Raw genomic sequence first — 72,089 nt, forward strand, 5'->3', positions numbered from 1 at the left:
CATTCCACACGATTCCACAAGATTCTATTCCCTCCAAAACATTCCAATGCATCCTATGTCATTCCATTTTTACAAAGAAGGCACCGTTCTCTACAAAAGCTCTCAGTAACCTTCCTTTGCATCACATTTAAACCATTTATACTCCATTTCACAACATTCCACTCTGTTCCGGAACATTCCAACGCGTTCTGTTACGTTTGATTCAATCCAGCAAGGTAGTATTCGCTTCCAAATAAATTGGGAACCCTTAATTGCGCCACATTACAACTGATTCAACACCGTTCCACAACATTGCACTCCATACTCCAGCACTCCACCGTGTTCTATTACGTTACATTATTCAAAAGAAAGCCACACTCTTTTCACAAACCATCTGGAACCGTCCCTTGCGTCACATTACACCCAATTACACTGCATTCCACAACTCTCCACTTCATTTTGCTACATTCCACTGTATTCTTTGCGTTTCATTCCTACAAAGAAGGCTCGATTCACTTCCAACCCATTAAGGACAGTCTATTCGATCACATCAAACGCCATTCCACTATATTCTACAAGATTCTACCTTCCATAACATTCCACCAGGTTCTACCTCATTCCATTCTGTCAAAGAAGGCTCCGTTCCTTTCCAAAACAATTAGGAACACTCTACTGTGTCACATTATGCACGATTCCAGTCCATTTAACAACATTGCACTCCATTCCTGAAAATCTCACCATGTTCTGTGGCATTCCGTTCCATCCCAGAGAGCTCCATTAGCTTCGAGACCACTCAGGAACTCTATATTGTGGCACATTACACGCGATTCTACACCAATCTACAAAATTGCACTGAAGTCCGCCAAATACCACCACGTTGTACAGCGTTCTGTACTGTCAAGGAAGGCTCCATTCGTTTCCAAAACAATCTGTAACACTCGATTGCCTCACATTACACCCCATTCTGCTCAGTTCAACAACATTTTACTCCATTCTCCAATATGCCAGCACATTCATTTGTTTTACACTCTGGCAAAGGTGGCACAATTCGCTTCCAAACCACAATTTAGACATTTATTATGTCACATTACAGCCCTTTCCACTCCATTCCACAACACCGCCATCCTTTCCACAACATTATACCACATTCTGTTGCGTTCCATTGTCCCAAAGACAGCTCCATTTAGTTCCAAGCAATTCACGAACTTCGTATTATGTCACTTCACATACCAATCTTGTCCAATCTACAAGATTCCACTCTAGTCCACAACAATCCAACAAGTTCTACAGAGTTCCATTGTGACGGAGCCGTAACCATTCTTATCCAAACAACCCAGCAACTCTCTGTTGCTTTACATTACACCACTTTCCATTCAATACCACAGCATTGCCCTCCATTCAGCAACATTCCACCACATTCCATTGCATTCCATTCTGTAAAAGGAGGCCCCGTTGCCTCCAAACCATTCAGGAACAGCCTATTGCATCTATTCACATGACATTCTACAAGATTCCACAAGATTCTTCTCCCTTCAAAACATTCCAATGCATCCTATGGCATTCCATTGTTACAAAGAACGCACCGGATTCTACTCTTGCAAGCTTTCCACTGCATTCTGTGGTATTCCGTTGTTACAAAGAAGATATTCTACTATACAAATTCTCTCAGTAACCCTCCTTTGCATCACATTACACCCCAATACACACAACTTCATAACGTTCCACTCTATTCCGCCACATTCCACCACGTTCTACTACGTTTGACTCCGTCCAGAAAAGCTGCATTCGCTTCCAAATCACCCAGGAAACCTATGTTTCATCACATTACAAGGGTTGCAACACCATTCCACAACATTGCACTGCATACCCCAGCACTCCACTGTGTTCTATCACGTTCCATTCTGCAAAGGAAGGCTCCACTCTTTTACCAAACAATCAGGAACCGTCTCTTGCGTCACATTACACCCCATTACACTGCTTTCCACAATTCTCCACTTCATTTTGCTGCATTTCATTGTATTCATTTGCGTTCCATTCCTACAAAGAAGGCTCGATTCACTTCTAACCATTAAAGACGGTCTATTGCATAACATCAAATGCCATTTCACTCCATTCTACAAGATGCTACTCCATTCCATAACATTCCACCAGATTCTATTTCATTCCGTTCTGTCAAATAAGGCTTCGTTCCTTTCCAAAACAATTAGGAATACTCTACTGCGTCACATTACGCATGATTCCCGTCCATTTAACAACATTGCATTCCATTCCTGAACATGTCACCTTGTTCTGTGGAGATCTATTCCATCCAAGAGAGCTCCATTTGCTTCGAGACGACTCAGGAACTCCATATTGAGTCACATTACACGCTATTCGACACCAATCTACAAAATTGCACTGAACTGCACAAAATTCCTCCACGTTGTATAGCGTTCCGTTCTGTCAAAGAAGGCTCCACTCATTTCCAAAACAATGTGTAACACTCGATTGCATTACATTACACCCCATTCCAATCCATTCCACAACATTCAGCATTATGCCAGCACATTCATTTGCTTTACACTATGGCAAAGGAGGCACCATTCGCTTCCAAACCACTCTGGAGACCTTTATTCTGTCACATTACAGCCAATTCCACACCATTCCACAACATTGCCCTCTTTTCCACAACATTATATCACGTTCTATTGTGTTCCATTCTGCAAAAGAAAGATCCATTTGGATCCAAGAAGTTCAAAAACTTTGTATTGTGTCACTTCACATTCCATTTCTCTCCATTAAACAGGATACTACTCTATTCCCTAACAATCCAACAAGTTCTACTGAGTGTCATTGTGACAAAGTAGGAAACATTCTTATAAAAACAACTCAGGCACTCTCTGTTGCGTCACATAAAACCACTGTCCACTCAGTAAAACAGCATTGCACTACATTGGGCAATATTCCACCACATTCCATTGAATTCCATCGTTTAAAAGAAGGACCCATTGCTTCCAAACCATTCAGGAAAAGCCTGTTGCATCTATTCATGTCCCATTTCACACGATTCCTCAAGGTCTACACCATTGCAAACATTCCATTGCACTCAGTGGCATTCCATTGTCACAAAGAAGATATTCTACTATACAAAATCTCTCAGGAACAATCCTTTACATCACATTACACACCATTACACACCATTTCACAAACTTTTACTCTCTTCCGCAACATTCCACCACGTTCTATTACGTTTGAGTCCATCCAGCAAGGCTGCATTCACCTCCAAATCACTCGGGAACAATATATTGCATCACATTACAACGGATTCAACACCATTCCACAACATTGCACTCCAGACCCCAGCACTCCACCGTGTTCAATCGCGTTCCATTCTGCAAAAGAAAGCTCCACACTTTTCCCAATCAGGAAACGTCTCTTGCGTCACATTACACCCCATTACACTGCATTCCACGACTCTCAACTTCATTTTGCTACATTCCAATGTAGTCTTTTGCGTTCCATTCCTACAAAGACGGCTCGATTAACTTCAAACCCGTTAAAGACGGTCTATAGCCTCACATCAAATCCTTTCCACTTCGTTCTACAAGATACTACTACGTTCCACCACGCTATATTGCATTCATTTCTGTCAAATAAGGTTCCGTATCATTCCAAAACAACAAGGATCAGTCTACTGTGTCACATTATGCATGATTCCAGTCCATTTAACAACATTGCCCGCCATTCCTGAACATCTCACCATGTTCTGTGGTGTTCCATTCCTCCCAAGAGAGCTACATTTGCTTTGAGACCACTCAGGAATTCTATATTGATTTACAGTACATGCAATTCTACACCAATCTACAAAATTGCACTGAACTCCACAAAATGCCTCCATATTCTATGGCATTCCGTTCTGTCAAAGAAGTCTCCATTCATTTCCCAAACAAACTGTAACACTCGATTGCGTCACATTACACCCCATTCTGCCCCATTCCACAACATTTTACTCCATTCCCCAATATGTTAGCACATTCATTGTTTTACACTCCGACAAAGAAGGCAAAATTCCCTTCCAAACCAGTCTGACGACCACTATTATGTCACATTACTGTCGATCCCACTCCATTCCACAAAATTGCCCTCCATTCCACAACATTATACCACGTTCTATTGCGTTCCATTCTGCCAATGAAAGCTCCATTTGGTTCCAAGCAATTCACAAAGTTCGTATTGTGTCATTTCGCATGCCATTCCTCTCCATTCCACAAGATTTTACTCTATTCCCCAACAATCCAACAAGTTCTACTGAGTTCCATTGTGACCAAGAAGGGACCATTCTTATCCAGACAACCCAGGAACTTTATGTTGCATAACATTACACCACTTTCCATTCAATACCACAGCATTGCACTCCATTGTGCAACATTCCACCATATTCCATTGCTTTCCATTCTGTGAAAGAAGGCCCCATTGCTTATAAACCATCCAGGAACAGACTACTGCGTCAATTCACATGCCGTTCCACATAATTCCACAAGATTCTACTCCATTGCAAACATTCCACTGCATTCTGTGTCATTCCATTGTTACAAAGAATATATCCTTCTATAAAAGTCTCTCAGGAACACTTCTTTGAATCACATTACAATCCATTACACACCATTTCACAACCTTAAACTCTATTCCGCAACATTACACCATGTTCTATTACGTTTCATTCCATCCAGCAAGGCTGCATTCGCTTCCAAATCACTAGGGAACCCTTTACTGCGTTGCATGACAACGAATTCAACAGCATTCCACAACATTGGAACCCATACCTCAGCACTCCACCGTGATCTATCGCGTTCCACTCTGCAAGAGGAGGCTCCACTCTTTTCCTGATCAGGAACCGTCTCTTGTGTCATATTACACCCCATTACACTGCATTTCACAACTCTCCACTTCATTTTGCTACATTCCACTGTATTCTTTTGCGTTCCATTCCTACAAAGTAGCCTCGATTCACTTCCAACCCATTAAGGACGGTGTATTGCATCACGTTGAATGCCATTGCTCTTCATTCTACAAGATTCTACTAAATTCCACCACGTTATATGGCATTAAATTCTTTCAAATAAGGCTCCTTAAATTTCCAAAACGAGGAACACTCTACTGCGTTACATTATGCATGATTCCAGTCCATTAAAAAATAATGCACTCCAGCCCTGAATATCTCAGCATGTTCTGTGTCATTCCATTCCATCCACGAGGGCTCCATTTGCTTCGAGACCACGCAGGAATTCTATACTGTGTCACATTACACGCGATTCTACACAAATCTACAAAATTGCACTGAACTCTACAAAATTCCACCACATTCTATAGCGTTTTGTTGTGTCAAGGAATGCTGCATTCGTTTCCAAAACAGTCTATAACACTCTATGGGATCACATTACACTCCATTCTGCAATATTCCACAACATTTTACTCCTTTCCCCAATATGCCAGCACATTCATTTGTTTTAAACTCCGGCATAGGAGGCACCATTCCCTTCCAAAAGAGTCAGGAGACCTTTATTATGTCACATTACAGCCGATTCCACTCCATTTGACAACATTGCCCTACATTCCACAACATTATACCACGTTCTATTGCTTTCCTTTCTACCAACGAAAGCTCCATTTAGTTAAAATCAATTCACGATCGTCGTATTGTGTCACATCATGTGCCATTCCTCTCCATTCCACAAGATTCTACTCTATTCCCCAACAATCCAACAAATTCTACTGAGTTCCATTGTGACAAGTAAGAAGCATTGTTATCCAAACTACCCAGGAACTCTCTGTTGCATCATATAACACCACTTTCCACTCAAAAAAACAGCATTGCACTCCACTGGGCAACATTCCACCACATTCCACAGCATTCCATTCTGTAAAAGAAGGCCCCATTGCTTCCAAACCATTCAGGAACAGCCTATTACGTCAATTCACATGCTATTCCACACGATTCCCAAGATTCTTCTCCCTTCATAACATTCCAATGCATCCTATGGCACTCCATTGTTACAAAGAACGCACCGTTCTCTTCAAAATCACTCAGTAACACTCTACAGATCACATTTCATCCCATTTCACTCCATTTCACAACCTTCCACTCTATTCCGCAACATTCCACCACTTTCTATTACGTTTGACTCCATCCAGCAACGTTGCGTTTCCTTCCAAATCACTCGGGAACCCTTTATTGCATCACATTACAACGGATTCAACACCATTCCACATCAATGCACTCCATATCCCAGCACTCCACCTTGTTCTATCGCGTTAGATTCTACCAAAGAAGGCGCCACTCTTTTCGGAAGAAATCAGTAGCAGTCTCTTGCGTCACATTACAACCCATTACAGTTCATTCCACAACACTAAAGTTCATTTTGCTACATTCCACTGTATTCTTTTGCATTCCATTGTAACAAAGAGGGCTTGGTTCACTTCCAAACTGTTAAGGATGGGGTATTGCAACACATCAAATGAAATTCCACTCCATTCTACAAGATTCTACTCCATTCCACAACACTCCACCAGGTTCGATTTCATTTCATTCTGTCAAATAAGGCTTCGTTCCTTTCCAAAACAATTAGGAATACTCTACTGCATCACATTACGCACGATTCCAGTCCATTTAACGGCATTGCACTCCATTTATGAACATCTCACCATGATCCGTGGCTTTCCATTCCATCCAAGAGAGCTCCATTAGCTTCGAGGCCACTCAGTAACTATATATGGTGTCACATTTAACGCGATTGTCCTCCAATCTACAAAACTGCTCTGAACTAGACAAAATTCCACTATGTTCTATAGCGCTTTGTTCTGTCAAAGAAGGCTCCATTCGTTTCCAAAACAATATGTAACACTCTATGGCAACACATTACACTCCATTCCCCAATGTTCCAGAACATTCATTTGCTTTACACTCCGGCAAAGGAGGCACCGTTCACGTCCAAACCAGTGTGGACACCTTTATTATGTCACGTTACAGCCGATTCTACTCCATTCCACAAAATTGCACACCATTCCACAACATTATACCACGTTTTATTCCTTTCCATTCTGCCCAAGAAAGTTCCATTTGTTTCCATGCAATTCACGAACTTCGTATTTTGTCAATTCACATGCCATTCCTCTCCATTCCACAGGATTCTACTCTATTCCCCAACAATCCAACAAGTTCTACTGAGTTCCATTGTGACAAAGTAGGAAGCATTCTTATACAAAGAACCTAGGAACTCTCTGTTGCATCACATAACAGCACTTTCTTCTCAATAAAACAGCATTACACTCCATTGAGCTATATTAAACCACATTCCACTGCATTCCATTCTGTAAATGAAGGCCAAATTGTTTCCAAGCCATTCAGGGACAGCCTATTGCATCAAATCGCATACCTTTCCACACGATTCCACAAGATTCTACTCCATTGCAAACATTCCACTGAATTCTGTGGCATTCCATTGTTGCAAGGAATATATATCTTCTATATGAAATCTCTCAGGGACCCTCCTTTGCATCACATTACACCCCATTACACACCATTTCACAACCTTCCACTCTATTCCGCAACATTCCACCATGTTTTATTGCGTTTGATTCCGTCCAGCAAGGCTGCATTCGCTTCCAAATCACTAGTGAACCATATATTGCATCACATTACAATCGACTCAACACCATAACACAACATTGCACTCCATACCCCAAGAATCCACCGTGTTCTATCGCGTTCCATTCTGCAAAAGAAGGCTCGTCTCTTTCCCCAAACAATCAGGAACCGGCTCTTGCGTCACATTACACCCGATTACACTGCATTCCACAACTCCCCCTTCATTTGGCTACATTCCACTTTATTCTTTTTCGTTATATTCCTACAAAGAAGGCTCGATTCAATTCCAATGCATTAAGAACGGTCTCTTGCATCACATCAAATGCCACTACACTCCATTCTACAAGATTCTACTAAATTCCATAACATTCCACCGCGTTCTATTGCATTCCATTCTGTCAAATAAGGCTCCGTTCCTTTCCAAACAATTAGGAACGCTCTACTGCGTCACATTATGCACAATTCCAGTCCATTTAACAGCATTGCACTCCATTGCTGAACGTCTCACCATGCTCTATAGCTTCCGATTCCACCCAAGAGACCCCCATTAGGTTCGACATCACTCAGGAACTCTATATGGTGTCACATTACACGAGATTCTACACCAATCTACAAAACTGCACTGAACACCACGAAATTCAACCACGTTCTATAGCGTTCTGTTCTGTCAAAGAAGGCTCATTTCGTTCCAAAACAATCTGTAACACTCTATGGCATCACATTACACTGTATTCCACTTCATTCCACAACTTATTACCCCATTCACAATACGCAAGTTCATTCATTTGCTTTACACTCTGACAAAGGAGGCACCACTCTCTTTCAAACCAGTCTGGAGACATTTATTATGTCACATTACAGCCGATTCCATTCTATTCCACATCATTGCCCTCCATTCCACAACTTTACACCACGTTCTATTGCGTTCCATTCTGCCAAGGCTCCGTTTGGTTCCAAGCAATTCACGAACTTCATATTGTGTCACTTCACATGCCGTTCCTCTCCATTCCACAAGATTCTACTCTATTCCCCAACAATCCAACAAGATCTATTGAGTTCCATTGTTACAAAGTGGGAAGCATTCTTATCCAAACAACCCAGGAACTCTCTGTTGTGTCACATAACACCACTTTCCACTCAATAAAAGAGCATTGCATCCAATGGGCAACATTCCACCACATTCTACTGCATTCCATTCTGTAAAAGAAGGCCCCATTGCTTCCAAACCATTCAGGAACAGCCTATTGTGTCAATTCACATGCCATTACACACGATTCCAGAAGATTCTTCTCCCTTCAAAACATTCCAATGCATCCTTCGGCATTCCATTGTTACAAAGAAGCCGCCGTTCTCTACAAAATCACACAGTAACCCTCTACAGATAACTTTGCAACCACTGCACTTCACTTCACAACCTTCCACTCTATTCCACAACATTCCACCACGATCTATTACTTTTCATTCCATCAAGCAAGTTTGCATTCGCTTCCAAATCACTCGGAAACCCTTAATTGCCTCACAATACAGCGGATTCAAAAACATTCCACAGCACTACACTGCGTACCGCAGGACACTACTGTGTTCTATCGCGTTCCTTTCTGCAAAAGAAGGCTCCACTCTTTTTCCAAACAATTATGAACCGTCTATTGCGTCACATAACATCCCATTACACAGCATTCCACAACTCTACACTTCATTTCGCTACATTTCACTGTATTCTTTGCCATTCAATTCCAAGAAGGAAGGCTCGATTCACGTCCAACCCATTAAGGAAGATCTAGTGCATCATATCAAATGCCATTCCACTCCATTCTACAAGATTATACTCCATTCCATAGCATTCCACCAGGTTCTATTGCATTCCATTATGTGAAATGAGGCTCCGTTAATTTTCAAACAACGAGGAACGCTATGATGCATAACATTATGCACGATTCCAGTGCATGTAACAACATGGCACTCCATTCCTGAACATCTCACGATCTTCTGTGGACTTCCATTCCATCCAAGAGAGCTCTAATTGCTTAGAGATCCCTTAGGAACTCTATATTGTGTCACATTACAAGCGAGTCTACACCAATATACAAAATTGCACTGAACTACATAAAATTCCACCACGGTCTGTAGAGTTCTCTTCTGTTAAAGAAGGCTCCATTCGTTCCGAAAACAAACTGTAACACTCTATGGCAACAGAATACACTCCATTAAACTCTATTCCACAATATTATATTGTTTTCCCAAAACACCTGCACATTCATTTGCTTTACACAATGGGAAAGTAGGCACTGTTCACTTCCAAACCACTCTGGAGACCTTTATTATGACACATTACAGCCGATTCCACTACAGTATACAACATTATACCAAGTTCTATTGTGTTCCATTCTGCCAAAGAAAGCTCCCTTGTAGATTACAGCAATTCACAAACTTCGTATTGTGTCAATTCACATGCTTTCGTATTCATTCCACAAGATTCTTCTCTATATTCCAACAATCCAACAAGTTCAACTGAGTTCCTTTGTGACAAAGTAGGAAGCATTATTATGCAAACAACCCAGGAAATCTCTGTTGGGTCACATAACACCAGTTTCCACTCACTAAAACAGCATTGCATTCCACTGGGCAACATTCCACCACATTCCATTGCATTCCATTCTGTGAAGTAGGCCCCATCGCTTCCAAAACATTCAGGAATGGCCTATTGCGACAATTCACATGCCATTCCACACGATTCCACAAGATTCTACTCCATTTTAAACATTCCACTTCATTCTGTGGCATTCCATTGATACAAAGAAGATATCCTTGTATAAAAAATATCTCAGGAACCCTCCTCTGCATCACATTACAGCCCATTAAACACCATTTCACAACCTTCCACTCTTTTCCGCAATATTCCACCACGTTCTTTTACGCTTGATTCCATCCAGCAAGTTCGCATTCGCTTCCAAATAACTCGGGAACCAATTATTGCGTCACATTACAACGGATTCAACACCATTCCGCGACAGTGCACTCCATACCCCAGCACTCCACCATGTTCTATCTCGTTCCATTCTGCAAAAGAAGGCTCTACGCTTTTCCCAAACAATCAGGAACAGTCTTCTGCGTCACATTACACCCCACTACATTACATTCCACAAGTCTCCACATCATTTTGCTACATTCCACTGTATTCTTTTGCGTTCCATTCCTACAAAGAAGCCTCGATTCACTTCCAACCCATTAAGGACGGTCTATTGCATCACATCAAATGCCATTCCACTCCATTCTACAAGATTCTACTCCAGTCCATAACATTCCACCAGGTTCTATTGCATTCCATTCTGTCAAATAAGACTCTGTTCCTTTCCAAAACAACGAGGAACACTCTACTGCTTCACATGACGCACGATTGCAGTCCATTTCACAGCATTGCACTCCATTCCTGAACATCTCACCATGTTCTGTGGTGTTCCATTCCACTCAAGAGAGCTCCATTTGCTTCGAGAACACGCAGGAACTCTATATTGTATCACATTACACGCGTTTCTACACCAGTCTACAAAATTGCACTGAACTCCATAAAATTCCACCACGGTCTACAGCGTTCTGTTCTGTAAAAGAAGGCTCCATTCGTTTCGAAAGCAATCTGTAACACACTGTGGCATCACATTGCACTCCACTCCGCTCTATTCCACAACATTTTATTGCTTTCCCTATACGCCTGCACATTCATTTGCTTTACACAAATGGAAAATGCGCACTGTTCGCTTCCAAACCACTCTGGAGACCTTTATTATGTCACATTACAGCCGATTCCACTCCATTCCACAACATTGCAATCCATCCCAAAACATTGTGACACGTTATGCTGCGTTCCATTCTTCCAAAGAAAGCTCCATTTGGTTCCAAGCAATTCACGAACTTCGTATTGTGTCACTTCACATGCTTTCGTCTTCATTCCACAAGATTCTTCTCTATATCCCAACAATCCAACAAGTTCTACTGAGTTCCTTTGTGACTAAGTAGGAAGCATTATTATGCAAACAACCCAGGAACTCTCTGTTGGGTCACATAACACCAGTTTCCACTCACTAAAACAGCATTGCACTACATTGGGCAACATTCCACCACATTCCATTGTATTCCATTCTGTAAAAGAAGGCCCCTTTGCTTCCAAGCCATTCTGGATCAGCCTATTGCGTCAAGTCACATGCCATTCCACACGATTCCAGAAGATCCTATTTCCTTCAAAACATTGCAATGCATCCTATGGCATTCCATTGTTATAAAGAAGGTACCATAATCTACAAAATCTCAGAGTAACCCTCAACGGCTCCACATTTCACCAAATTACACCCCACTTCACAACCTTCCACTCTATTCTGCTACATTCTACCATGTTCTATTAAGTTTGATTCCATCCAGCAACGCTGCATTCGCTTCCTAATCACTCGGGAATGCTTCATTGCGTCACAATACAACAGATTCAACACCATTCCACAAAATTGCACTCCATACCCCAGCACTCCACCATGTTCTATCGTGTTCCATTCTGCCAAAGAAGGCTCCACTCTTTAGCCAAACAATGAAGAACCATCTCGTGCGTCACATTACAACACATTAACAGCATTCCATAACTCTCCACTCCATTTTGCTACATTTAACTGAATTTCTTCGCGTTCCATTCCCCCAAATAAGGCTAGATTCGGTTCCAACCCATTAAGGAACGTCTAGTGCATCACATCAAATGCCATTCCACTCCATTCTGCAAGATTGTACTCCATTCCATAGCATTCCTCCAGGTTCTATTGCATTCCATTATGTGAAATGAGGGTCTGTTAATTTCCAGAACAACGAGGAACGCTCTGCTGAGTAACATTATGCACGATTCCAGTTCATTTAACAACACTGAACACCATTCCTGAACATCACACCATCTTCTGTGGCGTTCCATTCCATCCAAGGGGGCTCTATTTGCTTAGAGATCCCTTAGGAACTCTATATTTTGTCACATTACAAGCGAGTCTACACCAGTCTACAAAATTGCACTGAACTCCACAAAATTCCACCATGTTCTAAAGCGCTCTATTCTGTCAAAGAAGGATACATTTGTTTCCAAAACATTCTGTAAGACTCTATGGCATCACATGACACTCCATTCCACAGCATTTTACTCCATTCCCCAATATGACAGCACATTCATTAGCTTTGCACTCCAGCAAAGGTGGCACCATTCACTTCCAAAAATCTCTAGAGACATTTATCATGTCACATAATATTTGATTATACTCCATTCCACAACAATGCCCGGCATTCAACAAAATTATACCACATTGCATTGCGTTCCATTCCGACAAAGAAGCTCCATTTAGTTCGAAGCAGTACACTTACATCATATTGTGTCACATCACATGCCACTCGTCTCCATTACCCAAGATTTTACACTTTTCCCCAACAATCCAACAAGTTCTACCGAGTTCGATTGTTAAAAAGTGGGAAGCATTCTTATCCAAAGAACCCAGCAACTCTCTGTTGCGTCACATAACACCGCTTTTAACTGGATGGTTTCCCCATGTAGATCACGAGAGTGCTGTGCTGCACGTGGTCAGTTCAGGCTGATAGAGTTGTGTCCCAGAGAAAAGCTTTGTTCTGATGCAAGGATGATCAGATGAAGGACTCCAACAGCCTCTTCCCTAAAACTTGTTGTAAGTCCCACTCTCAGCACACGTATGTTTCAGACATAATATGGATACAGAGAGGACGCCATGCACACGTACGTTTCGGCATTCCATGGTGTATGAATTTGGATAAAGCAACTGAAAGTGTTAGATAGAGAAGATTGATCTCAGTGACCCCCGAAAAATTTCCATTGCACGTTTGAATTAAGCTGCACTAGCCATAGGAGGAGCTTACTAGACCGAGGCTCTTGGTCCTCCCTGCTTTTCACCTGCTGAACAGAACGCCCATCCGTCCTGCTTAAAATGCTGTGCAGAAAGCAGCTTTCTTTGCCTCTTCCCCTGAGGCTGGGCAGAACACCTCTTCACAGTATTCTCGTATCTGGGAGTGTAAGTATATGAAAGAAGCTCTATTTTTCACAGCAGTGTTTGGCTGCCTTTCTGAATATGGCTGAGTAGCAAATCACATGGTCTGATGCAGTCCCATACCTTCTCTGCAGGACAAGAGCTCTGAAGTCTGGGGCCTCATCACAACCACGCTTTGGAGAAGCTTTCACACACCTGTTGCTTACATGATGCTTGGGGACTGAAAAATGGGCACTCAGGTTTCAAAGCTCAGACTGTGGCATGGGAGACCGGCTTCCATACCACCCAGACTACCTGGGCCTCTCTGAAGCAGCCAGGATGTAGCAGAAAAACGCAACTTTTGAGAATTACAAGGTAAATTCGTTGTATGCGGGAATTTTTCTGACAGCCAGCCTTCCTCAGCAAGACTTCACTACAATGGCAAATCAAGCGATCGTCTGTCACCGCTCAGCACAAGCGATCACTACACAGGATTAATCACCCAGTCGCTCAGAGTGGAGGCACACAAGACAGACTCTGAAAGCACAGTGCAAGAAAAATTCGTTGTACGCGGGAATTTTTCTCAATGAAAGTCTTCCACAGCAAGGCCGCATACGACTTTCCCCACAAGCGAGCATCTGCTGCTCAGCTGAAGCCAGCTCCACACCGCAGACTTCACTCAGGTGCTTAGAGTGCATGCACACAGGAAAGACACGAAAAGCACATTGAAAGCTGTTTCAGCATCTAGTGCAATGATGTCAATGATTCCTTGAATGGGGCGTTCTGCACTGCTTCCTTTCAACCACATAAGCTGAATCCAAAGCTCACTTGCCTCCACTGCGGTTATTTCAAAGCATCTTCTCTAACTTCCCATGTGGCTAGTGGGAATGCCTATTCTAGGCCCACTTACGTCTTTGAGATAGAGGCCGTATAGAGAATACAGCCTTCCACTAGAACATTTGCAGGTTTCCATACCACATAGGAGCAAATTGCATGCACAGCGAAAGCAACCTTGTGTTCTCTCAGGGAGGGTCTCCTCAGTGCACGGTGGACAGTTTCCTATTTCAAAGTCTGGCATAAGGCTCTCCTGCAGTAGTTTCGGACACTTTACAGCTAAGGCGTCATCATGGCATTGCTAGTTAAGGGATGAGGTGGCCTTTTGCGTCCTCTTCTAGCACCTACAGGAAACCAGAACCACACGCTTGATTCCAAGCCTTTGCACGAAAGATCTAAGCATGAAAGGCCTTCTTCAGTGTGCTTGAATGCAGAGGTCTTAGGGCTGCCCTTAAGCATTTAGCTTTAGAGAGACAGCAAAGGATGGTTTCTCCATGTAGATCACGAGTGTGCTGTGCTGCACGTGGTCAGTTAAGGCTGATAGAGTTGTGCCCCAGAGAAATGCTTTGTTCTGGTGAAAGGATGATCAGATGAAGGACTCCAACAGCCTCTTCCCTAAAAGTTGTTGCAAGTCCTACTCTCAGCACACGTATGTTTCGGACTTTAGTTGGATTCAGCGAGGAGAGAACGCACACGTACGTTTGGGCATTCCACGGTGTATGAATTTGGAGAAAGCAACTGAAAGTGTTAGATAGTGAAGATTCATCTCAGTGACCCCAGAAAAATTTCCATTGCACGTTTGAATTAAGCTGCACTAGCCATAGGAGGAGCTTAATTGACCGAGGCTCTGGTCCTCCCTGCTTTTCACCTGCTGAACAGAACGCCCATCCGTCCTGCTTAAAATGCTGTGCAGAAAGCAGCTTTCTTTGCCTCTTCCCCTGAGGCTGGGCAGAAGACCTCTTCACAGTATTCTCGTATCTGGGAGTGTAAGTATATGAAAGAAGCTCTATTTTTCACAGCAGTGTTTGGCTGCCTTTCTGAATATGGCTGAGTAGCAAATCACATGGTCTGAGACAGTCCCAGAGCCTTCTCTGCAGGACAAGAGCTCTGAGGTCTGGGGCCTCATCACAACCACGCTTTGGAGAAGCTTTCACACACCTGTTGCTTACATGATCCTTGGGGACTGAAAAATGGGCACTCAGGTTTCAAAGCTCAGACTGTGGCATGGGAGACCGGCTTCCATACCACCCAGACTCCCTGGGCCTCTCTGAAGCAGCCAGGATGTAGCAGAAAAACGCAACTTTTGAGAATTACAAGGTAAATTCGTTGTATGCGGGAATTTTTCTGACAGCCAGCCTTCCTCAGCAAGACTTCACTACAATGGCAAATCAAGCGATCGTCCGTCACCGCTCAGCACAAACGATCACACACAGGATTAATCACCCAGTCGCTCAGAGTGGAGGCACACAAGACAGACTCTGAAAGCACAGTGCAAGAAAAATTTGTTGTACGTGGGAATTTTTCTCAATGATAGTCTTCCTCAGCAAGGCCACATACGACTTTCCCCACAAGCGAGCATCTGCTGCTCAGCCGAAGGCAGCTCCACACAGCAGACTTCACTCAGGTGCTTAGAGTGCACGCACACAGGACAGACACGGAAAGCACATTGAAAGCTGTTTCAGCATCTAGTGCAATGATGTCAATGATTCCTTGAATGGGGCGTTCTGCACTGCTTCCTTTCACCCACATAAGCTGAATCCAAACCTGACTTGCCTCCACTGCGATTATTTCAAAGCACCTTCTCTAACTTCCCATTTGGCTAGTGGGAATGCCTATTCCAGTCCCACTTACGTCTTTGAGATAGAGGCCGTATATAGAATACAGCCTTCCACTACAACGTTTACTGGATTCCAAACCACATAGGAGCAAATTGCATGCAAGGCGAAAGCAACCTTGTGTTCTCAGTGAGGGTTTCCTCATTGCACGGTGGACTATTTCCTATTTCAAAGTCTTGCATAAGGCACTCCTGATGGAGTTTCGGGCAATTTACAGCTAAGGCATCATCATGGCATTTCTAGTAACGGGATGAGTTGGCCTTTTGCATCCTCTTCTAGCACGTACAGGAAACCAGGACCTCCCGCATGATTCCAAGTCTTTGGACGAAAAATCCAAGCATGAAAGGCCTTCTTCAGTGTGCTTGAATGCAGAGGTCTTAGGGCTGCCCTTAAGCATTTAGCTTTAGAAACACAGCAAAGGATGGTTTCTCCATGTAGATCACGAGAGTGCTGTGCTGCATGTGGTCAGTTCAGGCTGATAGAGATGTAGCCAGAGAAAAGCTTCGTTTTGATGAAAGGATGATCAGATGAAGGACTACAATAGCCTCTTCCCTAAAACTTGATGCAAGTCCTACTCTCAGCACACGTATGTTTCGGACTTAAGCTGGATTCAGAGAGGACACAATGCACACGTACGTTTGGGCATTCCACGGTTTATGAATTTGGAGAAAGCAACTGAAAGTGTTAGATAGTGTAGATTGATCTCAGTGACCCCAGAAAAATTTCCATTGCACGTTTAAATTAAGCTGCACTAGCCATAGGAGGAGCTTAATTGACCGAGGCTCCTGGTCCTCCCTGCTTTTCACCTGTTGAACAGAACGCCCATCCGTCCTGCTTCCATTGCTGTGCAGAAAGCAGCTTTCTTTGCCTCTTCCCCTGAGGCTGGGCAGAACACCTCTTCACAGTATTCTCGTATCTGGGAGTATAAGTATATTCAAGAAGCTCTACTTTTCACAGCAGTGTTTGGCTGCCTTTCTGAATATGGCTAAGTAGCAAATCACATGGTCTGAGACACTCCCAGAGCCTTCTCTGCAGGACAAGAGCTCTGAGGTCTGGGGCCTCATCACAACCACGCTTTGGAGAAGCTTTCACACACCTGTTGCTTACATGATGCTTGGGGACTGAAAAATGTTCACTCAGGTTTCACAGCTCAGACTGTGGAATGGGAGACCGGCTTCCATACCACCCAGACTACCTGGGCCTCTCTGAAGCATCCAGGAAGTAGCAGAGAAACGCAACTTTTGAGAATTACAAGGTAAATTCGTTGTATGCGGGAATTTTTCTGACAGCCAGCCTTCCTCAGCAAGACTTCACTAAAATAGCAAAGCAAGCGATCACCCTGTTGCCGCTCAGCAAAAGCGAGCACTACACAGGATTAATAGCCAGAAGCTCATAGTGCAGGCACACAAGATAGACACTGAAATCACAATGCAAGAAAAATTCGTTGTACGCGGGAATATTTATCACAGAAAGTCTTGCAAAGCATGGCCGCATATGACTGGCCCTACAAGCGAGCATCTGTTGCTCAGCCGAAAACAGCTCCACACAGCAGACTTCACTCAGGTGCTTAGAGTGCACGCACACAGGACAGACATGGAAAGCACATTGAAAGCTGTTCCAGCATCTAGTGCAATGATGTCAATGAGTCCTTGAATGGGGCATTCTGCACTGCTTCCTTTCACCCACATAAGCTGAATCCAAAGCTGACTTGCCTCCACTGGGGTTATTTCAAAGCATCTTCTGTAACTTCCCATGTGGCTAGTGGGAATGCCTATTCCAGGCCCAATTACGTCTTGAGATAGAGGCCTTATAGAGAATACAGCCTTCCACTACAACGTTTACTGGATTCCAAACCACATAGGAGCAAATTGCATGCAAGGCGAAAGCAACCTTGTGTTCTCAGGGAGGGTTTCCTCAGTGCACGGTGGACTATTTCCTATTTCAAAGTCTTGCATAAGGCACTCCTGATGGAGTTTCGGGCAATTTACAGCTAAGGCATCATCATGGCATTTCTAGTAACGGGATGAGTTGGCCTTTTGCATCCTCTTCTAGCACGTACAGGAAACCAGGACCTCCCGCTTGATTCCAAGTCTTTGGACGAAAAATCCAAGCATGAAAGGCCTTCTTCAGTGTGCTTGAATGCAGAGGTCTTAGGGCTGCCCTTAAGCATTTAGCTTTAGAAACACAGCAAAGGATGGTTTCTCCATGTAGATCACGAGAGTGCTGTGCTGCACGTGGTCAGTTCATGCTGATAGAGTTGTAGAAAGAGAAAAGCTTCGTTTTGATGAAAGGATGATCAGATGAAGGACTACAATAGCCTCTTCCCTAAAACTTGATGCAAGTCCTACTCTCAGCACACGTATGTTTCGGACTTAAGCTGGATTCAGAGAGGACACAATGCACACGTACGTTTGGGCATTCCACGGTTTATGAATTTGGAGAAAGCAACTGAAAGTGTTAGATAGTGTAGATTGATCTCAGTGACCCCAGAAAAATTTCCATTGCACGTTTAAATTAAGCTGCACTAGCCATAGGAGGAGCTTACTTGACCGAGGCTCCTGGTCCTCCCTGCTTTTCACCTGTTGAACAGAACGCCCATCCGTCCTGCTTCCATTGCTGTGCAGAAAGCAGCTTTCTTTGCCTCTTCCCCTGAGGCTGGGCAGAACACCTCTTCACAGTATTCTCGTATCTGGGAGTATAAGTATATTCAAGAAGCTCTACTTTTCACAGCAGTGTTTGGCTGCCTTTCTGAATATGGCTGAGTAGCAAATCACATGGTCTGAGACACTCCCAGAGCCTTCTCTGCAGGACAAGAGCTCTGAGGTCTGGGGCCTCATCACAACCACGCTTTGGAGAAGCTTTCACACACCTGTTGCTTACATGATGCTTGGGGACTGAAAAATGTTCACTCAGGTTTCACAGCTCAGACTGTGGAATGGGAGACCGGCTTCCATACCACCCAGACTACCTGGGCCTCTCTGAAGCATCCAGGAAGTAGCAGAGAAACGCAACTTTTGAGAATTACAAGGTAAATTCGTTGTATGCGGGAATTTTTCTGACAGCCAGCCTTCCTCAGCAAGACTTCACTAAAATGGCAAAGCAAGCGAGCACCCCGTTGCCGCTCAGCAAAAGCGAGCACTACACAGGATTAATAGCCAGAAGCTCATAGTGCAGGCACACAAGATAGACACTGAAATCACAATGCAAGAAAAATTCGTTGTACGCGGGAATATTTATCACAGAAAGTCTTGCAAAGCATGGCCGCATATGACTGGCCCTACAAGCGAGCATCTGTTGCTCAGCCGAAAACAGCTCCACACAGCAGACTTCACTCAGGTGCTTAGAGTGCACGCACACAGGACAGACATGGAAAGCACATTGAAAGCTGTTCCAGCATCTAGTGCAATGATGTCAATGAGTCCTTGAATGGGGCATTCTGCACTGCTTCCTTTCACCCACATAAGCTGAATCCAAAGCTGACTTGCCTCCACTGGGGTTATTTCAAAGCATCTTCTGTAACTTCCCATGTGGCTAGTGGGAATGCCTATTCCAGGCCCAATTACGTCTTGAGATAGAGGCCTTATAGAGAATACAGCCTTCCACTACAACGTTTACTGGATTCCAAACCACATAGGAGCAAATTGCATGCAAGGCGAAAGCAACCTTGTGTTCTCAGGGAGGGTTTCCTCAGTGCACGGTGGACTATTTCCTATTTCAAAGTCTTGCATAAGGCACTCCTGATGGAGTTTCGGGCAATTTACAGCTAAGGCATCATCATGGCATTTCTAGTAACGGGATGAGTTGGCCTTTTGCATCCTCTTCTAGCACGTACAGGAAACCAGGACCTCCCGCTTGATTCCAAGTCTTTGGACGAAAAATCCAAGCATGAAAGGCCTTCTTCAGTGTGCTTGAATGCAGAGGTCTTAGGGCTGCCCTTAAGCATTTAGCTTTAGAAACACAGCAAAGGATGGTTTCTCCATGTAGATCACGAGAGTGCTGTGCTGCACGTGGTCAGTTCATGCTGATAGAGTTGTAGAAAGAGAAAAGCTTCGTTTTGATGAAAGGATGATCAGATGAAGGACTACAATAGCCTCTTCCCTAAAACTTGATGCAAGTCCTACTCTCAGCACACGTATGTTTCGGACTTAAGCTGGATTCAGAGAGGACACAATGCACACGTACGTTTGGGCATTCCACGGTTTATGAATTTGGAGAAAGCAACTGAAAGTGTTAGATAGTGTAGATTGATCTCAGTGACCCCAGAAAAATTTCCATTGCACGTTTAAATTAAGCTGCACTAGCCATAGGAGGAGCTTACTTGACCGAGGCTCCTGGTCCTCCCTGCTTTTCACCTGTTGAACAGAACGCCCATCCGTCCTGCTTCCATTGCTGTGCAGAAAGCAGCTTTCTTTGCCTCTTCCCCTGAGGCTGGGCAGAACACCTCTTCACAGTATTCTCGTATCTGGGAGTATAAGTATATTCAAGAAGCTCTACTTTTCACAGCAGTGTTTGGCTGCCTTTCTGAATATGGCTGAGTAGCAAATCACATGGTCTGAGACACTCCCAGAGCCTTCTCTGCAGGACAAGAGCTCTGAGGTCTGGGGCCTCATCACAACCACGCTTTGGAGAAGCTTTCACACACCTGTTGCTTACATGATGCTTGGGGACTGAAAAATGTTCACTCAGGTTTCACAGCTCAGACTGTGGAATGGGAGACCGGCTTCCATACCACCCAGACTACCTGGGCCTCTCTGAAGCATCCAGGAAGTAGCAGAGAAACGCAACTTTTGAGAATTACAAGGTAAATTCGTTGTATGCGGGAATTTTTCTGACAGCCAGCCTTCCTCAGCAAGACTTCACTAAAATAGCAAAGCAAGCGATCACCCCGTTGCCGCTCAGCAAAAGCGAGCACTACACAGGATTAATAGCCAGAAGCTCATAGTGCAGGCACACAAGATAGACACTGAAATCACAATGCAAGAAAAATTCGTTGTACGCGGGAATATTTATCACAGAAAGTCTTGCAAAGCATGGCCGCATATGACTGGCCCTACAAGCGAGCATCTGTTGCTCAGCCGAAAACAGCTCCACACAGCAGACTTCACTCAGGTGCTTAGAGTGCACGCACACAGGACAGACATGGAAAGCACATTGAAAGCTGTTCCAGCATCTAGTGCAATGATGTCAATGAGTCCTTGAATGGGGCATTCTGCACTGCTTCCTTTCACCCACATAAGCTGAATCCAAAGCTGACTTGCCTCCACTGGGGTTATTTCAAAGCATCTTCTGTAACTTCCCATGTGGCTAGTGGGAATGCCTATTCCAGGCCCAATTACGTCTTGAGATAGAGGCCTTATAGAGAATACAGCCTTCCACTACAACGTTTACTGGATTCCAAACCACATAGGAGCAAATTGCATGCAAGGCGAAAGCAACCTTGTGTTCTCAGGGAGGGTTTCCTCAGTGCACGGTGGACTATTTCCTATTTCAAAGTCTTGCATAAGGCACTCCTGATGGAGTTTCGGGCAATTTACAGCTAAGGCATCATCATGGCATTTCTAGTAACGGGATGAGTTGGCCTTTTGCATCCTCTTCTAGCACGTACAGGAAACCAGGACCTCCCGCTTGATTCCAAGTCTTTGGACGAAAAATCCAAGCATGAAAGGCCTTCTTCAGTGTGCTTGAATGCAGAGGTCTTAGGGCTGCCCTTAAGCATTTAGCTTTAGAAACACAGCAAAGGATGGTTTCTCCATGTAGATCACGAGAGTGCTGTGCTGCACGTGGTCAGTTCATGCTGATAGAGTTGTAGAAAGAGAAAAGCTTCGTTTTGATGAAAGGATGATCAGATGAAGGACTACAATAGCCTCTTCCCTAAAACTTGATGCAAGTCCTACTCTCAGCACACGTATGTTTCGGACTTAAGCTGGATTCAGAGAGGACACAATGCACACGTACGTTTGGGCATTCCACGGTTTATGAATTTGGAGAAAGCAACTGAAAGTGTTAGATAGTGTAGATTGATCTCAGTGACCCCAGAAAAATTTTAATTGCACGTTTGAATTAAGCTGCACTAGCCATAGGAGGAGCTTACTTGACCGAGGCTCTTGGTCCTCCATGCTTTTCACCTGCTGAACAGAACGCCCATCCGTCCTGCTTAAAATGCTGTGCAGAAAGCAGCTTTCTTTGCCTCTTCCCCTGAGGCTGGGCAGAAGACCTCTTCACAGTATTCTCGTATCTGGGAGTGTAAGTATATGAAAGAAGCTCTATTTTTCACAGCAGTGTTTGGCTGCCTTTCTGAATATGGCTGAGTAGCAAATCACATGGTCTGAGGCAGTCCCATACCTTCTCTGCAGGACAAGAGCTCTGAGGTCTGGGGCCTCATCACAACCACGCTTTGGAGAAGCTTTCACACACCTGTTGCTTACATGATGCTTGGGGACTGAAAAATGGGCACTCAGGTTTCACAGCTCAGACTGTGGCATGGGAGACCAGCTTCCATACCACCCAGACAACCTGGGATTTTCTGAAGCCCCCAGGAAGTAGCAGAAAAACGCAACTTTTGAGAATTACAAGGTAAATTCGTTGTATGCGAGAATTTTTCTGAAAGCCAGCCTTCCTCAGCAAGACTTCACTAAAATGGCAAAGCAAGCGAGCACCCCGTCGCCGCTCAGCAAAAGCGAGCACTACACAGGATTAGTAGCCAGATGCTCATAGTGCAGGCACACAAGATAGACACTGAAAGCACACTGCAAGAAAAATTCGTTCTACGCGGGAATATTTATCACAGAAATTCTTGCAAAGCATGGCCGCATATGACTGGCCCTACAAGCGAGCATCTGTTGCTCAGCCGAAAACAGCTCCACACAGCAGACTTCACTCAGGTGCTTAGAGTGCACGCACACAGGACAGACATGGAAAGCACATTGAAAGCTGTTCCAGCATCTAGTGCAATGATGTCAATGAGTCCTTGAATGGGGCATTCTGCACTGCTTCCTTTCACCCACATAAGCTGAATCCAAAGCTGACTTGCCTCCACTGGGGTTATTTCAAAGCATCTTCTGTAACTTCCCATGTGGCTAGTGGGAATGCCTATTCCAGGCCCAATTACGTCTTGAGATAGAGGCCTTATAGAGAATACAGCCTTCCACTACAACGTTTACTGGATTCCAAACCACATAGGAGCAAATTGCATGCACAGCGAAAGCAACCTTGTATTCTCTCAGGGAGGGTCTCCTCAGTGCACGGTGGACAGTTTCCTATTTCAAAGACTGGCATAAGGCTCTCCTGCAGTAGTTTCGGACACTTTACAGCTAAGGCGTCATCATGGCATTGCTAGTTAAGGGATGAGGTGGCCTTTTGCGTCCTCTTCTAGCACCTACAGGAAACCAGAACCACCCGCATGATTCCAAGTCTTCGGATGAAAGATCTAAGCATGAAAGGCCTTCTTCAGTGTGCTTGAATGCAGAGGTCTTAGGGCTGCCCTTAAGCACTTAGCTTTAGAAACACAGCAAAGGATTGTTTCTCCATGTAGATCACGAGAGTGCTGTGCTGCACGTGGTCAGTTCAGGCTGATAGAGTTGTGGCCCAGAGAAATACTTTGTTCTGATGAAAGGATGATCAGATGAAGGACTCCAACAGCCTCTTCCCTAAAACTTGTTGCAAGTCCAACTCTCAGCACACGTATGTTTCAGACTTAAGTTGGATTCAGAGAGGACAACATGCACACGTACGTTTGGGCATTCCAGGGTGTATGAATTTGGAGAAAGCAACTGAAAGTGTTAGATAGTGAAGATTGATCTCAGTGACCCCCGAAAAATTTCCATTGCACGTTTGAATTAAGCTGCACTAGCCATAGGAGGAGCTTACTTGACCGAGGCTCTTGGTCCTCCCTGCTTTTCACCTGCTGAACAGAACGCCCATCCGTCCTGCTTAAAATGCTGTGCAGAAAGCAGCTTTCTTTGCCTCTTCCCCTGAGGCTGGGCAGAAGACCTCTTCACAGTATTCTCGTATCTGGGAGTGTAAGTATATGAAAGAAGCTCTATTTTTCACAGCAGTGTTTGGCTGCCTTTCTGAATATGGCTGAGTAGCAAATCACATGGTCTGAGGCAGTCCCATATCTTCTCTGCAGGACAAGAGCTCTGAGGTCTGGGGCCTCATCACAACCACGCTTTGGAGAAGCTTTCACACACCTGTTGCTTACATGATCCTTGGGGACTGAAAAATGGGCACTCAGGTTTCAAAGCTCAGACTGTGGCATGGGAGACCGGCTTCCATACCACCCAGACTACCTGGGCCTCTCTGAAGAAGCCAGGAAGTAGCAGAAAAACGCAACTTTTGAGAATTACAAGGTAAATTCGTTGTATGCGGGAATTTTTCTGAAAGCCAGTGTTCCTCAGCAAGACTTCACTAAAATGACAAATCAAGCAATCGTCCGTCACCGCTCAGCACAAACGATCACACACAGGATTAATCACCCAGTCGCTCAGAGTGGAGGCACACAAGACAGACTCTGAAAGCACAGTGCAAGAAAAATTCGTTGTACGCGGGAATTTTTCTCAATGAAAGTCTTCCACAGCAAGGCCGCATACGACTTTCCCCACAAGCGAGCATCTGCTGCTCAGCTGAAGCCAGCTCCACACCGCAGACTTCACTCAGGTGCTTAGAGTGCATGCACACAGGACAGACACGGAAAGCACATTGAAAGCTGTTTCAGCATCTAGTGCAATGATGTCAATGATTCCTTGAATGGGGCGTTCTGCACTGCTTCCTTTCAACCACATAAGCTGAATCCAAAGCTCACTTGCCTCCACTGCGGTTATTTCAAAGCATCTTCTCTAACTTCCCATGTGGCTAGTGGGAATGCCTATTCTAGGCCCACTTACGTCTTTGAGATAGAGGCCGTATAGAGAATACAGCCTTCCACTAGAACATTTGCAGGTTTCCATACCACATAGGAGCAAATTGCATGCACAGCGAAAGCAACCTTGTGTTCTCTCAGGGAGGGTCTCCTCAGTGCACGGTGGACAGTTTCCTATTTCAAAGTCTGGCATAAGGCTCTCCTGCAGTAGTTTCGGACACTTTACAGCTAAGGCGTCATCATGGCATTGCTAGTTAAGGGATGAGGTGGCCTTTTGCGTCCTCTTCTAGCACCTACAGGAAACCAGAACCACACGCTTGATTCCAAGCCTTTGCACGAAAGATCTAAGCATGAAAGGCCTTCTTCAGTGTGCTTGAATGCAGAGGTCTTAGGGCTGCCCTTAAGCATTTAGCTTTAGAGAGACAGCAAAGGTTGGTTTCTCCATGTAGATCACGAGTGTGCTGTGCTGCACGTGGTCAGTTAAGGCTGATAGAGTTGTGCCCCAGAGAAATGCTTTGTTCTGGTGAAAGGATGATCAGATGAAGGACTCCAACAGCCTCTTCCCTAAAAGTTGTTGCAAGTCCTACTCTCAGCACACGTATGTTTCGGACTTTAGTTGGATTCAGCGAGGACAGAACGCACACGTACGTTTGGGCATTCCACGGTGTATGAATTTGGAGAAAGCAACTGAAAGTGTTAGATAGTGAAGATTCATCTCAGTGACCCCAGAAAAATTTCCATTGCACGTTTGAATTAAGCTGCACTAGCCATAGGAGGAGCTTACTTGAGCGAGGCTCTTGGTCCTCCCTGCTTTTCACCTGCTGAACAGAACGCCCATCCGTCCTGCTTAAAATGCTGTGCAGGAAGCAGCTTTCTTTGCCTCTTCCCCTGAGGCTGGGCAGAAGACCTCTTCACAGTATTCTCGTATCTGGGAGTGTAAGTATATGAAAGAAGCTCTATTTTTCACAGCAGTGTTTGGCTGCCTTTCTGAATATGGCTGAGTAGCAAATCACATGGTCTGAGACAGTCCCATACCTTCTCTGCAGGACAAGAGCTCTGAGGTCTGGGGCCTCATCACAACCACGCTTTGGAGAAGCTTTCACACACCTGTTGCTTACATGATCCTTGGGGACTGAAAAATGGGCACTCAGGTTTCAAAGCTCAGACTGTGGCATGGGAGACCGGCTTCCATACCACCCAGACTCCCTGGGCCTCTCTGAAGCAGCCAGGATGTAGCAGAAAAACGCAACTTTTGAGAATTACAAGGTAAATTCGTTGTATGCGGGAATTTTTCTGACAGCCAGCCTTCCTCAGCAAGACTTCACTACAATGGCAAATCAAGCGATCGTCCGTCACCGCTCAGCACAAACGATCACACACAGGATTAATCACCCAGTCGCTCAGAGTGGAGGCACACAAGACAGACTCTGAAAGCACAGTGCAAGAAAAATTTGTTGTACGTGGGAATTTTTCTCAATGATAGTCTTCCTCAGCAAGGCCACATACGACTTTCCCCACAAGCGAGCATCTGCTGCTCAGCCGAAGGCAGCTCCACACAGCAGACTTCACTCAGGTGCTTAGAGTGCACGCACACAGGACAGACACGGAAAGCACATTGAAAGCTGTTTCAGCATCTAGTGCAATGATGTCAATGATTCCTTGAATGGGGCGTTCTGCACTGCTTCCTTTCACCCACATAAGCTGAATCCAAACCTGACTTGCCTCCACTGCGATTATTTCAAAGCACCTTCTCTAACTTCCCATTTGGCTAGTGGGAATGCCTATTCCAGTCCCACTTACGTCTTTGAGATAGAGGCCGTATATAGAATACAGCCTTCCACTACAACGTTTACTGGATTCCAAACCACATAGGAGCAAATTGCATGCAAGGCGAAAGCAACCTTGTGTTCTCAGTGAGGGTTTCCTCATTGCACGGTGGACTATTTCCTATTTCAAAGTCTTGCATAAGGCACTCCTGATGGAGTTTCGGGCAATTTACAGCTAAGGCATCATCATGGCATTTCTAGTAACGGGATGAGTTGGCCTTTTGCATCCTCTTCTAGCACGTACAGGAAACCAGGACCTCCCGCATGATTCCAAGTCTTTGGACGAAAAATCCAAGCATGAAAGGCCTTCTTCAGTGTGCTTGAATGCAGAGGTCTTAGGGCTGCCCTTAAGCATTTAGCTTTAGAAACACAGCAAAGGATGGTTTCTCCATGTAGATCACGAGAGTGCTGTGCTGCATGTGGTCAGTTCAGGCTGATAGAGTTGTAGCCAGAGAAAAGCGTCGTTCTGATGAAAGGATGACCAGATGAAGGACTCCAACAGCCTCTTCCCTAAAACTTGTTGCAAGTCCTACTTCAGCACATGCATGTTTCAGACGTAATATGAACTCACAGAGGACGTCATGCACACGTACGTTAGGGCATTCCACAGTGTATGAATTTGGAGAAAGCAACTGAAAGTGTTAGATAGTGTAGATTGATCTCAGTGACCCCAGAAAAATTTCCATTGCACGTTTGAATTAAGCTGCACTAGCCATAGGAGGAGCTTACTTGACCGAGGCTCCTGGTCCTCCCTGCTTTTCACCTGTTGAACAGAACGCCCATCCGTCCTGCTTCCAATGCTGTGCAGAAAGCAGCTTTCTTTGCCTCTTCCCCTGAGGCTGGGCAGAACACCTCTTCACAGTATTCTCGTATCTGGGAGTATAAGTATATTCAAGAAGCTCTACTTTTCACAGCAGTGTTTGGCTGCCTTTCTGAATATGGCTGAGTAGCAAATCACATGGTCTGAGACACTCCCAGAGCCTTCTCTGCAGGACAAGAGCTCTGAGGTCAGGAGCCTCATCACAACCACGCTTTGGAGAAGCTTTCACACACCTGTTGCGTACATGATGCTTGGGGACTGAAAAATGTTCACTCAGGTTTCACAGCTCAGACTGTGGAATGGGAGACCGGCTTCCATACCACCCAGACTACCTGGGCCTCTCTGAAGCATCCAGGAAGTAGCAGAGAAACGCAACTTTTGAGAATTACAAGGTAAATTCGTTGTATGCGGGAATTTTTCTGACAGCCAGCCTTCCTCAGCAAGACTTCACTAAAATAGCAAAGCAAGCGATCACCCCGTTGCCGCTCAGCAAAAGCGAGCACTACACAGGATTAATAGCCAGAAGCTCATAGTGCAGGCACACAAGATAGACACTGAAATCACAATGCAAGAAAAATTCGTTGTACGCGGGAATATTTATCGCAGAAAGTCTTGCAAAGCATGGCCGCATATGACTGGCCCTACAAGCGAGCATCTGTTGCTCAGCCGAAAACAGCTCCACACAGCAGACTTCACTCAGGTGCTTAGAGTGCACGCACACAGGACAGACATGGAAAGCACATTGAAAGCTGTTCCAGCATCTAGTGCAATGAAGTCAATGAGTCCTTGAATGGGGAATTCTGCACTGCTTCCTTTCACCCACATAAGCTGAATCCAAAGCTGACTTGCCTCCACTGGGGTTATTTCAAAGCATCTTCTGTAACTTCCCATGTGGCTAGTGGGAATGCCTATTCCAGGCCCAATTACGTCTTGAGATAGAGGCCTTATAGAGAATACAGCCTTCCACTACAACGTTTACTGGATTCCAAACCACATAGGAGCAAATTGCATGCAAGGCGAAAGCAACCTTGTGTTCTCAGGGAGGGTTTCCTCAGTGCACGGTGGACTATTTCCTATTTCAAAGTCTTGCATAAGGCACTCCTGATGGAGTTTCGGGCAATTTACAGCTAAGGCATCATCATGGCATTTCTAGTAACGGGATGAGTTGGCCTTTTGCATCCTCTTCTAGCACGTACAGGAAACCAGGACCTCCCGCTTGATTCCAAGTCTTTGGACGAAAAATCCAAGCATGAAAGGCCTTCTTCAGTGTGCTTGAATGCAGAGGTCTTAGGGCTGCCCTTAAGCATTTAGCTTTAGAAACACAGCAAAGGATGGTTTCTCCATGTAGATCACGAGAGTGCTGTGCTGCACGTGGTCAGTTCATGCTGATAGAGTTGTAGCCAGAGAAAAGCTTCGTTTTGATGAAAGGATGATCAGATGAAGGACTACAATAGCCTCTTCCCTAAAACTTGATGCAAGTCCTACTCTCAGCACACGTATGTTTCGGACTTAAGCTGGATTCAGAGCGGACACAATGCACACGTACGTTTGGGCATTCCACGGTGTATGAATTTGGAGAAAGCAACTGAAAGTGTTAGATAGTGAAGATTGATCTCAGTGACCCCAGAAAAATTTCCATTGCACGTTTGAATTAAGCTGCACTAGCCATAGGAGGAGCTTACTTGACCGAGGCTCTTGGTCCTCCCTGCTTTTCACCTGCTGAACAGAACGCCCATCCGTCCTGCTTAAAATGCTGTGCAGAAAGCAGCTTTCTTTGCCTCTTCCCCTGAGGCTGGGCAGAACACCTCTTCACAGTATTCTCGTATCTGGGAGTGTAAGTATATGAAAGAAGCTCTATTTTTCACAGCAGTGTTTGGCTGCCTTTCTGAATATGGCTGAGTAGCAAATCACATGGTCTGAGGCAGTCCCATACCTTCTCTGCAGGACAAGAGCTCTGAGGTCTGGGGCCTCATCACAACCACGCTTTGGAGAAGCTTTCACACACCTGTTGCTTACATGATGCTTGGGGACTGAAAAATGGGCACTCAGGTTTCACAGCTCAGACTGTGGCATGGGAGACCAGCTTCCATACCACCCAGACAACCTGGGATACTCTGAAGCCCACAGGAATTAGCAGAAAAACGCAACTTTTGAGAATTACAAGGTAAATTCGTTGTATGCGAGAATTTTTCTGAAAGCCAGCCTTCCTCAGCAAGACTTCACTAAAATGGCAAAGCAAGCGAGCACCCCGTCGCCGCTCAGCAAAAGCGTGCACTACACAGGATTAGTAGCCAGATGCTCATAGTGCAGGCACACAAGATAGACACTGAAAGCACACTGCAAGAAAAATTCGTTCTACGCGGGAATATTTATCACAGAAATTCTTGCAAAGCATGGCCGCATATGACTGGCCCTACAAGCGAGCATCTGTTGCTCAGCCGAAAACAGCTCCACACAGCAGACTTCACTCAGGTGCTTAGAGTGCACGCACACAGGACAGACATGGAAAGCACATTGAAAGCTGTTCCAGCATCTAGTGCAATGATGTCAATGAGTCCTTGAATGGGGCATTCTGCACTGCTTCCTTTCACCCACATAAGCTGAATCCAAAGCTGACTTGCCTCCACTGGGGTTATTTCAAAGCATCTTCTGTAACTTCCCATGTGGCTAGTGGGAATGCCTATTCCAGGCCCAATTACGTCTTGAGATAGAGGCCTTATAGAGAATACAGCCTTCCACTACAACGTTTACTGGATTCCAAACCACATAGGAGCAAATTGCATGCAAGGTGAAAGCAACCTTGTGTTCTCAGGGAGGGTTTCCTCAGTGCACGGTGGACTATTTCCTATTTCAAAGTCTTGCATAAGGCACTCCTGATGGAGTTTCGGGCAATTTACAGCTAAGGCATCATCATGGCATTTCTAGTAACGGGATGAGTTGGCCTTTTGCATCCTCTTCTAGCACGTACAGGAAACCAGGACCTCCCGCATGATTCCAAGTCTTTGGACGAAAAATCCAAGCATGAAAGGCCTTCTCCAGTGTGCTTGAATGCAGAGGTCTTAGGGCTGCCCTTAAGCATTTAGCTTTAGAAACACAGCAAAGGATGGTTTCTCCATGTAGATCACGAGAGTGCTGTGCTGCATGTGGTCAGTTCAGGCTGATAGAGTTGTAGCCAGAGAAAAGCGTCGTTCTGATGAAAGGATGATCAGATGAAGGACTCCAACAGCCTCTTCCCTAAAACTTGTTGCAAGTCCTACTTCAGCACATGCATGTTTCAGACATAATATGAATTCACAGAGGACGTCATGCACACGTACGTTAGGGCATTCCACAGTGTATGAATTTGGAGAAAGCAACTGAAAGTGTTAGATAGTGTAGATTGATCTCAGTGACCCCAGAAAAATTTCCATTGCACGTTTGAATTAAGCTGCACTAGCCATAGGAGGAGCTTACTTGACCGAGGCTCCTGGTCCTCCCTGCTTTTCACCTGTTGAACAGAACGCCCATCCGTCCTGCTTCCAATGCTGTGCAGAAAGCAGCTTTCTTTGCCTCTTCCCCTGAGGCTGGGCAGAACACCTCTTCACAGTATTCTCGTATCTGGGAGTATAAGTATATTCAAGAAGCTCTACTTTTCACAGCAGTGTTTGGCTGCCTTTCTGAATATGGCTGAGTAGCAAATCACATGGTCTGAGACACTCCCAGAGCCTTCTCTGCAGGACAAGAGCTCTGAGGTCTGGGGCCTCATCACAACCACGCTTTGGAGAAGCTTTCACACACCTGTTGCTTACATGATGCTTGGGGACTGAAAAATGGGCACTCAGGTTTCAAAGCTCAGACTGTGGAATGGGAGACCGGCTTCCATACCACCCAGACTACCTGGGCCTCTCTGAAGCATCCAGGAAGAAGCAGAAAAACACAACTTTTGAGAATTACAAGGTAAATTCTTTGTATGCGGGATTTTTTCTGATAGCCAGCCTTCCTCAGCAAGACTTCACTAAAATGGCAAAACAAGCGAGCTCCCGTCGCCGCTCAGCAAAAGCGAGCACTACACAGGATTAATCGCCCAGTCGCTAAGAGTGCAGGCACACAAGACAGACTCTGAAAGCACACTGCAAGAAAAATTCGTTGTACGCGGGAATTTTTCTCACAGAAAGTCTTCCACAGCAAGGCTGAATATGACTGGCCCCACCAGCGAGCATCTGCTGCTCAGCCTAAGACTGCTCCACCCAGCAGACTTCACTCAGGTGCTTAGAGTGCACGCACACAGGAAAGACACGGAATGCACAATGAAAGCTGTTTCAGCATCTAGTGCAATGATGTCAATGATTCCTTGAATGGGGCGTTCTGCACTGCTTCCTTTCACCCACATAAGCTGAATCCAAAGCTGACTTGCCTCCACTGCGATTATTTGAAAGCATCTTCTCTAACTTCCCATGTGGCTAGTGGAAATGCCTATTCCGGGCCCACTTACGTCTTTGAGATAGAGGCCGTATAGATAATACAGCCTTCCACTACAACGTTTACAGGTTTCCATACCACATAGGAGCAAATTGCATGCAAGGCGAAAGCAACCTTGTGTTCTCTCAGGGAGGGTCTCCTCAGTGCACGGTGTACTGTTTCCTATTTCAAAGTCTGGCATAAGGCTCTCCTGCAGTAGTTTCGGACACTTTACAGCTAAGGCGTCATCATGGCATTGCTAGTAAGTGATGAGGTGGCCTTTTGCATCCTCTTCTAGCACCTACAGGAAACCAGGACCACCCGCATGATTCCAAGTGTTTGGACGAAAGATCCAAGCATGAAAGGCCTTCTTCAGTGTGCTTGAATGCAGAGGTCTTAGGGCTGCCCTTAAGCATTTAGCTTTAGAGAGACAGCAAAGGATGGTTTCTCCATGTAGATCACGAGAGTGCTGTGCTGCACGTGGTCAGTTCAGGCTGATAGAGTTGTGGCCCAGAGAAATGCTTTGTTCTGATGAAAGGATGATCAGATGAAGGACTCCAACTGCCTCGTCCCTAAAACTTGTTGCAAGTCCTACTCTCAGCACACGTATGTTTCGGACTTAAGCTGGATTCAGAGAGGACACAATGCACACGTACGTTTGGGCATTCCACGGTGTATGAATTTGGAGAAAGCAACTGAAAGTGTTAGATAGTGAAGATTGATCTCAGTGACCCCAGAAAAATTTCCATTGCACGTTTGAATTAAGCTGCACTAGCCATAGGAGGAGCTTACTTGACCGAGGCTCTTGGTCCTCCCTGCTTTTCACCTGCTGAACAGAACGCCCATCCGTCCTGCTTAAAATGCTGTGCAGGAAGCAGCTTTCTTTGCCTCTTCCCCTGAGGCTGGGCAGAAGACCTCTTCACAGTATTCTCGTATCTGGGAGTGTAAGTATATGAAAGAAGCTCTATTTTTCACAGCAGTGTTTGGCTGCCTTTCTGAATATGGCTGAGTAGCAAATCACATGGTCTGAGACAGTCCCATACCTTCTCTGCAGGACAAGAGCTCTGAGGTCTGGGGCCTCATCACAACCACGCTTTGGAGGATCTTTCACACACCTGTTGCTTACATGATGCTTGGGGACTGAAAAATGTTCACTCAGGTTTCACAGCTCAGACTGTGGAATGGGAGACCGGCTTCCATACCACCCAGACTACCTGGGCCTCTCTGAAGCATCCAGGAAGTAGCAGAAAAACGCAACTTTTGAGAATTACAAGGTAAATTCGTTGTATGCGGGAATTTTTCTGACAGCCAGCCTTCCTCAGCAAGACTTCACTAAAATGGCAAAGCAAGCGAGCACCCCGTTGCCGCTCAGCAAAAGCGAGCACTACACAGGATTAATAGCCAGAAGCTCATAGTACAGGCACACAAGATAGACACTGAAATCACAATGCAAGAAAAATTCGTTGTACGCGGGAATATTTATCACAGAAAGTCTTGCAAAGCATGGCCGCATATGACTGGCCCTACAAGCGAGCATCTGTTGCTCAGCCGAAAACAGCTCCACACAGCAGACTTCACTCAGGTGCTTAGAGTGCACGCACACAGGACAGACACGGAAAGCACATTGAAAGCTGTTTCAGCATCTAGTGCAATGATGTCAATGATTCCTTGAATGGGGCTTTCTGCACTGCTTCCTTTCACCCACATAAGCTGAATCCAAAGCTGACTTGCCTCCACTGGGGTTATTTCAAAGCATCTTCTGTAACTTCCCATGTGGCTAGTGGGAATGCCTATTCCAGGCCCAATTACGTCTTGAGATAGAGGCCTTATAGAGAATACAGCCTTCCACTACAACGTTTACTGGATTCCAAACCACATAGGAGCAAATTGCATGCAAGGCGAAAGCAACCTTGTGTTCTCAGGGAGGGTTTCCTCAGTGCACGGTGGACTATTTCCTATTTCAAAGTCTTGCATAAGGCACTCCTGATGGAGTTTCGGGCAATTTACAGCTAAGGCATCATCATGGCATTTCTAGTAACGGGATGAGTTGGCCTTTTGCATCCTCTTCTAGCACGTACAGGAAACCAGGACCTCCCGCATGATTCCAAGTCTTTGGACGAAAAATCCAAGCATGAAAGGCCTTCTCCAGTGTGCTTGAATGCAGAGGTCTTAGGGCTGCCCTTAAGCATTTAGCTTTAGAAACACAGCAAAGGATGGTTTCTCCATGTAGATCACGAGAGTGCTGTGCTGCATGTGGTCAGTTCAGGCTGATAGAGTTGTAGCCAGAGAAAAGCGTCGTTCTGATGAAAGGATGATCAGATGAAGGACTCCAACAGCCTCTTCCCTAAAACTTGTTGCAAGTCCTACTTCAGCACATGCATGTTTCAGACATAATATGAATTCACAGAGAACGTCATGCACACGTACGTTAGGGCATTCCACAGTGTATGAATTTGGAGAAAGCAACTGAAAGTGGTAGATAGTGTAGATTGATCTCAGTGACCCCAGAAAAATTTCCATTGCACGTTTGAATTAAGCTGCACTAGCCATAGGAGGAGCTTACTTGACCGAGGCTCCTGGTCCTCCCTGCTTTTCACCTGTTGAACAGAACGCCCATCCGTCCTGCTTCCAATGCTGTGCAGAAAGCAGCTTTCTTTGCCTCTTCCCCTGAGGCTGGGCAGAACACCTCTTCACAGTATTCTCGTATCTGGGAGTATAAGTATATTCAAGAAGCTCTACTTTTCACAGCAGTGTTTGGCTGCCTTTCTGAATATGGCTGAGTAGCAAATCACATGGTCTGAGACACTCCCAGAGCCTTCTCTGCAGGACAAGAGCTCTGAGGTCTGGGGCCTCATCACAACCACGCTTTGGAGAAGCTTTCACACACCTGTTGCGTACATGATGCTTGGGGACTGAAAAATGGGCACTCAGGTTTCAAAGCTCAGACTGTGGAATGGGAGACCGGCTTCCATACCACCCAGACTACCTGGGCCTCTCTGAAGCATCCAGGAAGTAGCAGAAAAACGCAACTTTTGAGAATTACAAGGTAAATTCTTTGTATGCGGGATTTTTTCTGATAGCCAGCCTTCCTCAGCAAGACTTCACTAAAATGGCAAAACAAGCGAGCTCCCGTCGCCGCTCAGCAAAAGCGAGCACTACACAGGATTAATCGCCCAGTCGCTAAGAGTGCAGGCACACAAGACAGACTCTGAAAGCACACTGCAAGAAAAATTCGTTGTACGCGGGAATTTTTCTCACAGAAAGTCTTCCACAGCAAGGCTGAATATGACTGTCCCCACCAGCGAGCATCTGCTGCTCAGCCTAAGACTGCTCCACCCAGCAGACTTCACTCAGGTGCTTAGAGTGCACGCACACAGGAAAGACACGGAAAGCACATTGAAAGCTGTTTCAGCATCTAGTGCAATGATGTCAATGATTCCTTGAATGGGGCGTTCTGCACTGCTTCCTTTCACCCACATAAGCTGAATCCAAAGCTGACTTGCCTCCACTGCGATTATTTGAAAGCATCTTCTCTAACTTCCCATGTGGCTAGTGGAAATGCCTATTCCGGGCCCACTTACGTCTTTGAGATAGAGGCCGTATAGAGAATACAGCCTTCCACTACAACGTTTACTGGTTTCCATACCACATAGGAGCAAATTGCATGCAAGGCGAAAGCAACCTTGTGTTCTCTCAGGGAGGGTCTCCTCAGTGCACGGTGTACTGTTTCCTATTTCAAAGTCTGGCATAAGGCTCTCCTGCAGTAGTTTCGGACACGTTACAGCTAAGGCGTCATCATGGCATTGCTAGTAAGTGATGAGGTGGCCTTTTGCATCCTCTTCTAGCACCTACAGGAAACCAGGACCACCCGCATGATTCCAAGTGTTTGGACGAAAGATCCAAGCATGAAAGGCCTTCTTCAGTGTGCTTGAATGCAGAGGTCTTAGGGCTGCCCTTAAGCATTTAGCTTTAGAAACACAGCAAAGGATGGTTTCTCCATGTAGATCACGAGAGTGCTGTGCTGCATGTGGTCAGTTCAGGCTGATAGAGTTGTAGCCAGAGAAAAGCGTCGTTCTGATGAAACGATGATCAGATGAAGGACTCCAACAGCCTCTTCCCTAAAACTTGTTGCAAGTCCTACTTCAGCACATGCATGTTTCAGACATAATATGAATTCACAGAGGACGTCATGCACACGTACGTTAGGGCATTCCACAGTGTATGAATTTGGAGAAAGCAACTGAAAGTGTTAGATAGTGTAGATTGATCTCAGTGACCCCAGAAAAATTTCCATTGCACGTTTGAATTAAGCTGCACTAGCCATAGGAGGAGCTTACTTGACCGAGGCTCTTGGTCCTCCCTGCTTTTCACCTGCTGAACAGAACGCCCATCCGTCCTGCTTAAAATGCTGTGCAGGAAGCAGCTTTCTTTGCCTCTTCCCCTGAGGCTGGGCAGAAGACCTCTTCACAGTATTCTCGTATCTGGGAGTGTAAGTATATGAAAGAAGCTCTATTTTTCACAGCAGTGTTTGGCTGCCTTTCTGAATATGGCTGAGTAGCAAATCACATGGTCTGAGACAGTCCCATACCTTCTCTGCAGGACAAGAGCTCTGAGGTCTGGGGCTTCATCACAACCACGCTTTGGAGGATCTTTCACACACCTGTTGCTTACATGATGCTTGGGGACTGAAAAATGTTCACTCAGGTTTCACAGCTCAGACTGTGGAATGGGAGACCGGCTTCCATACCACCCAGACTACCTGGGCCTCTCTGAAGCATCCAGGAAGAAGCAGAAAAACACAACTTTTGAGAATTACAAGGTAAATTCTTTGTATGCGGGATTTTTTCTGATAGCCAGCCTTCCTCAGCAAGACTTCACTAAAATGGCAAAACAAGCGAGCTCCCGTCGCCGCTCAGCAAAAGCGAGCACTACACAGGATTAATCGCCCAGTCGCTAAGAGTGCAGGCACACAAGACAGACTCTGAAAGCACACTGCAAGAAAAATTCGTTGTACGTGGGAATATTTATCACAGAAATTCTTCCACAGCAAGGCTGAATATGACTGGCCCCACCAGCGAGCATCTGCTGCTCAGCCTAAGACTGCTCCACCCAGAGGACTTCACTCAGGTGCTTAGAGTGCACGCACACAGGAAAGACACGGAAAGCACATTGAAAGCTGTTTCAGCATCTAGTGCAATGATGTCAATGATTCCTTGAATGGGGCGTTCTGCACTGCTTCCTTTCACCCACATAAGCTGAATCCAAAGCTGACTTGCCTCCACTGCGATTATTTGAAAGCATCTTCTCTAACTTCCCATGTGGCTAGTGGAAATGCCTATTCCGGGCCCACTTACGTCTTTGAGATAGAGGCCGTATAGAGAATACAGCGTTCCACTACAACGTTTATTGGTTTCCATACCACATAGGAGCAAATTGCATGCAAGGCGAAAGCAACCTTGTGTTCTCTCAGGGAGGTTCTCCTCAGTGCACGGTGTACTGTTTCCTATTTCAAAGTCTGGCATAAGGCTCTCCTGCAGTAGTTTCGGACACTTTACAGCTAAGGCGTCATCATGGCATTGCTAGTAAGTGATGAGGTGGCCTTTTGCATCCTCTTCTAGCACCTACAGGAAACCAGGACCACCCGCATGATTCCAAGTGTTTGGACGAAAGATCCAAGCATGAAAGGCCTTCTTCAGTGTGCTTGAATGCAGAGGTCTTAGGGCTGCCCTTAAGCATTTAGCTTTAGAGAGACAGCAAAGGATGGTTTCTCCATGTAGATCACGAGAGTGCTGTGCTGCACGTGGTCAGTTCAGGCTGATAGAGTTGTGGCCCAGAGAAATGCATTGTTCTGAGGAAAGGATGATCTGATGAAGGACTCCAACTGCCTCGTCCCTAAAACTTGTTGCAAGTCCTACTCTCAGCACACGTATGTTTCGGACTTAAGCTGGATTCAGAGAGGACACAATGCACACGTACGTTTGGGCATTCCACGGTGTATGAATTTGGAGAAAGCAACTGAAAGTGTTAGATAGTGAAGATTGATCTCAGTGACCCCAGAAAAATTTCCATTGCACGTTTGAATTAAGCTGCACTAGCCATAGGAGGAGCTTACTTGACCGAGGCTCTTGGTCCTCCCTGCTTTTCACCTGCTGAACAGAACGCCCATCCGTCCTGCTTAAAATGCTGTGCAGGAAGCAGCTTTCTTTGCCTCTTCCCCTGAGGCTGGGCAGAAGACCTCTTCACAGTATTCTCGTATCTGGGAGTGTAAGTATATGAAAGAAGCTCTATTTTTCACAGCAGTGTTTGGCTGCCTTTCTGAATATGGCTGAGTAGCAAATCACATGGTCTGAGACAGTCCCATACCTTCTCTGCAGGACAAGAGCTCTGAGGTCTGGGGCCTCATCACAACCATGCTTTGGAGAATCTTTCACACACCTGTTGTTTACATGATGCTTGGGGACTGAAAAATGGGCACTCAGGTTTCACAGCTCAGACTGTGGCATGGGAGACCAGCTTCCATACCACCCAGACAACCTGGGCCTCTCTGAAGCACCCAGGAAGTAGCAGAAAAACGCAACTTTTGAGAATTACAAGGTAAATTCGTTGTATGCGGGAATTTTTCTGACAGCCAGCCTTCCTCAGCAAGACTTCACTAAAATGGCAAAGCAAGCGAGCACCCCGTTGCCGCTCAGCAAAAGCGAGCACTACACCGGATTAATAGCCAGAAGCTCATAGTGCAGGCACACAAGATAGACACTGAAATCACAATGCAAGAAAAATTCGTTGTACGCGGGAATATTTATCACAGAAAGTCTTGCAAAGCATGGCCGCATATGACTGGCCCTACAAGCGAGCATCTGTTGCTCAGCCGAAAACAGCTCCACACAGCAGACTTCACTCAGGTGCTTAGAGTGCACGCACACAGGACAGACATGGAAAGCACATTGAAAGCTGTTCCAGCATCTAGTGCAATGATGTCAATGAGTCCTTGAATGGGGCATTCTGCACTGCTTCCTTTCACCCACATAAGCTGAATCCAAAGCTGACTTGCCTCCACTGGGGTTATTTCAAAGCATCTTCTGTAACTTCCCATGTGGCTAGTGGGAATGCCTATTCCAGGCCCAATTACGTCTTGAGATAGAGGCCTTATAGAGAATACAGCCTTCCACTACAACGTTTACTGGATTCCAAACCACATAGGAGCAAATTGCATGCAAGGCGAAAGCAACCTTGTGTTCTCAGGGAGGGTTTCCTCAGTGCACGGTGGACTATTTCCTATTTCAAAGTCTTGCATAAGGCACTCCTGATGGAGTTTCGGGCAATTTACAGCTAAGGCATCATCATGGCATTTCTAGTAACGGGATGAGTTGGCCTTTTGCATCCTCTTCTAGCACGTACAGGAAACCAGGACCTCCCGCATGATTCCAAGTCTTTGGACGAAAAATCCAAGCATGAAAGGCCTTCTCCAGTGTGCTTGAATGCAGAGGTCTTAGGGCTGCCCTTAAGCATTTAGCTTTAGAAACACAGCAAAGGATGGTTTCTCCATGTAGATCACGAGAGTGCTGTGCTGCATGTGGTCAGTTCAGGCTGATAGAGTTGTAGCCAGAGAAAAGCGTCGTTCTGATGAAAGGATGATCAGATGAAGGACTCCAACAGCCTCTTCCCTAAAACTTGTTGCAAGTCCTACTTCAGCACATGCATGTTTCAGACATAATATGAATTCACAGAGGACGTCATGCACACGTACGTTAGGGCATTCCACAGTGTATGAATTTGGAGAAAGCAACTGAAAGTGTTAGATAGTGTAGATTGATCTCAGTGACCCCAGAAAAATTTCCATTGCACGTTTGAATTAAGCTGCAGTAGCCATAGGAGGAGCTTACTTGACCGAGGCTCCTGGTCTTCCCTGCTTTTCACCTATTGAACAGAACGCCCATCCGTCCTGCTTCCAATGCTGTGCAGAAAGCAGCTTTCTTTGCCTCTTCCCCTGAGGCTGGGCAGAACACCTCTTCACAGTATTCTCGTATCTGGGAGTATAAGTATATTCAAGAAGCTCTACTTTTCACAGCAGTGTTTGGCTGCCTTTCTGAATATGGCTGAGTAGCAAATCACATGGTCTGAGACACTCCCAGAGCCTTCTCTGCAGGACAAGAGCTCTGAGGTCTGGGGCCTCATCACAACCACGCTTTGGAGAAGCATTCACACACCTGTTGCGTACATGATGCTTGGGGACTGAAAAATGGGCACTCAGGTTTCAAAGCTCAGACTGTGGAATGGGAGACCGGCTTCCATACCACCCAGACTACCTGGGCCTCTCTGAAGCATCCAGGAAGTAGCAGAAAAACGCAACTTTTGAGAATTACAAGGTAAATTCTTTGTATGCGGGATTTTTTCTGATAGCCAGCCTTCCTCAGCAAGACTTCACTAAAATGGCAAAACAAGCGAGCTCCCGTCGCCGCTCAGCAAAAGCGAGCACTACACAGGATTAATCGCCCAGTCGCTAAGAGTGCAGGCACACAAGACAGACTCTGAAAGCACACTGCAAGAAAAATTCGTTGTACGCGGGAATTTTTCTCACAGAAAGTCTTCCACAGCAAGGCTGAATATGACTGGCCCCACCAGCGAGCATCTGCTGCTCAGCCTAAGACTGCTCAACCCAGCAGACTTCACTCAGGTGCTTAGAGTGCACGCACACAGGAAAGACACGGAATGCACAATGAAAGCTGTTTCAGCATCTAGTGCAATGATGTCAATGATTCCTTGAATGGGGCTTTCTGCACTGCTTCCTTTCACCCACATAAGCTGAATCCAAAGCTGACTTGCCTCCACTGCGATTATTTGAAAGCATCTTCTCTAACTTCCCATGTGGCTAGTGGAAATGCCTATTCCGGGCCCACTTACGTCTTTGAGATAGAGGCCGTATAGAGAATACAGCCTTTCACTACAACGTTTACAGGTTTCCATACCACATAGGAGCAAATTGCATGCAAGGCGAAAGCAACCTTGTGTTCTCTCAGGGAGGGTCTCCTCAGTGCACGGTGTACTGTTTCCTATTTCAAAGTCTGGCATAAGGCTCTCCTGCAGTAGTTTTGGACACTTTACAGCTAAGGCGTCATCATGGCATTGCTAGTAAGTGATGAGGTGGCCTTTTGCATCCTCTTCTAGCACCTACAGGAAACCAGGACCACCCGCATGATTCCAAGTGTTTGGACGAAAGATCCAAGCATGAAAGGCCTTCTTCAGTGTGCTTGAATGCAGAGGTCTTAGGGCTGCCCTTAAGCATTTAGCTTTAGAGAGACAGCAAAGGATGGTTTCTCCATGTAGATCACGAGAGTGCTGTGCTGCACGTGGTCAGTTCAGGCTGATAGAGTTGTGGCCCAGAGAAATGCTTTGTTCTGATGAAAGGATGATCAGATGAAGGACTCCAACTGCCTCGTCCCTAAAACTTGTTGCAAGTCCTACTCTCAGCACACGTATGTTTCGGACTTAAGCTGGATTCAGAGAGGACACAATGCACACGTACGTTTGGGCATTCCACGGTGTATGAATTTGGAGAAAGCAACTGAAAGTGTTAGATAGTGAAGATTGATCTCAGTGACCCCAGAAAAATTTCCATTGCACGTTTGAATTAAGCTGCACTAGCCATAGGAGGAGCTTACTTGACCGAGGCTCTTGGTCCTCCCTGCTTTTCACCTGCTGAACAGAACGCCCATCCGTCCTGCTTAAAATGCTGTGCAGGAAGCAGCTTTCTTTGCCTCTTCCCCTGAGGCTGGGCAGAAGACCTCTTCACAGTATTCTCGTATCTGGGAGTGTAAGTATATGAAAGAAGCTCTATTTTTCACAGCAGTGTTTGGCTGCCTTTCTGAATATGGCTGAGTAGCAAATCACATGGTCTGAGACAGTCCCATACCTTCTCTGCAGGACAAGAGCTCTGAGGTCTGGGGCCTCATCACAACCACGCTTTGGAGAATCTTTCACACACCTGTTGTTTACATGATGCTTGGGGACTGAAAAATGGGCACTCAGGTTTCACAGCTCAGACTGTGGCATGGGAGACCAGCTTCCATACCACCCAGACTACCTGGGCCTCTCTGAAGCACCCAGGAAGTAGCAGAAACACGCAACTTTTGAGAATTACAAGGTAAATTCGTTGTATGCGGGAATTTTTCTGACAGCCAGCCTTCCTCAGCAAGACTTCACTAAAATGGCAAAGCAAGCGAGCACCCCGTTGCCGCTCAGCAAAAGCAAGCACTACACCGGCTTAATAGCCAGAAGCTCATAGTGCAGGCACACAAGATAGACACTGAAATCACAATGCAAGAAAAATTCGTTGTACGCGGGAATATTTATCACAGAAATTCTTGCAAAGCATGGCCGCATATGACTGGCCCTACAAGCGAGCATCTGTTGCTCAGCCGAAAACAGCTCCACACAGCAGACTTCACTCAGGTGCTTAGAGTGCACGCACACAGGACAGACATGGAAAGCACATTGAAAGCTGTTCCAGCATCTAGTGCAATGATGTCAATGAGTCCTTGAATGGGGCATTCTGCACTGCTTCCTTTCACCCACATAAGCTGAATCCAAAGCTGACTTGCCTCCACTGGGGTTATTTCAAAGCATCTTCTGTAACTTCCCATGTGGCTAGTGGGAATGCCTATTCCAGGCCCAATTACGTCTTGAGATAGAGGCCTTATAGAGAATACAGCCTTCCACTACAACGTTTACTGGATTCCAAACCACATAGGAGCAAATTGCATGCAAGGCGAAAGCAACCTTGTGTTCTCAGGGAGGGTTTCCTCAGTGCACGGTGGACTATTTCCTATTTCAAAGTCTTGCATAAGGCACTCCTGATGGAGTTTCGGGCAATTTACAGCTAAGGCATCATCATGGCATTTCTAGTAACGGGATGAGTTGGCCTTTTGCATCCTCTTCTAGCACGTACAGGAAACCAGGACCTCCCGCATGATTCCAAGTCTTTGGACGAAAAATCCAAGCATGAAAGGCCTTCTCCAGTGTGCTTGAATGCAGAGGTCTTAGGGCTGCCCTTAAGCATTTAGCTTTAGAAACACAGCAAAGGATGGTTTCTCCATGTAGATCACGAGAGTGCTGTGCTGCATGTGGTCAGTTCAGGCTGATAGAGTTGTAGCCAGAGAAAAGCGTCGTTCTGATGAAAGGATGATCAGATGAAGGACTCCAACAGCCTCTTCCCTAAAACTTGTTGCAAGTCCTACTTCAGCACATGCATGTTTCAGACATAATATGAATTCACAGAGAACGTCATGCACACGTACGTTAGGGCATTCCACAGTGTATGAATTTGGAGAAAGCAACTGAAAGTGGTAGATAGTGTAGATTGATCTCAGTGACCCCAGAAAAATTTCCATTGCACGTTTGAATTAAGCTGCACTAGCCATAGGAGGAGCTTACTTGACCGAGGCTCCTGGTCCTCCCTGCTTTTCACCTGTTGAACAGAACGCCCATCCGTCCTGCTTCCAATGCTGTGCAGAAAGCAGCTTTCTTTGCCTCTTCCCCTGAGGCTGGGCAGAACACCTCTTCACAGTATTCTCGTATCTGGGAGTATAAGTATATTCAAGAAGCTCTACTTTTCACAGCAGTGTTTGGCTGCCTTTCTGAATATGGCTGAGTAGCAAATCACATGGTCTGAGACACTCCCAGAGCCTTCTCTGCAGGACAAGAGCTCTGAGGTCTGGGGCCTCATCACAACCACGCTTTGGAGAAGCTTTCACACACCTGTTGCGTACATGATGCTTGGGGACTGAAAAATGGGCACTCAGGTTTCAAAGCTCAGACTGTGGAATGGGAGACCGGCTTCCATACCACCCAGACTACCTGGGCCTCTCTGAAGCATCCAGGAAGTAGCAGAAAAACGCAACTTTTGAGAATTACAAGGTAAATTCTTTGTATGCGGGATTTTTTCTGATAGCCAGCCTTCCTCAGCAAGACTTCACTAAAATGGCAAAACAAGCGAGCTCCCGTCGCCGCTCAGCAAAAGCGAGCACTACACAGGATTAATCGCCCAGTCGCTAAGAGTGCAGGCACACAAGACAGACTCTGAAAGCACACTGCAAGAAAAATTCGTTGTACGCGGGAATTTTTCTCACAGAAAGTCTTCCACAGCAAGGCTGAATATGACTGGCCCCACCAGCGAGCATCTGCTGCTCAGCCTAAGACTGCTCCACCCAGCAGACTTCACTCAGGTGCTTAGAGTGCACGCACACAGGAAAGACACGGAAAGCACATTGAAAGCTGTTTCAGCATCTAGTGCAATGATGTCAATGATTCCTTGAATGGGGCGTTCTGCACTGCTTCCTTTCACCCACATAAGCTGAATCCAAAGCTGACTTGCCTCCACTGCGATTATTTGAAAGCATCTTCTCTAACTTCCCATGTGGCTAGTGGAAATGCCTATTCCGGGCCCACTTACGTCTTTGAGATAGAGGCCGTATAGAGAATACAGCCTTCCACTACAACGTTTACTGGTTTCCATACCACATAGGAGCAAATTGCATGCAAGGCGAAAGCAACCTTGTGTTCTCTCAGGGAGGGTCTCCTCAGTGCACGGTGTACTGTTTCCTATTTCAAAGTCTGGCATAAGGCTCTCCTGCAGTAGTTTCGGACACTTTACAGCTAAGGCGTCATCATGGCATTGCTAGTAAGTGATGAGGTGGCCTTTTGCATCCTCTTCTAGCACCTACAGGAAACCAGGACCACCCGCATGATTCCAAGTGTTTGGACGAAAGATCCAAGCATGAAAGGCCTTCTTCAGTGTGCTTGAATGCAGAGGTCTTAGGGCTGCCCTTAAGCATTTAGCTTTAGAAACACAGCAAAGGATGGTTTCTCCATGTAGATCACGAGAGTGCTGTGCTGCATGTGGTCAGTTCAGGCTGATAGAGTTGTAGCCAGAGAAAAGCGTCGTTCTGATGAAACGATGATCAGATGAAGGACTCCAACAGCCTCTTCCCTAAAACTTGTTGCAAGTCCTACTTCAGCACATGCATGTTTCAGACATAATATGAATTCACAGAGGACGTCATGCACACGTACGTTAGGGCATTCCACAGTGTATGAATTTGGAGAAAGCAACTGAAAGTGTTAGATAGTGTAGATTGATCTCAGTGACCCCAGAAAAATTTCCATTGCACGTTTGAATTAAGCTGCACTAGCCATAGGAGGAGCTTACTTGACCGAGGCTCTTGGTCCTCCCTGCTTTTCACCTGCTGAACAGAACGCCCATCCGTCCTGCTTAAAATGCTGTGCAGGAAGCAGCTTTCTTTGCCTCTTCCCCTGAGGCTGGGCAGAAGACCTCTTCACAGTATTCTCGTATCTGGGAGTGTAAGTATATGAAAGAAGCTCTATTTTTCACAGCAGTGTTTGGCTGCCTTTCTGAATATGGCTGAGTAGCAAATCACATGGTCTGAGACAGTCCCATACCTTCTCTGCAGGACAAGAGCTCTGAGGTCTGGGGCCTCATCACAACCACGCTTTGGAGGATCTTTCACACACCTGTTGCTTACATGATGCTTGGGGACTGAAAAATGTTCACTCAGGTTTCACAGCTCAGACTGTGGAATGGGAGACCGGCTTCCATACCACCCAGACTACCTGGGCCTCTCTGAAGCATCCAGGAAGTAGCAGAAAAACGCAACTTTTGAGAATTACAAGGTAAATTCGTTGTATGCGGGAATTTTTCTGACAGCCAGCCTTCCTCAGCAAGACTTCACTAAAATGGCAAAGCAAGCGAGCACCCCGTTGCCGCTCAGCAAAAGCGAGCACTACACAGGATTAATAGCCAGAAGCTCATAGTACAGGCACACAAGATAGACACTGAAATCACAATGCAAGAAAAATTCGTTGTACGCGGGAATATTTATCACAGAAAGTCTTGCAAAGCATGGCCGCATATGACTGGCCCTACAAGCGAGCATCTGTTGCTCAGCCGAAAACAGCTCCACACAGCAGACTTCACTCAGGTGCTTAGAGTGCACGCACACAGGAAAGACACGGAAAGCACATTGAAAGCTGTTTCAGCATCTAGTGCAATGATGTCAATGATTCCTTGAATGGGGCTTTCTGCACTGCTTCCTTTCACCCACATAAGCTGAATCCAAAGCTGACTTGCCTCCACTGGGGTTATTTCAAAGCATCTTCTGTAACTTCCCATGTGGCTAGTGGGAATGCCTATTCCAGGCCCAATTACGTCTTGAGATAGAGGCCTTATAGAGAATACAGCCTTCCACTACAACGTTTACTGGATTCCAAACCACATAGGAGCAAATTGCATGCAAGGCGAAAGCAACCTTGTGTTCTCAGGGAGGGTTTCCTCAGTGCACGGTGGACTATTTCCTATTTCAAAGTCTTGCATAAGGCACTCCTGATGGAGTTTCGGGCAATTTACAGCTAAGGCATCATCATGGCATTTCTAGTAACGGGATGAGTTGGCCTTTTGCATCCTCTTCTAGCACGTACAGGAAACCAGGACCTCCCGCATGATTCCAAGTCTTTGGACGAAAAATCCAAGCATGAAAGGCCTTCTTCAGTGTGCTTGAATGCAGAGGTCTTAGGGCTGCCCTTAAGCATTTAGCTTTAGAAACACAGCAAAGGATGGTTTCTCCATGTAGATCACGAGAGTGCTGTGCTGCATGTGGTCAGTTCAGGCTGATAGAGTTGTAGCCAGAGAAAAGCGTCGTTCTGATGAAAGGATGATCAGATGAAGGACTCCAACAGCCTCTTCCCTAAAACTTGTTGCAAGACCTACTTCAGCACATGCATGTTTCAGACATAATATGAATTCACAGAGGACGTCATGCACACGTACGTTAGGGCATTCCACAGTGTATGAATTTGGAGAAAGCAACTGAAAGTGTTAGATAGTGTAGATTGATCTCAGTGACCCCAGAAAAATTTCCATTGCACGTTTGAATTAAGCTGCACTAGCCATAGGAGGAGCTTACTTGACCGAGGCTCCTGGTCCTCCCTGCTTTTCACCTGTTGAACAGAACGCCCATCCGTCCTGCTTCCAATGCTGTGCAGAAAGCAGCTTTCTTTGCCTCTTCCCCTGAGGCTGGGCAGAACACCTCTTCACAGTATTCTCGTATCTGGGAGTATAAGTATATTCAAGAAGCTCTACTTTTCACAGCAGTGTTTGGCTGCCTTTCTGAATATGGCTGAGTAGCAAATCACATGGTCTGAGACACTCCCAGAGCCTTCTCTGCAGGACAAGAGCTCTGAGGTCTGGGGCCTCATCACAACCACGCTTTGGAGAAGCTTTCACACACCTGTTGCGTACATGATGCTTGGGGACTGAAAAATGGGCACTCAGGTTTCAAAGCTCAGACTGTGGAATGGGAGACCGGCTTCCATACCACCCAGACTACCTGGGCCTCTCTGAAGCATCCAGGAAGTAGCAGAAAAACGCAACTTTTGAGAATTACAAGGTAAATTCTTTGTATGCGGGATTTTTTCTGATAGCCAGCCTTCCTCAGCAAGACTTCACTAAAATGGCAAAACAAGCGAGCTCCCGTCGCTGCTCAGCAAAAGCGAGCACTACACAGGATTAATCGCCCAGTCGCTAAGAGTGCAGGCACACAAGACAGACTCTGAAAGCACACTGCAAGAAAAATTCGTTGTACGCGGGAATTTTTCTCACAGAAAGTCTTCCCCAGCAAGGCTGAATATGACTGGCCCCACCAGCGAGCATCTGCTGCTCAGCCTAAGACTGCTCCACCCAGCAGACTTCACTCAGGTGCTTAGAGTGCACGCACACAGGAAAGACACGGAAAGCACATTGAAAGCTGTTTCAGCATCTAGTGCAATGATGTCAATGATTCCTTGAATGGGGCGTTCTGCACTGCTTCCTTTCACCCACATAAGCTGAATCCAAAGCTGACTTGCCTCCACTGCGATTATTTGAAAGCATCTTCTCTAACTTCCCATGTGGCTAGTGGAAATGCCTATTCCGGGCCCACTTACGTCTTTGAGATAGAGGCCGTATAGAGAATACAGCCTTCCACTACAACGTTTACTGGTTTCCATACCACATAGGAGCAAATTGCATGCAAGGCGAAAGCAACCTTGTGTTCTCTCAGGGAGGGTCTCCTCAGTGCACGGTGTACTGTTTCCTATTTCAAAGTCTGGCATAAGGCTCTCCTGCAGTAGTTTCGGACACTTTACAGCTAAGGCGTCATCATGGCATTGCTAGTAAGTGATGAGGTGGCCTTTTGCATCCTCTTCTAGCACCTACAGGAAACCAGGACCACCCGCATGATTCCAAGTGTTTGGACGAAAGATCCAAGCATGAAAGGCCTTCTTCAGTGTGCTTGAATGCAGAGGTCTTAGGGCTGCCCTTAAGCATTTAGCTTTAGAGAGACAGCAAAGGATGGTTTCTCCATGTAGATCACGAGAGTGCTGTGCTGCACGTGGTCAGTTCAGGCTGATAGAGTTGTGGCCCAGAGAAATGCTTTGTTCTGATGAAAGGATGATCAGATGAAGGACTCCAACTGCCTCGTCCCTAAAACTTGTTGCAAGTCCTACTCTCAGCACACGTATGTTTCGGACTTAAGCTGGATTCAGAGAGGACACAATGCACACGTACGTTTGGGCATTCCACGGTGTATGAATTTGGAGAAAGCAACTGAAAGTGTTAGATAGTGAAGATTGATCTCAGTGACCCCAGAAAAATTTCCATTGCACGTTTGAATTAAGCTGCACTAGCCATAGGAGGAGCTTACTTGACCGAGGCTCTTGGTCCTCCCTGCTTTTCACCTGCTGAACAGAACGCCCATCCGTCCTGCTTAAAATGCTGTGCAGGAAGCAGCTTTCTTTGCCTCTTCCCCTGAGGCTGGGCAGAAGACCTCTTCACAGTATTCTCGTATCTGGGAGTGTAAGTATATGAAAGAAGCTCTATTTTTCACAGCAGTGTTTGGCTGCCTTTCTGAATATGGCTGAGTAGCAAATCACATGGTCTGAGACAGTCCCATACCTTCTCTGCAGGACAAGAGCTCTGAGGTCTGGGGCCTCATCACAACCACGCTTTGGAGGATCTTTCACACACCTGTTGCTTACATGATGCTTGGGGACTGAAAAATGTTCACTCAGGTTTCACAGCTCAGACTGTGGAATGGGAGACCGGCTTCCATACCACCCAGACTACCTGGGCCTCTCTGAAGCATCCAGGAAGTAGCAGAAAAACGCAACTTTTGAGAATTACAAGGTAAATTCGTTGTATGCGGGAATTTTTCTGACAGCCAGCCTTCCTCAGCAAGACTTCACTAAAATGGCAAAGCAAGCGAGCACCCCGTTGCCGCTCAGCAAAAGCGAGCACTACACAGGATTAATAGCCAGAAGCTCATAGTACAGGCACACAAGATAGACACTGAAATCACAATGCAAGAAAAATTCGTTGTACGCGGGAATATTTATCACAGAAAGTCTTGCAAAGCATGGCCGCATATGACTGGCCCTACAAGCGAGCATCTGTTGCTCAGCCGAAAACAGCTCCACACAGCAGACTTCACTCAGGTGCTTAGAGTGCACGCACACAGGACAGACACGGAAAGCACATTGAAAGCTGTTCCAGCATCTAGTGCAATGATGTCAATGAGTCCTTGAATGGGGCATTCTGCACTGCTTCCTTTCACCCACATAAGCTGAATCCAAAGCTGACTTGCCTCCACTGGGGTTATTTCAAAGCATCTTCTGTAACTTCCCATGTGGCTAGTGGGAATGCCTATTCCAGGCCCAATTACGTCTTGAGATAGAGGCCTTATAGAGAATACAGCCTTCCACTACAACGTTTACTGGATTCCAAACCACATAGGAGCAAATTGCATGCAAGGCGAAAGCAACCTTGTGTTCTCAGGGAGGGTTTCCTCAGTGCACGGTGGACTATTTCCTATTTCAAAGTCTTGCATAAGGCACTCCTGATGGAGTTTCGGGCAATTTACAGCTAAGGCATCATCATGGCATTTCTAGTAACGGGATGAGTTGGCCTTTTGCATCCTCTTCTAGCACGTACAGGAAACCAGGACCTCCCGCATGATTCCAAGTCTTTGGACGAAAAATCCAAGCATGAAAGGCCTTCTTCAGTGTGCTTGAATGCAGAGGTCTTAGGGCTGCCCTTAAGCATTTAGCTTTAGAAACACAGCAAAGGATGGTTTCTCCATGTAGATCACTAGAGTGCTGTGCTGCATGTGGTCAGTTCAGGCTGATAGAGTTGTAGCCAGAGAAAAGCGTCGTTCTGATGAAAGGATGATCAGATGAAGGACTCCAACAGCCTCTTCCCTAAAACTTGTTGCAAGTCCTACTTCAGCACATGCATGTTTCAGACATAATATGAATTCACAGAGGACGTCATGCACACGTACGTTAGGGCATTCCGCAGTGTATGAATTTGGAGAAAGCAACTGAAAGTGGTAGATAGTGTAGATTGATCTCAGTGACCCCAGAAAAATTTCCATTGCACGTTTGAATTAAGCTGCACTAGCCATAGGAGGAGCTTACTTGACCGAGGCTCCTGGTCCTCCCTGCTTTTCACCTGTTGAACAGAACGCCCATCCGTCCTGCTTCCAATGCTGTGCAGAAAGCAGCTTTCTTTGCCTCTTCCCCTGAGGCTGGGCAGAACACCTCTTCACAGTATTCTCGTATCTGGGAGTATAAGTATATTCAAGAAGCTCTACTTTTCACAGCAGTGTTTGGCTGCCTTTCTGAATATGGCTGAGTAGCAAATCACATGGTCTGAGACACTCCCAGAGCCTTCTCTGCAGGACAAGAGCTCTGAGGTCTGGGGCCTCATCACAACCACGCTTTGGAGAAGCTTTCACACACCTGTTGCGTACATGATGCTTGGGGACTGAAAAATGGGCACTCAGGTTTCAAAGCTCAGACTGTGGAATGGGAGACCGGCTTCCATACCACCCAGACTACCTGGGCCTCTCTGAAGCATCCAGGAAGTAGCAGAAAAACGCAACTTTTGAGAATTACAAGGTAAATTCTTTGTATGCGGGATTTTTTCTGATAGCCAGCCTTCCTCAGCAAGACTTCACTAAAATGGCAAAACAAGCGAGCTCCCGTCGCCGCTCAGCAAAAGCGAGCACTACACAGGATTAATCGCCCAGTCGCTAAGAGTGCAGGCACACAAGACAGACTCTGAAAGCACACTGCAAGAAAAATTCGTTGTACGCGGGAATTTTTCTCACAGAAAGTCTTCCACAGCAAGGCTGAATATGACTGGCCCCACCAGCGAGCATCTGCTGCTCAGCCTAAGACTGCTCCACCCAGCAGACTTCACTCAGGTGCTTAGAGTGCACGCACACAGGAAAGACACGGAAAGCACATTGAAAGCTGTTTCAGCATCTAGTGCAATGATGTCAATGATTCCTTGAATGGGGCGTTCTGCACTGCTTCCTTTCACCCACATAAGCTGAATCCAAAGCTGACTTGCCTCCACTGCGATTATTTGAAAGCATCTTCTCTAACTTCCCATGTGGCTAGTGGAAATGCCTATTCCGGGCCCACTTACGTCTTTGAGATAGAGGCCGTATAGAGAATACAGCCTTCCACTACAACGTTTACTGGTTTCCATACCACATAGGAGCAAATTGCATGCAAGGCGAAAGCAACCTTGTGTTCTCTCAGGGAGGGTCTCCTCAGTGCACGGTGTACTGTTTCCTATTTCAAAGTCTGGCATAAGGCTCTCCTGCAGTAGTTTCGGACACTTTACAGCTAAGGCGTCATCATGGCATTGCTAGTAAGTGATGAGGTGGCCTTTTGCATCCTCTTCTAGCACCTACAGGAAACCAGGACCACCCGCATGATTCCAAGTGTTTGGACGAAAGATCCAAGCATGAAAGGCCTTCTTCAGTGTGCTTGAATGCAGAGGTCTTAGGGCTGCCCTTAAGCATTTAGCTTTAGAGAGACAGCAAAGGATGGTTTCTCCATGTAGATCACGAGAGTGCTGTGCTGCACGTGGTCAGTTCAGGCTGATAGAGTTGTGGCCCAGAGAAATGCTTTGTTCTGATGAAAGGATGATCAGATGAAGGACTCCAACTGCCTCTTCCCTAAAACTTGTTGCAAGTCCTACTCTCAGCACACGTATGTTTCGGACTTAAGCTGGATTCAGAGAGGACACAATGCACACGTACGTTTGGGCATTCCACGGTGTATGAATTTGGAGAAAGCAACTGAAAGTGTTAGATAGTGAAGATTGATCTCAGTGACCCCAGAAAAATTTCCATTGCACGTTTGAATTAAGCTGCACTAGCCATAGTAGGAGCTTACTTGACCGAGGCTCTTGGTCCTCCCTGCTTTTCACCTGCTGAACAGAACGCCCATCCGTCCTGCTTAAAATGCTGTGCAGGAAGCAGCTTTCTTTGCCTCTTCCCCTGAGGCTGGGCAGAAGACCTCTTCACAGTATTCTCGTATCTGGGAGTGTAAGTATATGAAAGAAGCTCTAGTTTTCACAGCAGTGTTTGGCTGCCTTTCTGAATATGGCTGAGTAGAAAATCACATGGTCTGAGACAGTCCCAGAGCCTTCTCTGCAGGACAAGAGCTCTGAGGTCTGGGGCCTCATCACAACCACGCTTTGGAGGATCTTTCACACACCTGTTGCTTACATGATGCTTGGGGACTGAAAAATGTTCACTCAGGTTTCACAGCTCAGACTGTGGAATGGGAGACCGGCTTCCATACCACCCAGACTACCTGGGCCTCTCTGAAGCATCCAGGAAGTAGCAGAAAAACGCAACTTTTGAGAATTACAAGGTAAATTCGTTGTATGCGGGAATTTTTCTGACAGCCAGCCTTCCTCAGCAAGACTTCACTAAAATGGCAAAGCAAGCGAGCACCCCGTTGCCGCTCAGCAAAAGCGAGCACTACACAGGATTAATAGCCAGAAGCTCATAGTACAGGCACACAAGATAGACACTGAAATCACAATGCAAGAAAAATTCGTTGTACGCGGGAATATTTATCACAGAAAGTCTTGCAAAGCATGGCCGCATATGACTGGCCCTACAAGCGAGCATCTGTTGCTCAGCCGAAAACAGCTCCACACAGCAGACTTCACTCAGGTGCTTAGAGTGCACGCACACAGGACAGACACGGAAAGCACATTGAAAGCTGTTTCAGCATCTAGTGCAATGATGTCAATGATTCCTTGAATGGGGCTTTCTGCACTGCTTCCTTTCACCCACATAAGCTGAATCCAAAGCTGACTTGCCTCCACTGGGGTTATTTCAAAGCATCTTCTGTAACTTCCCATGTGGCTAGTGGGAATGCCTATTCCAGGCCCAATTACGTCTTGAGATAGAGGCCTTATAGAGAATACAGCCTTCCACTACAACGTTTACTGGATTCCAAACCACATAGGAGCAAATTGCATGCAAGGCGAAAGCAACCTTGTGTTCTCAGGGAGGGTTTCCTCAGTGCACGGTGGACTATTTCCTATTTCAAAGTCTTGCATAAGGCACTCCTGATGGAGTTTCGGGCAATTTACAGCTAAGGCATCATCATGGCATTTCTAGTAACGGGATGAGTTGGCCTTTTGCATCCTCTTCTAGCACGTACAGGAAACCAGGACCTCCCGCATGATTCCAAGTCTTTGGACGAAAAATCCAAGCATGAAAGGCCTTCTTCAGTGTGCTTGAATGCAGAGGTCTTAGGGCTGCCCTTAAGCATTTAGCTTTAGAAACACAGCAAAGGATGGTTTCTCCATGTAGATCACGAGAGTGCTGTGCTGCATGTGGTCAGTTCAGGCTGATAGAGTTGTAGCCAGAGAAAAGCGTCGTTCTGATGAAAGGATGATCAGATGAAGGACTCCAACAGCCTCTTCCCTAAAACTTGTTGCAAGTCCTACTTCAGCACATGCATGTTTCAGACATAATATGAATTCACAGAGGACGTCATGCACACGTACGTTAGGGCATTCCGCAGTGTATGAATTTGGAGAAAGCAACTGAAAGTGTTAGATAGTGTAGATTGATCTCAGTGACCCCAGAAAAATTTCCATTGCACGTTTGAATTAAGCTGCACTAGCCATAGGAGGAGCTTACTTGACCGAGGCTCCTGGTCCTCCCTGCTTTTCACCTGTTGAACAGAACGCCCATCCGTCCTGCTTCCAATGCTGTGCAGAAAGCAGCTTTCTTTGCCTCTTCCCCTGAGGCTGGGCAGAACACCTCTTCACAGTATTCTCGTATCTGGGAGTATAAGTATATTCAAGAAGCTCTACTTTTCACAGCAGTGTTTGGCTGCCTTTCTGAATATGGCTGAGTAGCAAATCACATGGTCTGAGACACTCCCAGAGCCTTCTCTGCAGGACAAGAGCTCTGAGGTCTGGGGCCTCATCACAACCACGCTTTGGAGAAGCTTTCACACACCTGTTGCGTACATGATGCTTGGGGACTGAAAAATGGGCACTCAGGTTTCAAAGCTCAGACTGTGGAATGGGAGACCGGCTTCCATACCACCCAGACTACCTGGGCCTCTCTGAAGCATCCAGGAAGTAGCAGAAAAACGCAACTTTTGAGAATTACAAGGTAAATTCTTTGTATGCGGGATTTTTTCTGATAGCCAGCCTTCCTCAGCAAGACTTCACTAAAATGGCAAAACAAGCGAGCTCCCGTCGCCGCTCAGCAAAAGCGAGCACTACACAGGATTAATCGCCCAGTCGCTAAGAGTGCAGGCACACAAGACAGACTCTGAAAGCACACTGCAAGAAAAATTCGTTGTACGCGGGAATTTTTCTCACAGAAAGTCTTCCCCAGCAAGGCTGAATATGACTGGCCCCACCAGCGAGCATCTGCTGCTCAGCCTAAGACTGCTCCACCCAGCAGACTTCACTCAGGTGCTTAGAGTGCACGCACACAGGAAAGACACGGAAAGCACATTGAAAGCTGTTTCAGCATCTAGTGCAATGATGTCAATGATTCCTTGAATGGGGCGTTCTGCACTGCTTCCTTTCACCCACATAAGCTGAATCCAAAGCTGACTTGCCTCCACTGCGATTATTTGAAAGCATCTTCTCTAACTTCCCATGTGGCTAGTGGAAATGCCTATTCCGGGCCCACTTACGTCTTTGAGATAGAGGCCGTATAGAGAATACAGCCTTCCACTACAACGTTTACTGGTTTCCATACCACATAGGAGCAAATTGCATGCAAGGCGAAAGCAACCTTGTGTTCTCTCAGGGAGGGTCTCCTCAGTGCACGGTGTACTGTTTCCTATTTCAAAGTCTGGCATAAGGCTCTCCTGCAGTAGTTTCGGACACTTTACAGCTAAGGCGTCATCATGGCATTGCTAGTAAGTGATGAGGTGGCCTTTTGCATCCTCTTCTAGCACCTACAGGAAACCAGGACCACCCGCATGATTCCAAGTGTTTGGACGAAAGATCCAAGCATGAAAGGCCTTCTTCAGTGTGCTTGAATGCAGAGGTCTTAGGGCTGCCCTTAAGCATTTAGCTTTAGAGAGACAGCAAAGGATGGTTTCTCCATGTAGATCACGAGAGTGCTGTGCTGCACGTGGTCAGTTCAGGCTGATAGAGTTGTGGCCCAGAGAAATGCTTTGTTCTGATGAAAGGATGATCAGATGAAGGACTCCAACTGCCTCTTCCCTAAAACTTGTTGCAAGTCCTACTCTCAGCACACGTATGTTTCGGACTTAAGCTGGATTCAGAGAGGACACAATGCACACGTACGTTTGGGCATTCCACGGTGTATGAATTTGGAGAAAGCAACTGAAAGTGTTAGATAGTGAAGATTCATCTCAGTGACCCCAGAAAAATTTCCATTGCACGTTTGAATTAAGCTGCACTAGCCATAGGAGGAGCTTACTTGACCGAGGCTCTTGGTCCTCCCTGCTTTTCACCTGCTGAACAGAACGCCCATCCGTCCTGCTTAAAATGCTGTGCAGGAAGCAGCTTTCTTTGCCTCTTCCCCTGAGGCTGGGCAGAAGACCTCTTCACAGTATTCTCGTATCTGGGAGTGTAAGTATATGAAAGAAGCTCTATTTTTCACAGCAGTGTTTGGCTGCCTTTCTGAATATGGCTGAGTAGCAAATCACATGGTCTGAGACAGTCCCATACCTTCTCTGCAGGACAAGAGCTCTGAGGTCTGGGGCCTCATCACAACCACGCTTTGGAGGATCTTTCACACACCTGTTGCTTACATGATGCTTGGGGACTGAAAAATGTTCACTCAGGTTTCACAGCTCAGACTGTGGAATGGGAGACCGGCTTCCATACCACCCAGACTACCTGGGCCTCTCTGAAGCATCCAGGAAGTAGCAGAAAAACGCAACTTTTGAGAATTACAAGGTAAATTCGTTGTATGCGGGAATTTTTCTGACAGCCAGCCTTCCTCAGCAAGACTTCACTAAAATGGCAAAGCAAGCGAGCACCCCGTTGCCGCTCAGCAAAAGCGAGCACTACACAGGATTAATAGCCAGAAGCTCATAGTACAGGCACACAAGATAGACACTGAAATCACAATGCAAGAAAAATTCGTTGTACGCGGGAATATTTATCACAGAAAGTCTTGCAAAGCATGGCCGCATATGACTGGCCCTACAAGCGAGCATCTGTTGCTCAGCCGAAAACAGCTCCACACAGCAGACTTCACTCAGGTGCTTAGAGTGCACGCACACAGGACAGACACGGAAAGCACATTGAAAGCTGTTTCAGCATCTAGTGCAATGATGTCAATGATTCCTTGAATGGGGCTTTCTGCACTGCTTCCTTTCACCCACATAAGCTGAATCCAAAGCTGACTTGCCTCCACTGGGGTTATTTCAAAGCATCTTCTGTAACTTCCCATGTGGCTAGTGGGAATGCCTATTCCAGGCCCAATTACGTCTTGAGATAGAGGCCTTATAGAGAATACAGCCTTCCACTACAACGTTTACTGGATTCCAAACCACATAGGAGCAAATTGCATGCAAGGCGAAAGCAACCTTGTGTTCTCAGGGAGGGTTTCCTCAGTGCACGGTGGACTATTTCCTATTTCAAAGTCTTGCATAAGGCACTCCTGATGGAGTTTCGGGCAATTTACAGCTAAGGCATCATCATGGCATTTCTAGTAACGGGATGAGTTGGCCTTTTGCATCCTCTTCTAGCACGTACAGGAAACCAGGACCTCCCGCATGATTCCAAGTCTTTGGACGAAAAATCCAAGCATGAAAGGCCTTCTTCAGTGTGCTTGAATGCAGAGGTCTTAGGGCTGCCCTTAAGCATTTAGCTTTAGAAACACAGCAAAGGATGGTTTCTCCATGTAGATCACGAGAGTGCTGTGCTGCATGTGGTCAGTTCAGGCTGATAGAGTTGTAGCCAGAGAAAAGCGTCGTTCTGATGAAAGGATGATCAGATGAAGGACTCCAACAGCCTCTTCCCTAAAACTTGTTGCAAGTCCTACTTCAGCACATGCATGTTTCAGACATAATATGAATTCACAGAGGACGTCATGCACACGTACGTTAGGGCATTCCGCAGTGTATGAATTTGGAGAAAGCAACTGAAAGTGTTAGATAGTGTAGATTGATCTCAGTGACCCCAGAAAAATTTCCATTGCACGTTTGAATTAAGCTGCACTAGCCATAGGAGGAGCTTACTTGACCGAGGCTCCTGGTCCTCCCTGCTTTTCACCTGTTGAACAGAACGCCCATCCGTCCTGCTTCCAATGCTGTGCAGAAAGCAGCTTTCTTTGCCTCTTCCCCTGAGGCTGGGCAGAACACCTCTTCACAGTATTCTCGTATCTGGGAGTATAAGTATATTCAAGAAGCTCTACTTTTCACAGCAGTGTTTGGCTGCCTTTCTGAATATGGCTGAGTAGCAAATCACATGGTCTGAGACACTCCCAGAGCCTTCTCTGCAGGACAAGAGCTCTGAGGTCTGGGGCCTCATCACAACCACGCTTTGGAGAAGCTTTCACACACCTGTTGCGTACATGATGCTTGGGGACTGAAAAATGGGCACTCAGGTTTCAAAGCTCAGACTGTGGAATGGGAGACCGGCTTCCATACCACCCAGACTACCTGGGCCTCTCTGAAGCATCCAGGAAGTAGCAGAAAAACGCAACTTTTGAGAATTACAAGGTAAATTCTTTGTATGCGGGATTTTTTCTGATAGCCAGCCTTCCTCAGCAAGACTTCACTAAAATGGCAAAACAAGCGAGCTCCCATCGCCGCTCAGCAAAAGCGAGCACTACACAGGATTAATCGCCCAGTCGCTAAGAGTGCAGGCACACAAGACAGACTCTGAAAGCACACTGCAAGAAAAATTCGTTGTACGCGGGAATTTTTCTCACAGAAAGTCTTCCCCAGCAAGGCTGAATATGACTGGCCCCACCAGCGAGCATCTGCTGCTCAGCCTAAGACTGCTCCACCCAGCAGACTTCACTCAGGTGCTTAGAGTGCACGCACACAGGAAAGACACGGAAAGCACATTGAAAGCTGTTTCAGCATCTAGTGCAATGATGTCAATGATTCCTTGAATGGGGCGTTCTGCACTGCTTCCTTTCACCCACATAAGCTGAATCCAAAGCTGACTTGCCTCCACTGCGATTATTTGAAAGCATCTTCTCTAACTTCCCATGTGGCTAGTGGAAATGCCTATTCCGGGCCCACTTACGTCTTTGAGATAGAGGCCGTATAGAGAATACAGCCTTCGACTACAACGTTTACTGGTTTCCATACCACATAGGAGCAAATTGCATGCAAGGCGAAAGCAACCTTGTGTTCTCTCAGGGAGGGTCTCCTCAGTGCACGGTGTACTGTTTCCTATTTCAAAGTCTGGCATAAGGCTCTCCTGCAGTAGTTTCGGACACTTTACAGCTAAGGCGTCATCATGGCATTGCTAGTAAGTGATGAGGTGGCCTTTTGCATCCTCTTCTAGCACCTACAGGAAACCAGGACCACCCGCATGATTCCAAGTGTTTGGACGAAAGATCCAAGCATGAAAGGCCTTCTTCAGTGTGCTTGAATGCAGAGGTCTTAGGGCTGCCCTTAAGCATTTAGCTTTAGAGAGACAGCAAAGGATGGTTTCTCCATGTAGATCACGAGAGTGCTGTGCTGCACGTGGTCAGTTCAGGCTGATAGAGTTGTGGCCCAGAGAAATGCTTTGTTCTGATGAAAGGATGATCAGATGAAGGACTCCAACTGCCTCTTCCCTAAAACTTGTTGCAAGTCCTACTCTCAGCACACGTATGTTTCGGACTTAAGCTGGATTCAGAGAGGACACAATGCACACGTACGTTTGGGCATTCCACGGTGTATGAATTTGGAGAAAGCAACTGAAAGTGTTAGATAGTGAAGATTGATCTCAGTGACCCCAGAAAAATTTCCATTGCACGTTTGAATTAAGCTGCACTAGCCATAGGAGGAGCTTACTTGACCGAGGCTCTTGGTCCTCCCTGCTTTTCACCTGCTGAACAGAACGCCCATCCGTCCTGCTTAAAATGCTGTGCAGGAAGCAGCTTTCTTTGCCTCTTCCCCTGAGGCTGGGCAGAAGACCTCTTCACAGTATTCTCGTATCTGGGAGTGTAAGTATATGAAAGAAGCTCTATTTTTCACAGCAGTGTTTGGCTGCCTTTCTGAATATGGCTGAGTAGCAAATCACATGGTCTGAGACAGTCCCATACCTTCTCTGCAGGACAAGAGCTCTGAGGTCTGGGGCCTCATCACAACCACGCTTTGGAGGATCTTTCACACACCTGTTGCTTACATGATGCTTGGGGACTGAAAAATGTTCACTCAGGTTTCACAGCTCAGACTGTGGAATGGGAGACCGGCTTCCATACCACCCAGACTACCTGGGCCTCTCTGAAGCATCCAGGAAGTAGCAGAAAAACGCAACTTTTGAGAATTACAAGGTAAATTCGTTGTATGCGGGAATTTTTCTGACAGCCAGCCTTCCTCAGCAAGACTTCACTAAAATGGCAAAGCAAGCGAGCACCCCGTTGCCGCTCAGCAAAAGCGAGCACTACACAGGATTAATAGCCAGAAGCTCATAGTACAGGCACACAAGATAGACACTGAAATCACAATGCAAGAAAAATTCGTTGTACGCGGGAATATTTATCACAGAAAGTCTTGCAAAGCATGGCCGCATATGACTGGCCCTACAAGCGAGCATCTGTTGCTCAGCCGAAAACAGCTCCACACAGCAGACTTCACTCAGGTGCTTAGAGTGCACGCACACAGGACAGACACGGAAAGCACATTGAAAGCTGTTTCAGCATCTAGTGCAATGATGTCAATGATTCCTTGAATGGGGCTTTCTGCACTGCTTCCTTTCACCCACATAAGCTGAATCCAAAGCTGACTTGCCTCCACTGGGGTTATTTCAAAGCATCTTCTGTAACTTCCCATGTGGCTAGTGGGAATGCCTATTCCAGGCCCAATTACGTCTTGAGATAGAGGCCTTATAGAGAATACAGCCTTCCACTACAACGTTTACTGGATTCCAAACCACATAGGAGCAAATTGCATGCAAGGCGAAAGCAACCTTGTGTTCTCAGGGAGGGTTTCCTCAGTGCACGGTGGACTATTTCCTATTTCAAAGTCTTGCATAAGGCACTCCTGATGGAGTTTCGGGCAATTTACAGCTAAGGCATCATCATGGCATTTCTAGTAACGGGATGAGTTGGCCTTTTGTATCCTCTTCTAGCACGTACAGGAAACCAGGACCTCCCGCATGATTCCAAGTCTTTGGACGAAAAATCCAAGCATGAAAGGCCTTCTTCAGTGTGCTTGAATGCAGAGGTCTTAGGGCTGCCCTTAAGCATTTAGCTTTAGAAACACAGCAAAGGATGGTTTCTCCATGTAGATCACGAGAGTGCTGTGCTGCATGTGGTCAGTTCAGGCTGATAGAGTTGTAGCCAGAGAAAAGCGTCGTTCTGATGAAAGGATGATCAGATGAAGGACTCCAACAGCCTCTTCCCTAAAACTTGTTGCAAGTCCTACTTCAGCACATGCATGTTTCAGACATAATATGAATTCACAGAGGACGTCATGCACACGTACGTTAGGGCATTCCGCAGTGTATGAATTTGGAGAAAGCAACTGAAAGTGTTAGATAGTGTAGATTGATCTCAGTGACCCCAGAAAAATTTCCATTGCACGTTTGAATTAAGCTGCACTAGCCATAGGAGGAGCTTACTTGACCGAGGCTCCTGGTCCTCCCTGCTTTTCACCTGTTGAACAGAACGCCCATCCGTCCTGCTTCCAATGCTGTGCAGAAAGCAGCTTTCTTTGCCTCTTCCCCTGAGGCTGGGCAGAACACCTCTTCACAGTATTCTCGTATCTGGGAGTATAAGTATATTCAAGAAGCTCTACTTTTCACAGCAGTGTTTGGCTGCCTTTCTGAATATGGCTGAGTAGCAAATCACATGGTCTGAGACACTCCCAGAGCCTTCTCTGCAGGACAAGAGCTCTGAGGTCTGGGGCCTCATCACAACCACGCTTTGGAGAAGCTTTCACACACCTGTTGCGTACATGATGCTTGGGGACTGAAAAATGGGCACTCAGGTTTCAAAGCTCAGACTGTGGAATGGGAGACCGGCTTCCATACCACCCAGACTACCTGGGCCTCTCTGAAGCATCCAGGAAGTAGCAGAAAAACGCAACTTTTGAGAATTACAAGGTAAATTCTTTGTATGCGGGATTTTTTCTGATAGCCAGCCTTCCTCAGCAAGACTTCACTAAAATGGCAAAACAAGCGAGCTCCCGTCGCCGCTCAGCAAAAGCGAGCACTACACAGGATTAATCGCCCAGTCGCTAAGAGTGCAGGCACACAAGACAGACTCTGAAAGCACACTGCAAGAAAAATTCGTTGTACGCGGGAATTTTTCTCACAGAAAGTCTTCCCCAGCAAGGCTGAATATGACTGGCCCCACCAGCGAGCATCTGCTGCTCAGCCTAAGACTGCTCCACCCAGCAGACTTCACTCAGGTGCTTAGAGTGCACGCACACAGGAAAGACACGGAAAGCACATTGAAAGCTGTTTCAGCATCTAGTGCAATGATGTCAATGATTCCTTGAATGGGGCGTTCTGCACTGCTTCCTTTCACCCACATAAGCTGAATCCAAAGCTGACTTGCCTCCACTGCGATTATTTGAAAGCATCTTCTCTAACTTCCCATGTGGCTAGTGGAAATGCCTATTCCGGGCCCACTTACGTCTTTGAGATAGAGGCCGTATAGAGAATACAGCCTTCCACTACAACGTTTACTGGTTTCCATACCACATAGGAGCAAATTGCATGCAAGGCGAAAGCAACCTTGTGTTCTCTCAGGGAGGGTCTCCTCAGTGCACGGTGTACTGTTTCCTATTTCAAAGTCTGGCATAAGGCTCTCCTGCAGTAGTTTCGGACACTTTACAGCTAAGGCGTCATCATGGCATTGCTAGTAAGTGATGAGGTGGCCTTTTGCATCCTCTTCTAGCACCTACAGGAAACCAGGACCACCCGCATGATTCCAAGTGTTTGGACGAAAGATCCAAGCATGAAAGGCCTTCTTCAGTGTGCTTGAATGCAGAGGTCTTAGGGCTGCCCTTAAGCATTTAGCTTTAGAGAGACAGCAAAGGATGGTTTCTCCATGTAGATCACGAGAGTGCTGTGCTGCACGTGGTCAGTTCAGGCTGATAGAGTTGTGGCCCAGAGAAATGCTTTGTTCTGATGAAAGGATGATCAGATGAAGGACTCCAACTGCCTCTTCCCTAAAACTTGTTGCAAGTCCTACTCTCAGCACACGTATGTTTCGGACTTAAGCTGGATTCAGAGAGGACACAATGCACACGTACGTTTGGGCATTCCACGGTGTATGAATTTGGAGAAAGCAACTGAAAGTGTTAGATAGTGAAGATTCATCTCAGTGACCCCAGAAAAATTTCCATTGCACGTTTGAATTAAGCTGCACTAGCCATAGGAGGAGCTTACTTGACCGAGGCTCTTGGTCCTCCCTGCTTTTCACCTGCTGAACAGAACGCCCATCCGTCCTGCTTAAAATGCTGTGCAGGAAGCAGCTTTCTTTGCCTCTTCCCCTGAGGCTGGGCAGAAGACCTCTTCACAGTATTCTCGTATCTGGGAGTGTAAGTATATGAAAGAAGCTCTATTTTTCACAGCAGTGTTTGGCTGCCTTTCTGAATATGGCTGAGTAGCAAATCACATGGTCTGAGACAGTCCCATACCTTCTCTGCAGGACAAGAGCTCTGAGGTCTGGGGCCTCATCACAACCACGCTTTGGAGGATCTTTCACACACCTGTTGCTTACATGATGCTTGGGGACTGAAAAATGTTCACTCAGGTTTCACAGCTCAGACTGTGGAATGGGAGACCGGCTTCCATACCACCCAGACTACCTGGGCCTCTCTGAAGCATCCAGGAAGTAGCAGAAAAACGCAACTTTTGAGAATTACAAGGTAAATTCGTTGTATGCGGGAATTTTTCTGACAGCCAGCCTTCCTCAGCAAGACTTCACTAAAATGGCAAAGCAAGCGAGCACCCCGTTGCCGCTCAGCAAAAGCGAGCACTACACAGGATTAATAGCCAGAAGCTCATAGTACAGGCACACAAGATAGACACTGAAATCACAATGCAAGAAAAATTCGTTGTACGCGGGAATATTTATCACAGAAAGTCTTGCAAAGCATGGCCGCATATGACTGGCCCTACAAGCGAGCATCTGTTGCTCAGCCGAAAACAGCTCCACACAGCAGACTTCACTCAGGTGCTTAGAGTGCACGCACACAGGACAGACACGGAAAGCACATTGAAAGCTGTTTCAGCATCTAGTGCAATGATGTCAATGATTCCTTGAATGGGGCTTTCTGCACTGCTTCCTTTCACCCACATAAGCTGAATCCAAAGCTGACTTGCCTCCACTGGGGTTATTTCAAAGCATCTTCTGTAACTTCCCATGTGGCTAGTGGGAATGCCTATTCCAGGCCCAATTACGTCTTGAGATAGAGGCCTTATAGAGAATACAGCCTTCCACTACAACGTTTACTGGATTCCAAACCACATAGGAGCAAATTGCATGCAAGGCGAAAGCAACCTTGTGTTCTCAGGGAGGGTTTCCTCAGTGCACGGTGGACTATTTCCTATTTCAAAGTCTTGCATAAGGCACTCCTGATGGAGTTTCGGGCAATTTACAGCTAAGGCATCATCATGGCATTTCTAGTAACGGGATGAGTTGGCCTTTTGCATCCTCTTCTAGCACGTACAGGAAACCAGGACCTCCCGCATGATTCCAAGTCTTTGGACGAAAAATCCAAGCATGAAAGGCCTTCTTCAGTGTGCTTGAATGCAGAGGTCTTAGGGCTGCCCTTAAGCATTTAGCTTTAGAAACACAGCAAAGGATGGTTTCTCCATGTAGATCACGAGAGTGCTGTGCTGCATGTGGTCAGTTCAGGCTGATAGAGTTGTAGCCAGAGAAAAGCGTCGTTCTGATGAAAGGATGATCAGATGAAGGACTCCAACAGCCTCTTCCCTAAAACTTGTTGCAAGTCCTACTTCAGCACATGCATGTTTCAGACATAATATGAATTCACAGAGGACGTCATGCACACGTACGTTAGGGCATTCCGCAGTGTATGAATTTGGAGAAAGCAACTGAAAGTGTTAGATAGTGTAGATTGATCTCAGTGACCCCAGAAAAAAATTTCCATTGCACGTTTGAATTAAGCTGCACTAGCCATAGGAGGAGCTTACTTGACCGAGGCTCCTGGTCCTCCCTGCTTTTCACCTGTTGAACAGAACGCCCATCCGTCCTGCTTCCAATGCTGTGCAGAAAGCAGCTTTCTTTGCCTCTTCCCCTGAGGCTGGGCAGAACACCTCTTCACAGTATTCTCGTATCTGGGAGTATAAGTATATTCAAGAAGCTCTACTTTTCACAGCAGTGTTTGGCTGCCTTTCTGAATATGGCTGAGTAGCAAATCACATGGTCTGAGACACTCCCAGAGCCTTCTCTGCAGGACAAGAGCTCTGAGGTCTGGGGCCTCATCACAACCACGCTTTGGAGAAGCTTTCACACACCTGTTGCGTACATGATGCTTGGGGACTGAAAAATGGGCACTCAGGTTTCAAAGCTCAGACTGTGGAATGGGAGACCGGCTTCCATACCACCCAGACTACCTGGGCCTCTCTGAAGCATCCAGGAAGTAGCAGAAAAACGCAACTTTTGAGAATTACAAGGTAAATTCTTTGTATGCGGGATTTTTTCTGATAGCCAGCCTTCCTCAGCAAGACTTCACTAAAATGGCAAAACAAGCGAGCTCCCGTCGCCGCTCAGCAAAAGCGAGCACTACACAGGATTAATCGCCCAGTCGCTAAGAGTGCAGGCACACAAGACAGACTCTGAAAGCACACTGCAAGAAAAATTCGTTGTACGCGGGAATTTTTCTCACAGAAAGTCTTCCCCAGCAAGGCTGAATATGACTGGCCCCACCAGCGAGCATCTGCTGCTCAGCCTAAGACTGCTCCACCCAGCAGACTTCACTCAGGTGCTTAGAGTGCACGCACACAGGAAAGACACGGAAAGCACATTGAAAGCTGTTTCAGCATCTAGTGCAATGATGTCAATGATTCCTTGAATGGGGCGTTCTGCACTGCTTCCTTTCACCCACATAAGCTGAATCCAAAGCTGACTTGCCTCCACTGCGATTATTTGAAAGCATCTTCTCTAACTTCCCATGTGGCTAGTGGAAATGCCTATTCCGGGCCCACTTACGTCTTTGAGATAGAGGCCGTATAGAGAATACAGCCTTCCACTACAACGTTTACTGGTTTCCATACCACATAGGAGCAAATTGCATGCAAGGCGAAAGCAACCTTGTGTTCTCTCAGGGAGGGTCTCCTCAGTGCACGGTGTACTGTTTCCTATTTCAAAGTCTGGCATAAGGCTCTCCTGCAGTAGTTTCGGACACTTTACAGCTAAGGCGTCATCATGGCATTGCTAGTAAGTGATGAGGTGGCCTTTTGCATCCTCTTCTAGCACCTACAGGAAACCAGGACCACCCGCATGATTCCAAGTGTTTGGACGAAAGATCCAAGCATGAAAGGCCTTCTTCAGTGTGCTTGAATGCAGAGGTCTTAGGGCTGCCCTTAAGCATTTAGCTTTAGAGAGACAGCAAAGGATGGTTTCTCCATGTAGATCACGAGAGTGCTGTGCTGCACGTGGTCAGTTCAGGCTGATAGAGTTGTGGCCCAGAGAAATGCTTTGTTCTGATGAAAGGATGATCAGATGAAGGACTCCAACTGCCTCTTCCCTAAAACTTGTTGCAAGTCCTACTCTCAGCACACGTATGTTTCGGACTTAAGCTGGATTCAGAGAGGACACAATGCACACGTACGTTTGGGCATTCCACGGTGTATGAATTTGGAGAAAGCAACTGAAAGTGTTAGATAGTGAAGATTCATCTCAGTGACCCCAGAAAAATTTCCATTGCACGTTTGAATTAAGCTGCACTAGCCATAGGAGGAGCTTACTTGACCGAGGCTCTTGGTCCTCCCTGCTTTTCACCTGCTGAACAGAACGCCCATCCGTCCTGCTTAAAATGCTGTGCAGGAAGCAGCTTTCTTTGCCTCTTCCCCTGAGGCTGGGCAGAAGACCTCTTCACAGTATTCTCGTATCTGGGAGTGTAAGTATATGAAAGAAGCTCTAGTTTTCACAGCAGTGTTTGGCTGCCTTTCTGAATATGGCTGAGTAGCAAATCACATGGTCTGAGACAGTCCCATACCTTCTCTGCAGGACAAGAGCTCTGAGGTCTGGGGCCTCATCACAACCACGCTTTGGAGGATCTTTCACACACCTGTTGCTTACATGATGCTTGGGGACTGAAAAATGTTCACTCAGGTTTCACAGCTCAGACTGTGGAATGGGAGACCGGCTTCCATACCACCCAGACTACCTGGGCCTCTCTGAAGCATCCAGGAAGTAGCAGAAAAACGCAACTTTTGAGAATTACAAGGTAAATTCGTTGTATGCGGGAATTTTTCTGACAGCCAGCCTTCCTCAGCAAGACTTCACTAAAATGGCAAAGCAAGCGAGCACCCCGTTGCCGCTCAGCAAAAGCGAGCACTACACAGGATTAATAGCCAGAAGCTCATAGTACAGGCACACAAGATAGACACTGAAATCACAATGCAAGAAAAATTCGTTGTACGCGGGAATATTTATCACAGAAAGTCTTGCAAAGCATGGCCGCATATGACTGGCCCTACAAGCGAGCATCTGTTGCTCAGCCGAAAACAGCTCCACACAGCAGACTTCACTCAGGTGCTTAGAGTGCACGCACACAGGACAGACACGGAAAGCACATTGAAAGCTGTTTCAGCATCTAGTGCAATGATGTCAATGATTCCTTGAATGGGGCTTTCTGCACTGCTTCCTTTCACCCACATAAGCTGAATCCAAAGCTGACTTGCCTCCACTGGGGTTATTTCAAAGCATCTTCTGTAACTTCCCATGTGGCTAGTGGGAATGCCTATTCCAGGCCCAATTACGTCTTGAGATAGAGGCCTTATAGAGAATACAGCCTTCCACTACAACGTTTACTGGATTCCAAACCACATAGGAGCAAATTGCATGCAAGGTGAAAGCAACCTTGTGTTCTCAGGGAGGGTTTCCTCAGTGCACGGTGGACTATTTCCTATTTCAAAGTCTTGCATAAGGCACTCCTGATGGAGTTTCGGGCAATTTACAGCTAAGGCATCATCATGGCATTTCTAGTAACGGGATGAGTTGGCCTTTTGCATCCTCTTCTAGCACGTACAGGAAACCAGGACCTCCCGCATGATTCCAAGTCTTTGGACGAAAAATCCAAGCATGAAAGGCCTTCTTCAGTGTGCTTGAATGCAGAGGTCTTAGGGCTGCCCTTAAGCATTTAGCTTTAGAAACACAGCAAAGGATGGTTTCTCCATGTAGATCACGAGAGTGCTGTGCTGCATGTGGTCAGTTCAGGCTGATAGAGTTGTAGCCAGAGAAAAGCGTCGTTCTGATGAAAGGATGATCAGATGAAGGACTCCAACAGCCTCTTCCCTAAAACTTGTTGCAAGTCCTACTTCAGCACATGCATGTTTCAGACATAATATGAATTCACAGAGGACGTCATGCACACGTACGTTAGGGCATTCCGCAGTGTATGAATTTGGAGAAAGCAACTGAAAGTGTTAGATAGTGTAGATTGATCTCAGTGACCCCAGAAAAAAATTTCCATTGCACGTTTGAATTAAGCTGCACTAGCCATAGGAGGAGCTTACTTGACCGAGGCTCCTGGTCCTCCCTGCTTTTCACCTGTTGAACAGAACGCCCATCCGTCCTGCTTCCAATGCTGTGCAGAAAGCAGCTTTCTTTGCCTCTTCCCCTGAGGCTGGGCAGAACACCTCTTCACAGTATTCTCGTATCTGGGAGTATAAGTATATTCAAGAAGCTCTACTTTTCACAGCAGTGTTTGGCTGCCTTTCTGAATATGGCTGAGTAGCAAATCACATGGTCTGAGACACTCCCAGAGCCTTCTCTGCAGGACAAGAGCTCTGAGGTCTGGGGCCTCATCACAACCACGCTTTGGAGAAGCTTTCACACACCTGTTGCGTACATGATGCTTGGGGACTGAAAAATGGGCACTCAGGTTTCAAAGCTCAGACTGTGGAATGGGAGACCGGCTTCCATACCACCCAGACTACCTGGGCCTCTCTGAAGCATCCAGGAAGTAGCAGAAAAACGCAACTTTTGAGAATTACAAGGTAAATTCTTTGTATGCGGGATTTTTTCTGATAGCCAGCCTTCCTCAGCAAGACTTCACTAAAATGGCAAAACAAGCGAGCTCCCGTCGCCGCTCAGCAAAAGCGAGCACTACACAGGATTAATCGCCCAGTCGCTAAGAGTGCAGGCACACAAGACAGACTCTGAAAGCACACTGCAAGAAAAATTCGTTGTACGCGGGAATTTTTCTCACAGAAAGTCTTCCCCAGCAAGGCTGAATATGACTGGCCCCACCAGCGAGCATCTGCTGCTCAGCCTAAGACTGCTCCACCCAGCAGACTTCACTCAGGTGCTTAGAGTGCACGCACACAGGAAAGACACGGAAAGCACATTGAAAGCTGTTTCAGCATCTAGTGCAATGATGTCAATGATTCCTTGAATGGGGCGTTCTGCACTGCTTCCTTTCACCCACATAAGCTGAATCCAAAGCTGACTTGCCTCCACTGCGATTATTTGAAAGCATCTTCTCTAACTTCCCATGTGGCTAGTGGAAATGCCTATTCCGGGCCCACTTACGTCTTTGAGATAGAGGCCGTATAGAGAATACAGCCTTCCACTACAACGTTTACTGGTTTCCATACCACATAGGAGCAAATTGCATGCAAGGCGAAAGCAACCTTGTGTTCTCTCAGGGAGGGTCTCCTCAGTGCACGGTGTACTGTTTCCTATTTCAAAGTCTGGCATAAGGCTCTCCTGCAGTAGTTTCGGACACTTTACAGCTAAGGCGTCATCATGGCATTGCTAGTAAGTGATGAGGTGGCCTTTTGCATCCTCTTCTAGCACCTACAGGAAACCAGGACCACCCGCATGATTCCAAGTGTTTGGACGAAAGATCCAAGCATGAAAGGCCTTCTTCAGTGTGCTTGAATGCAGAGGTCTTAGGGCTGCCCTTAAGCATTTAGCTTTAGAGAGACAGCAAAGGATGGTTTCTCCATGTAGATCACGAGAGTGCTGTGCTGCACGTGGTCAGTTCAGGCTGATAGAGTTGTGGCCCAGAGAAATGCTTTGTTCTGATGAAAGGATGATCAGATGAAGGACTCCAACTGCCTCTTCCCTAAAACTTGTTGCAAGTCCTACTCTCAGCACACGTATGTTTCGGACTTAAGCTGGATTCAGAGAGGACACAATGCACACGTACGTTTGGGCATTCCACGGTGTATGAATTTGGAGAAAGCAACTGAAAGTGTTAGATAGTGAAGATTCATCTCAGTGACCCCAGAAAAATTTCCATTGCACGTTTGAATTAAGCTGCACTAGCCATAGGAGGAGCTTACTTGACCGAGGCTCTTGGTCCTCCCTGCTTTTCACCTGCTGAACAGAACGCCCATCCGTCCGGCTTAAAATGCTGTGCAGGAAGCAGCTTTCTTTGCCTCTTCCCCTGAGGCTGGGCAGAAGACCACTTCACAGTATTCTCGTATCTGGGAGTGTAAGTATATGAAAGAAGCTCTATTTTTCACAGCAGTGTTTGGCTGCCTTTCTGAATATGGCTGAGTAGCAAATCACATGGTCTGAGACAGTCCCATACCTTCTCTGCAGGACAAGAGCTCTGAGGTCTGGGGCCTCATCACAACCACGCTTTGGAGAATCTTTCACACACCTATTGTTTACATGATGCTTGGGGAGTGAAAAATGGGCACTCAGGTTTCACAGCTCAGACTGTGGCATGGGAGACCAGCTTCCATACCACCCAGACAACCTGGGCCTCTCTGAAGCACCCAGGAAGTAGCAGAAAAACGCAACTTTTGAGAATTACAAGGTAAATTCGTTGTATGCGGGAATATTTCTGACAGCCAGCCTTCCTCAGCAAGACTTCACTAAATTGGCAAAGCAAGCGAGCACCCCGTTGCCGCTCAGCAAAAGCGAGCACTACACCGGATTAATAGCCAGAAGCTCATAGTGCAGGCACACAAGATAGACACTGAAATCACAATGCAAGAAAAATTCGTTGTACGCGGGAATATTTATCACAGAAAGTCTTGCAAAGCATGGCCGCATATGACTGGCCCTACAAGCGAGCATCTGTTGCTCAGCCGAAAACAGCTCCACACAGCAGACTTCACTCAGGTGCTTAGAGTGCACGCACACAGGACAGACATGGAAAGCACATTGAAAGCTGTTCCAGCATCTAGTGCAATGATGTCAATGAGTCCTTGAATGGGGCATTCTGCACTGCTTCCTTTCACCCACATAAGCTGAATCCAAAGCTGACTTGCCTCCACTGGGGTTATTTCAAGGCATCTTCTGTAACTTCCCATGTGGTTAGTGGGAATGCCTATTCCAGGCCCAATTACGTCTTGAGATAGAGGCCTTATAGAGAATACAGCCTTCCACTACAACGTTTACTGGATTCCAAACCACATAGGAGCAAATTGCATGCAAGGCGAAAGCAACCTTGTGTTCTCAGGGAGGGTTTCCTCAGTGCACGGTGGACTATTTCCTATTTCAAAGTCTTGCATAAGGCACTCCTGATGGAGTTTCGGGCAATTTACAGCTAAGGCATCATCATGGCATTTCTAGTAACGGGATGAGTTGGCCTTTTGCATCCTCTTCTAGCACGTACAGGAAACCAGGACCTCCCGCATGATTCCAAGTCTTTGGACGAAAAATCCAAGCATGAAAGGCCTTCTTCAGTGTGCTTGAATGCAGAGGTCTTAGGGCTGCCCTTAAGCATTTAGCTTTAGAAACACAGCAAAGGATGGTTTCTCCATGTAGATCACGAGAGTGCTGTGCTGCATGTGGTCAGTTCAGGCTGATAGAGTTGTAGCCAGAGAAAAGCGTCGTTCTGATGAAAGGATGATCAGATGAAGGACTCCAACAGCCTCTTCCCTAAAACTTGTTGCAAGTCCTACTTCAGCACATGCATGTTTCAGACATAATATGAATTCACAGAGGACGTCATGCACACGTACGTTAGGGCATTCCACAGTGTATGAATTTGGAGAAAGCAACTGAAAGTGTTAGATAGTGTAGATTGATCTCAGTGACCCCAGAAAAATTTCCATTGCACGTTTGATTTAAGCTGCACTAGCCATAGGAGGAGCTTAGTTGACCGAGGCTCCTGGTCCTCCCTGCTTTTCACCTGTTGAACAGAACGCCCATCCGTCCTGC

This window comes from Manis pentadactyla, chromosome 18 (assembly GCF_030020395.1).
Source record: "Manis pentadactyla isolate mManPen7 chromosome 18, mManPen7.hap1, whole genome shotgun sequence".
Lineage (NCBI taxonomy): Eukaryota > Metazoa > Chordata > Mammalia > Pholidota > Manidae > Manis > Manis pentadactyla.